Source organism: Lithobates pipiens, unplaced genomic scaffold, assembly GCF_037356315.1.
Source record: "Lithobates pipiens isolate NorthernLeopardFrog02 unplaced genomic scaffold, aLitPip1_a1.2 Scaffold_23, whole genome shotgun sequence".
NCBI classification, from domain to species: Eukaryota; Metazoa; Chordata; class Amphibia; order Anura; family Ranidae; genus Lithobates; species Lithobates pipiens.
In genome coordinates, this window is record NW_027507785.1 from 175038737 (window position 1) to 175110825 (window position 72089).

Sequence of the window (72089 nt, forward strand, 5' to 3'; positions counted from 1 at the left end):
CAGGGTCACGTTCTTTTCCCGAAAACTTACCTAACCAGAAAGGAATTATGATGTGGGAGATCGGGAGCTTCTGGCGATTAAAGCAGGATTAAAGGAATGGAGGTATTTGCTAGAAGGAGCCACCCATCCCATATAAATTTTCACAGACCATAAAAATATTGAATATTTACAAACTGCAAAACATCTCAGACCATGTGAAGCCTGCTGGGCGTTCTTCTTCTCAAGGTTTGCTTTCCATATTACCTACAGACCTGGATCAAAGAACACCAAACCTGATGCATTATCACGCATGTATGAGGTTTCAAAAGACATACCTTCATCAGATACCATCTGCCACATACCTGGTGGAGATCGAGCTGTAGAGGGGGCTTCTCTTGCACCTCCTGTCCAACACCCCTGGTATTGATGTCAGGGAGTGGAGGACACAGAGTGGCACGAGGGCCAATGTAGGAGATGGCTCAGGCTGGGTCTTGGCAGGCACCAGGAGGCTGGAGAGCACTGGGCCGAAACTGAGAACAGGAGCTCTGTATCACTGGATCAGCAGCTGGAAGCGTAGCTGGGATGTAAGCCAGGGAGTCATCAACAGCCGGACAGAGCAGGTACTGAAATGTGAGGCAGAGGCAGAGGTGGGGCACAGGCCAGGTTCGGTACACAGTTGGGCAATGAAGCACAGGAACATCAGGCAGAAGCGGAGTCAAGCGCAAGCCAGGGTCACAAGTAGGCAGGCAGAGGTCAAACGGAAGGTTCAGGCAAGCCGGGTTGGGATACAGGAAACTGGTACAGATCAGATAAACAGACACTAGCTGAAAACACTACTCAGGAAAGTGTGCATCTCACTGGCAGGTTTAAATAGGTGGACTGGCGCCAATGCACGCACCTGTGTGCGTGATGGATCTCGCCAATGCACGTTCATGCATGTGCCAGTACATGTCCTTTCTTGTGCATCTCCTGGAATGTTCACACCTGCGCACCAGGCTATATAGACTATATAGCTAGAGCCAGATGACTGGAATGTAACAAGTTGCATATCAAAGCTTTGTAGAACAAAAGCTTGGCCCCTAACCAACTGGTATGATGCTAATCCTTGATTAGCACTCTGCAAGCAAGCTTCAAAGAGAGATGATTGAGGAATGTCCTGCTACAGAAGATCAAAGGGCCACCTAAGAATAAAGATGAACCAGGTCACACAGCGATGATCCATGGATGAATACTGCCCCTAGAGGCCAATACAGCAGGAGGGACAGAAATATGATATATTAAAAGGACTGCCTCTTGACAATATCCCATTGGAAAGGAGGCTAGAGGAGAGTGGTGTATGAGGGGGCCTGAATGCAGTTTAAAAAGTGCACATAGAAAGGAAATCATCCTTTTTCCTTTTTTTGGCTCTCTCTTGCTTCTCTGAGCCTCACGGTTCTCTGTTACCATTTTGAGCCCAGCTGACGTGTCAATATCTAGAGGACAGCCTTGTGATAAGTATCTTTTGATGTTCTTTGTTATATGCTCTGTAGTATTTCCTTTAGTGTTTTCATGTTAGCATTTTCCTACTTTCTTGGGAAATAAATAAGACGTTGTTTTACTAAGCAGTTTGTTTTCATAACTTACCTTATATCATTGGGCGTATCAACAGTAACATTATCAGAGTTTTAATAGACTAGCTAACTATAGGAATAGACAAGTTAATACATATATGGAATAGTTGGGATCCGTAACCACCCTCGGATTTATTTTTTTACCATTTATTTCAATTGGCACCCCAGAAGGCATGTGGAATTTATTTCTGCACAGAATCCACAATCCCTAATGTATTTTTGTCTTGAGTCCCTATAAGCTAAGAAAACCTCTATTAGAACTGAAAGCATTCTCTACTGTGGACAAGATTCACGCTGGTTCATGAATTCTGAAGCCCTGCTTGAGTGGTCCTGAAAGTTCTATGAAATATTTTGGCAGTGAAGCGAATGCGCAAACATAGTGAGATTTTTGGCTAGTATGTGTTGACATTTATCGTATTGCTAAAGCAAATTATTTTGTAGCTGGTCAAGTGTGCCGGTGAGTGATGGGCTGATCACCCTTGGTTATCTGATGTAGCCTGCCGATTGACAGGATAAACCAGACATCTTTGAGGAGAAATTGTGGGAGAAATACAGATTATTTTACATTTTTTATTAGTTATTTTTTTCCCACGTGAGAGTGAAATATCTCTCTTTTCCAATAGAATAGAGGTCATTGAAGATTTGCTTAAGATACATGCCTGTGTTCATTTCAACACTGTGGCAGAAAATGCTTTAACGCACCAATTTAATGAGTTATTGAGACAATGTAATATTCATAATGATCAGATAAAACATAAACCATATTCGAAGAAAGGCAAGAAAGCAAAGATGGGCAGTGTTGTATGCATGTTATTGAAAATGAAAGACATTGCTATAATGAAAGAATGCTAATGGTATACTGACAGAAAACAATTTTTGGAGCAGGTACAAAGTGTAGCTAAGAATATATTAACAATGGTTGCAAAAGTAGATGCAAATGTTTGTGATCACATTGAACAATTGGTGACTGAGAAATGTGTATTGGGACAGAAAATGAATGAATTAGAGGAAACGTGTAAACATGTAAACGAAGAGGAAATAATATTGCCTCTTTGAATCAAAGAGAGGCAGATGCCAAAGAGGAGTCAGGGTACTAGCCGGGTCGGTAACAGGCAGACAGCAAACAGACCAAGGGATAAGCAGAAAAAATGTCAGGACAAGCCGGGATCGGAGTCTGGCAGCAGGCAGGGATTGCCATGCACGTGCGCTGGACGGCTCTTTTAATGAGAACTCTGCGCACAGGTAATCTACTGCCATTCTGATTGCTGGGAAGCCTTCCTTGACATATAGTAACCAAGCCCATGTCCCTTTTAAGACCCAAATGCAGAGACTACAAACTAAAATAGTCAGGAAAGGCATCACTATGTAGAACAGTTGCATAAACTCAAAAGGGAGATAACTGCATGTTTATTCAATTATAGCACTGAGGGAAACAATGTTAGCAACCCTTATTGAGCTGCATGGGTGGTAAGAATCTTCTGGTTAATGTTTCTTTGCTATGAATAGGGTTTAAATATGAGTTTCAGAGATTTGCCTTTCATGTTTGGAGTATTATAGAGGACCTTGATATGTTTTTAATATTTTCAAGGATAAGCCTCTGGATTTTTATTTTTTATTTTTTCTATTATGATTATTATTTCATTTATTTTTTCCCTTATTTTTATTTTTTATTATTTTTTTTAAAAGAAAATAAAAAAATACATTTGTTTTTTATTTTTATTTATTTATCATTTTTTTTGTTATTTGTTTATTCATTTATGTTATTTTTGTTTTGTTCGGGTGGAAAAATTCCAAATTGTTAGTTTTAGTCCACCTGAAGGGGGGTCATTGGCTATGCCCTCAATTAGCAGCTAGTTAGTTTTTTTCTTTGTTTTTATTTTCATTCAGGTGGAAAAAGTTCCAAAATGTTTAGGCTTTGTCCACCTGAAAGGGGAGTTAGTGCATAGGTCTTAAGGTACAGGTATATATTTTTTTTTTTAGCATTTAAAATTTGATTTTTTGAGAAGCAACGTTCATGTTCATTTTTTTTTATTTTTGCTCGTACCATGGGGATACATTTTAGAGTGGGTTCATCCTTAAGATATCATAGTTGATTTGATAATTTGTTTAGAGTTGCGGAAGCCAGGAATACTAAGTTCCTGGGTTTCAAGGAGGTAAACATAGCAAGCGAGTAGATATTGTGCATAAGAATTTGATTCTGCTCTTGTTTTTCACTTCCGGAAGTCCTGGTGGAGCAAGATTGAAGAGGTTTCTGTAACAGAGATGAAAGATGTTCATTTGGTTGGTAGTTTGTCTGTGCCAAACCACACCACAAATTTGTTCTGATAAACATTCAGGAGAGAATGGATAAAGGTAAAGATTCAGATTACCGTATATACTCGAGTATAAGCCGAGATTTTCAGCCCCTTTTTTTAGGCTGAAAGTGCCCCCCTCGGCTTATACTCGAGTCACCGCCGTCTGCCTACCTGATCAGCGTGTCGTGCAGACAGACGGCGGCCATTCCACTGTTCAAAAACCGCGCCTCCCTGTCTGTGATAGGCGGAACACTCAATTTCCCAGCAGTCAGTGTTCCGCCTATCACGGACATCCGCTCATCCTCATACTACGGACGAGGATGAGAGGATGTCCATGATAGGCGGAACACTGACTGCTGGGAAATTGAGTGTTCCGCCTATCACAGACAGGGAGGCGCGGCTTTTGAACAGTGGAATGGCCGCCGTCTGTCACAGACGAGGAGGAGAATTGCGGGTTTTGAATCCTGGCATGTTTTTATGACATGCTGATACATTCTGATCGGTGCTAAATGGCACACAATGGCACACAGAGCTGCAGAAGGACACAGAGCTGCAGAAGGACCAGAGGCTGCAGAAGGACACAGAGGCTGCAGAAGGACACAGAGGCTGCAGATTGGCACACGGAGGCATGCACAGGACACAGGTAGGCTGCAATGGACACATGGAGGTACACAGGGAGGTAAACAGGGAGGTATGCAGCTGCAGATGGGCATTGTTGACCCTCTTTTCCACTCTTTTAAGCTGTAACAGTAGCTGCTGCATGTCTCATCTTCGGCTTATACACGAGTCAATAAGTTTTCCAAGTTTTTTTGTGGTAAATTAGGGGCCTCGGCTTATATTCGGATGGACCTATACTCGAGTATATACGGTAATACTTGCAATATAAGGTTTCTTTTTCCTATAGGCAATTTTGTGCTAATGCTGAATCTGAAAGACTGTGTCCATGAACAAGACTTGTGAAACATTTTGCCGGAGTCTCTCCTGTCATTTATGAATACAAACGTACTGTGAATACAAATGTAAACAATCCATCAGAACAAGAAATGTAAAACAGGTTTTTTTTTGTTGGATGAATTGAAAGAAGGAAATCATGATTTTAATGTGGGACATGTATTGACATAACTGAATTAGTGGAGGGCTACCCTAAAAAAAAAAAAAAGCATTAATATTCTTAAAAAAAAATAAAAAAAAACATTTGAATTTTTATTTTATTTTTTACCTGGCCAGAAATCCCTGTTGCTAGGCAGTCTTCCTAATCTGCCTTTTTCCTGCTCCTTGGTGATCTTCATCTTCTCCCCTCCTCCGCATTGTCTTCTGGGTAATGGGGCGCGCTGTGTTCTGGCAACTGTGTGTTCCCTAACACAATGCGTCCCATTCACAGAGCTCGTCGCTATTCGCGCATGCGCAGTAGGAAATGGGCAGTGAAGCCGCAAGGCTCCACTGCCTGCTTCCCTTAGTGAGGATGGCAGCGCTGGGACCCGAGAGCCGAGGGACATGTCAGCCTCGGCGGCCGACATCGTGGTCGCCCTGGAAAGGTAAGTCTCCTTATTAAAAGTCAGCAGCTACTTTTGTTTCAGCTGCTGACTTTTCCAAAAAAATTTTTTAGGGCTGAAACACCGCTTTAATATGGTGCAGGTACCCAGGAGACTGAGACTTAGGCATAAGTAAGATGTCTGTTGGCCAGGTGACACATCAATGGGGTGAACATTTCCTTGTGAGGGTGGTGTCTCAATCTTATCTGTCCTACAGAGAGGTTCTTGGTTAATGGACATGTGGGACACCAGAGCTGGATATGAGGGAGATACACCTGGTTGGTGTCTCACCTGAGCAGGGGCGGATCCAGAGTCTATTCTCGGGAGGGGCACTGCCAGAAAATATGTTTTTTTTGGGCAATTTATCGGGGACATGGCTGGTGTTAGCTCTTCAATCACCCCGGCACCATGATTAATATGGTGTCAGGGTGTTGGAAGCACATTATTTCTATTATTACATTGTTATATAGAATGTTATATAAAATGAAATGGTTCAACTCACCATAATGCAGAATCAGTGAGAGCCTCGAGTGTGTCACCTGCCACCAGTTGCAGATTGTCACTTGCCTTGCCATGTCACATGTTGTGGACTTAGACAAAAAATGGAAAAAAGGAGCTGCACCAAATAATAAAAAACAAATCAATAAACCAAAACTATAAGAAAAAGTCCATGGAGAGTTTGTGTTATTGAGGAAAGAAAGGCGATCGCACCACAGTGATTCCACACTTCCTTATCACTACTGTGCCCAGCCACAGACAAATAAATGCGCTTACCAGACGGTAAAAGCACAAGGAGCGTTTATGATCTCAAGCCACTGACAGCTCCTCGCCTTCACCAAACACTTTGCCAATCAGGAACAAACGATCCATATATTGAGGATTCTCATGCCGCTCCGCATTTTCATTGGTACTCAAAATGCACGTTCAGAATATAGAAAGAAAGAAGCTTCCTATAGTGTAAAAAACTTTAGTACTCGTTTAATTATAATAGAAATGCACTTACATAAAACCAAGAGTATTCGCACATAAAAACAAGCCGGCCGGCAAAAACTAGAGCCCGTCCTCCTCTCGTAACACGCTGTGACGTCACCACATGTTACGAGGGGAGGACGGGCTCTCGTTTTTGCCGGCCGGCTTGTTTTTATGTGCGAATACTCTTGGTTTTATGTACAGTGCCTTGCGAAAGTATTCGGCCCCCTTGAACTTTTCAACCTTTTGCCACATTTCAGGCTTCAAACATAAAGATATAAAATTTTTATTTTTTGTGAAGAATCACCAACAAGTGGGACACAATTGCTAAGTGGAACGAAATCTATTGGATTTTTGAAACTTTTTTAACTAATAAAAAAATGAAAAGTGGGGCGTGCAAAATTATTCGGCCCCCTTGCGTTAATACTTTGTAGAGCCACCTTTTACAGCTGCAAGTCGCTTGGGGTATGTCTCTATCAGTTTTGCACATCGAGAGACTGAAATTCTTGCCCATTCTTCCTTGCAAAACAGCTCGAGCTCAGTGAGGTTGAATGGAGAGCATTTGTGAACAGCAGTTTTCAGCTCTTTCCACAGATTCTCGATTGGATTCAGGTCTGGACTTTGACTTGGCCATTCTAACACCTGGATACATTTATTTGTGAACCATTCCTTTGTAGATTTTGCTGTATGTTTGGGATCATTGTCTTGTTGGAAGATAAATCTCTGTCCCAGTTTCAGGTCTTTTGCAGACTCCAACAGGTTTTCATCCAGAATGGTCCTGTATTTGGCTGCATCCATCTTCCCCTCAATTTTAACCATCTTCCCTGTCCCTGCTGAAGAAAAGCAGGCCCAAACCATGATGCTGCCACCACCATGTTTGACAGTGGGGATGGTGTGTTGAGGGTGATGAGCTGTGTTGCTTTTACGCCAAACATATCGTTTTGCATTGTGGGCAAAAAGTTCGATTTTGGTTTCATCTGACCAGAGCACCTTCTTCCACATGTTTGGTGTGTCTCCCAGGTGGCTTGTGGCAAACTTTAGACAAGACTTTTTATGGATATCTTTGAGAAATGGCTTTCTTCTTGCCACTCTTCCATAAAGGCCAGATTTGTGCAGTGTACGACTGATTGTTGTCCTATGGACAGACTCTCCCACCTCAGCTGTAGTTCTCTGCAGTTCATCCAGAGTGATCATGGGCCTCTTGGCTGCATCTCTGATCAGTCTTCTCCTTGTCTGAGCTGAAAGTTTAGAGGGACGGCCAGGTCTTGGTAGATTTGCAGTGGTCTGATACTCCATCCATTTCAAAATAATTGCTTGCACAGTGCTCCTTGGGATGTTTAAAGCTTGGGAAATCTTTTTGTATCCAAATCCAGCTTTAAACTTCTCCACAACAGTATTACGGACCTGCCTGGTGTGTTCCTTGGTCTTCATGATGCTATCTGCGCTTTCAACAGAACCCTGAGACTATCACAGAGTAGGTGAATTTATACAGAGACTTGATTACACACAGGTGGATTCTATTTATCACCATCAGTCATTTAGGACAACATTGGATCATTCAGAGATCCTCGCTGAACTTCTGGAGTGAGTTTGCTGCACTGAAAGTAAAGGGGCCGAATAATTTTGCACGCACCACTTTTCAGTTTTTTATTTGCTAAAAAAGTTTAAAATATCCAATAGATTTCGTTCCACTTCACAATTGTGTCCCACTTGTTGGTGATTCTTCACAAAAAATAAAAATTTTATATCTTTATGTTTGAAGCCTGAAATGTGGCAAAAGATTGAAAAGTTCAAGGGGGCCGAATACTTTCGCAAGGCACTGTAAGTGCATTTTTATTATAATTAAACGAGTACTAAAGTTTTTTACACTATGGGAAGCTTCTTTCTTTCTATATTCTAAACGTGCATTTTGGGTACTAATGAAAATGCGGAGCGGCATGAGAATCCTCAATATATGGATCATTTGTTCCTGATTGGCAAAGTGTTTGGTGAAGGCGAGGAGCTGTCAGTGGCTTGAGATCATAAACGCTCCTTGTGCTTTTACCGTCTGGTAAGCGCATTTATTTGTCGGTGGCTGGGCACAGTAGTGATAAGGAAGTGTGGAATCACTGTGGTGCGATCGCCTTTCTTTCCTCAATAACACAAACTCTCCATGGACTTTTTCTTATAGTTTTGGTTTATTGATTTGTTTTTTTATTATTTGGCGCAGCTCCTTTTTTCTATTTTTTGTCTATTTCCATGTGTGTGTATCCCACAGTGGAGCAGCAGCCTTACATCTTTTGAATATTCATCTGTAAAATTTTTTTAATTATTTGTGTTTGTCTTTAAGATTAACTTTATATTTATTCATCTAAAAAAATATTTTTCTTATTTGATAAGTAAGAAAAAAACTTTTTGGGTCTCAGCGCGGTTTTATTTCTTTTGCCACATGTTGTGGACTGTCACTTGCCATGCCACCTGCCACCAGATGCAGATTGTCACTTGCCACGTCACCTGTCACATGTTGCAGACTGTCACTTGCCATGTCACCTTCCACCCGTTGCGGACTGTCACTTGCTACATCACCTGCCGCACATTGCAGATTGTCACTTGCCACGTCACCTGCCACCAGATATGGATTTCCACGTCACCTGCCACATGTAGCGGACTGTCACTTGCCACGTCACCTGCCACCAGATACGGATTGCCACTTGCCATGTCACCTGCCACCATATACAGATTGCCACTTGCCATGTCACCTGTCATTTGTTGCCGATTGTCACTTGCCACGTCCCTTTCCTGCTGTCAGGGGCGGAGGCCTGCATTCAGTGTGAGTGATTGGGATGAGTATGGACAAGATGGAGGGAGGAGGTGCTGCAGGTGGGAGGGGCCAACCCACTCTGCCTCTGCCACATAGTGTCGCTCCTCCAGGCAGCTCCTGTCACGTCGGCTCTGAGTCTGAGACTCTGAGTCCGACGTGAGTGATTCAATGACATCACTCGTTGCTAGACACCAGGTAGCCCAGGTGCTAACAAAGAGTGCAGGGTTGCCAAGCCAACGGCTCAGCTCCACCCACCTCCTAGCTCCATCTGGTCCAGCGGCACCGTGTAACACATCAGAGTCTCTCTCTCTCTGTGCCACTGATCGCTGATGAGTCAGAGAGAGACTCGGGCATAGCAGCGCTGCAGCCTGCAAGTGACTGACAATGAAATCATGTCAGTCAGTGTGATATTTTCGGGGGGGCAATTGCCCTGTTGCTCCGCCCTGGATCCGCCCCTGCACCTGAGAGGTTGGAACCTTGCACAGGTAATGCCAGTGACTACACAGAAGAGCATTCTCCGTTAGATAAAGGGGAACACACACTGGCTACCAGGATAGAGCATTACTTCACCACATGGCGCTTCAACATCTGAGCATGAACTGAGTCAATTGCGGTTATTGTACCTGTCAGGGTGCACACACCAGCAGACAAGTTCACCCCCCTAGAAGAACACCCTTTGATTGTAGGAATCGAGCATTGGTGCATAGAAGTGCGTTTGCGCGAAATTGCGCACAAACCGAAGCCGCCGTGCATCCCTGTGCGCACCGATTGCGTGCACCCGTGCTTGACGCCAAAATAAACTATATAGACTATAAACCCAGACAGTGCCTTGCTCCAGTGCTGCTTTGTCTTCCGCTCCTGTGCATCCGGTTACCTGTGAAACCTGTATCCTGATCTCTGTTATCTACCCGGCTTGTCTTGACCATCCCTTGAATTCCACCTGCATTGACCTTGGCTTGTCCTGTGACCTATCTTCTACCTTCTCCTTTGGCTCCTGTTTGCACTAATCTGGTTCCAGACCTGGCTTGTCTCCTGACTATGTTCCTGCCAGCATCTGATTATCCTTGCCGTGTATGACCCAGCCGGCCTGACCTTGCTATCCGTTGATGTCACCTGCACCAGCTACCTGTCTATGAGAAAAGGGAATAAGTGTTCTTCTTTGCCTCAGAGTTCTTCTAGGGGGGTGAACTTGTGTGCTGGCATGTGCACCCTGACCGTACCAGTGGTTTATTCTCAGAGATGTGCAGACACAGAATGAGGTTCATGCAGGACGCTTATTTCTGAGAAGTAACCGAAAGAGGTAGGATTTATTCAGCATCATATTGGGGGAGGGGCATAGGAGCTGGGGTGGGTGTTGTTAATGGAGTGGACATCTGTCTCCTGAGGAACAAACTCTCAGCCATAGCTTCAGACAGTAAGCGGGGCTTTGTTACTCAGAAAAGGATATATGACATTCTTCAAAGTCACATAAATACCCAGGTTAAAGTGGCTCAAGATTTTATCCACCATTTTGAGAGGTTGGTAGATAGCGTGGTGATACAGGGCAAAATACTGTATGTCATGGGCTCTGGCATGCACGCAGGGGCAGGTGGAATTATCAACCAGCATCAAGATGATTGAACAGTCTATGTATGAGGGGCAGTGGCCTTATGAGTTAGCATCACAGCTCAGTAAGACTTTGCCAAAACACGTTGCTTATACTAATCCAACGTGGTGGTCGAATGCTTGGATGGGCTGTGCTAATTTGGATTGTGAAAGGTGTTATACTGCCTCACTGATCCCATACACAGAAGTGCAGACTCGGCCTGTATATTCAGTGGTATCAATGGGCTTATTGACTGGGGATTCTACCTTGTTGCATCTGAGCCTAAATTACCCACATGTGATCAGAGAGGATGGAAGCTGGAGGCAGGTTGATATTTCCCTCTGTCGGAGGCATGACCATGATGCTTTTTGTATGCCAGGTCAATACATGGGAGCGAACGAGAAATGTTGGAAACATATTTCACTCTGTACTGGATGGAGAGATCATTGCTGGGAAGGAAGCACCTGGGAATTATTTGGGACATAGACGAGTTTGTTTCTTTGTCCTAAATGATACCAACGTAGCGTTAGTCATGGAACTAGGGTGTTCCTTGAACCTAACAATAGGTAGAGGTGCATGGTATACCCTGGGTATGGTCTCTGAAATCCAGGCACATGGATGGAATTTTGTAGGTTTGTCATTGTTTCAGGTTTATAGGTGTTGGACTGGATATTTATATAGAAGGGTCTCCCATCTATCTATGCAAGTTGAGGGACGAATTGACGATAAGGTCTTTTCGTACAAGTTAGAGGCAATTCAGAGCCCTGAAATACAGCTGACGTGCCAAAATTGAGGTAGGAAAGACTGTATTGAGCAAGCCTGCCTAATCCCTACCCACATCTATGGTAGATTATAGGAGGTTTGGAGCGGGATGTGCAATTTGATGGGTCCCATATATTTTATGGTAATGGATTTATTTATGTTACCACTGCTGAGACCGCTCGAGTTTTTATCAAGGAGGTTGTCAGACTTCATGGCATTCCGATGAACATTGTGTCAGACCGTGGAGTCCAATTTACTTCAATATTTTGGAAGGCATTATGTGGGTCTTTAAAGATTGAACTCTCTCTTTCCTCAGCTTACCATCCCCAGACCAATGGGCAGACAGAATGGACCTGTGATGAACCCCTGTCCTCAACAGGTCTATGTCCGCCGTAAATGCTTCCTCTGTCCAGAACCAGCACTATCCAAGACCCCTTAGCTGACCCAGTCACCAGCCGTTACACCAGTGTAGGGTGAAAAACAACATCAAAACTCCTTTATTCAAGCACATGTTATGCCGCGTACACACGAGCGGACTTTTCAACATCCAAAGTCCGAAGGACTGAGTCCGTCAGACTATCCGATCGTGTGTGGGCTGCAACGGACTTTTGACTCGCCAAAGTCCGAAGGACTTTAGAATATGGAACATGCTTCAAATTTTTCCGAAGGAACTCCGCCGGACCCGGTCCCCTTCGAAAAATCCGCTCGTGTGTATGCTACTCCGACGGACTAAAACCGACGCTAGGGCAGCTATTGGCTACTGGCTATGAACTTCCTTATTCGAGCCGAGTCGTACGTCATCACGTTCGAATCCGTCAGAGTTTAGTGTGATCCTGTGTGGCCAAGTCCGCTCAGCCGAAAAGTCTGTCAGAACTCCGTTGGAATTCCAGCAGAACTCCGACGGAACTCCTTCGGAAGTCTGTCGGACATAAGTCCTCTCGTGTGTACGGGGCTTTACAACAGATAAACAACTCAGAGACACCCCCCCCCCTGCCCTTGGATTTAGGGCAGCGTAAACTGTCCAATCACAATAGACACACAGGTCAGATGTATTCAAATTTCTCATCAGTAAACAGTCTTATCAGCAGGGAGAGCTGTTGGAGGAATTCGCCCCCACCAGTCTCACAGATAATTTACATACACATCCCATAATATCCAAGGCAGACACAATAGAACATTGGAATACAACCCCACCCCAAACGAACACAGCAAAGAGTCCACAACAGCATGAGACAACACACAATATATACATACATACAACATTCCAGTGTAGCTGTACAGTGTGTCTAAATAGCACAGATGATAGTGGGGTTCTCTGTCACCCTGTGCCCCTAACGGACGCAGGGTTATTGACACATAAGAGGGGCCAGGGGGGCTGGACATGGCTGTCCAAGGAAAGCGGAGTTCCACAAACCACTCACCCAAAGTGACTCCTGTCACAGGACCAATCAAACCCTGGAGCAATACATCTGATGCTTCACATCCTGTGCCACTAGCCACTAGCAGAGTTTTCTTATAATAACACCAGTCATTCTGTCACCAATTTCCATTTTTTGAAAGTTATGGATTTCACCCAACCTTCCTGCCTGATCTGATTCCTGAAACTACAGTCTCTGCTGTCCAGAGTACTCTGGATTTCCTCTCTGGAAGTATAGTGGGGATCAGGGTGCTGGTATGGGGTATGGCTGTGATCAGGGCGCTGGCATGGGCATTAATGGTATTGTGGTAATTGGAACGCTGGTATGGTGTGGTGTTTGATGGTGATCAGTACTCTGGTATGGCATATCAGGGTGATCAGAACACTGGTATGGCAGTGATCAGGATGCTGGTATGGCATATCAAGGTGATCAGGACACTGGTATGAAGTATGGTGGTGATCAGGATGCTGATATGGTGCATGACAGTGACCAGGATACTGGTATGGGGTACGGCACTGATCAGGATGCTGATATGGGGTATGGCAGTGATCAGGGCGCTATTGAGTATAAGAGTATTCAGGACACTAGTATGAGGTATGGTGGTGATCAGGAAACTGGTATGTGGTATGGCAGTGATCAGGGCACTGGTATGAGGTATGGCGGAGATGGGGATGCTGGTCTAAGTTATGGTGGTGATAATGACACTGGTATGGGGTATGGCAGTGATCCGTGCACTGGTATGGGGTATGGCGGTGATCAGGACACTGGTATGGCATATGGCGGTGATCAGAATACTGATATGGGGTATGGCAGTGATCAGGATGCTGGTATGGTGAGGATCAGGGAGCTGGTATTGGTAATGGTGGTAATCAGGATGATGGTAGGAGGTATGGCGGCATTACTATGAGCACTGGTGACACTGGAATAGGTGACAGGGGGCTGGCTGCGCTGTTTAATTGCATTACACTTGGGGCAGTGATCAGGGACATTGTTGGCAGGCTGGGACTTAAGTCTGAATGTATATGCAGTGTGACAGGCAGTGTACACTCACAGGCTGCAGTAACAGTTCTCTCTCCTCTCATAGTTGATCTGTGTGAAAGCAGCGAGAACCAATATTTACTTTGACATTCAATGTTTACAATGTTATCACTGTGATTAGACACAGCAATCACATGGTACAGAACCATCTGTACCTAGGGGGACACAGCGATTAGAGCCTTTGATGTGGGGGGGTGTATGGTAGATGGATTGGCCCCCCTTGGTGCAGCAGGTGCTGCCCACAGTACTATCTTTTGCATGAAATTCACATAAATTTCACATAATAGAGCCGCCCTGCCACAGTATATATGCGGTTGTCGGTCTTTAAGTGGTTAATAATAGAAAGTACTGATTTTTTGAAAAAAATATTCTCTTGTGTATCGTGACCTGTCAAGGATTTAATAATGCAGGCGTGTACTGTTTCTTTTTTCATCTTTCCATCTATTAAATCTTCTGCCCTTCTTGTTTTAATTTTGGAAACATTTTTTGCCAGTAAATACCTTATACAATCCACTTCCTGTTTCTTGTCTGGTAAAAAAAACTTGGCTTATGACATCATGCACAGTTTTTTCTCTCACTTTCCTGAGAGCTTGCCAGGAAGGGAAGGGGAATAAGTCATAAGAGGGCCAATGCAAGCTGCAGATCTGGAGATGTGCTTCTGTGTGTCTGTCTAAATCCAGGAAGTGAACAGGCAGCAGCTTCAGCTGCCCACAGTTAAAATGGTTGCAGCCAGACTCAGTGGAGGGAGCTTTCTGAAGCATATTTGGCAAGTAAAGAATCACAGTATATATAAAATATGCAAAGTGGTTGGAGGGAATCTTCAGAATGGCAAATATGTTTTTATTACAAATTATCAGTGGCGGAAATACCAGGGTCGCAATGTCGCACATGCAACGAGGCCCTTGCATTCTGTCACTCTTGGGGGGGGGGCAGTGGGGTTGCTACTTGCACGGCCCTGAGTGGAAAGCATGTCTCTCATTGAACCGCAGCACAGAGACACCGGCATTGACAGTTCTATATCCCTCTCCATCCGTCCTCTCTTGCACGGGATGACAGAGGACACAGCTGATCTGCCCCCCCCCCCCCCCTTCTCCATGTCCTCTCTCCTGTGTGTGCTCCGCGGGCAGTCAAGTGTGAAGCTAACAAGCTCACATTTCCCGCAGAGCACACAGGGGAGAAGGGGAGGAGGGAGAAATGGGAGCAGATCAGCTGTGTCCTCTGTCATCCTGTGTGAGAGAGGATGGATGGAGGGGGAGATAGAACTGTTAATGCCAGTGTCTCTGTGTTGCTGTTCCATGAGAGACACACTCTCCGCTCAGAGCCATGCTGTACTGAGAAGGCAGACGGCACTGATGGGCACTGATAGGATTCACTGATAAGCACTGATAGAATGAAGACACTGATGGGCACTGATAGTAGGCACTAATGGGCACTGATGGAAGGCATTGATGGGCACTGATAGAAGGCACTAATGGGTACTGATAAAAAGCACCAATGGGCACTGATAGGAGGCACTAATGGGCACAGATAGGCCGCATTGATTAGCACTGATAGGAGGCACTAATAGGCTGCACTGATGGGCACTAAGGAACACTGATAAGCAGAACTCAGGCAGTATTGATGGTAACGTGAAGTGTGCGAAACGTGTCTAGCCAGCATTCTGATTCCTGTAGTTTTTGGGATGTCCAAATAAATAGGATTTTGATCTACAGTGGTGTGTGGCCATTTCTTCTAAATTCAGTATTGATGGGCACCGATGGGCAGCATTGAAGAGTACTGATAGGTGGCACTGATGGATGCTGTTAGGCGGGATTAATGAGCACTGATAGGTGGTGCTGATAGGCAGAAATGATGGGCACTAATAGGTGGCATTAACCACTTTCAGACTGGACCATTTTGCTGGCCCAAGACCAGACCACTTTTTGCAATTCAACACTGTGTCGTTTTAACTGACAATTGCACAGTCGTGCGACATGGCTCCCAAATGAAATTGATGCCCCTTTTTCAACACAAATAAAGATTTCTTTTGGTGGTATTTGATCACCCTTGCGGTTTTTATTTTTTGCGCTATAAACAAAAAAAGAGTGACAATTTAAAAAAAACGCATTATTTTTTACTTTTTGCTATAATAAATATCCTCCAAAAATGTATAAAACATTTTTTTCCTCAGTTTAGGCCGATAGGTATTCTTCTACATTTTTGGTAAAAAAAATCATAATAAGTGATTATTGATTGGTTTGCGCAAAAGTTATAGCGTTTACAAAATAGGGGATAGTTTTATGCCCTTTTTATTAATAATTTTTTTACTAGTAATGGCGACGATCACCGATTTTTATTGTGACTGCGACATTATGGCGGACATGTCAGACATTTTTGGGACCATTGTCATTTATACAGCAATCAGTGCTATACAAATGCACTGATTCCTGTGTAAATGACAGTAGCAGTGAAGGGGTTAACCACTAGGTGGCAGTGTAGGGGTTACGCGTGTCCTAGGGGCGTGTTGCTAACTGTGGGGGGCGTGGCTGTGTTTTACACATCACTGATCTCTGCTCCAATCACAGGGAGCAGAGATCAATGACACTGTTGCTAAGCAGAACAGGGAGATGCTTGTTTATTTTAGCATCTTCCGGTTCTTCCTCCCTGTGACATGATTGCAGGTATCCCTGTGGTGATAAAATCCACAGGACCAGCGATTGGACTCACGGAGGTCCCGACCGGTGTGTGCTACAAGCGGCGTGCACGCAATGGAATGGCGGCAAATTTAAAGGGACGTACCTGTACGCCCATTTGCCTGTGTGTGCCATTCTGCCGACGTACATTGTCGTGTGCCAGTCTGGAAGTGCTTAATGAGCACTGATAGGTAACACTTGTAGGCGGAATTGATGGGCACTGATAGGCAGCATTGATGGGCACTAATAGAAGGCACTGTTGATTGGGACACTAATTATCAGTGTAAACAATTTGCTGACATTCTTGATAGTTAACAGCAGTCCTTTCCTAACAGACACAGCATGGGAGGAAAGAGCTGCGGATAATCGGCAAGTCTGTTTACATGTGATCAGCTGATCACATGGTACAGGACCGCTGTGATTGCTCTGGGTGCATATCCCATGGGGCATCCAGGAAGCACGGTTTTGGGAGGATGTCCATGGACACCTTCCCAAAATTGGAAGCCCGGGGCTCAGATGGAAGGGGGGCCCATCACGGTTTCTCGCACCGGGGCCCTGAAGGTTCTAGTTACGCTTCTGCAAATTATGTGAGCAGACTGCAGTTCCTCTTTAAGTCATTTATTGTGACCATATCTGTTAGCAGAAGCCCAATCACAACAAGTGACGGATGATGTGCCCAGTGGCATGCAAGTGTATAGAGACACGTTTGGCTTCTATGTTAGACCTCTTTCCTAGTGAGGTCATTTTACAATGAATCATTTCCATGACCAAGATAACAGCTTAGAAGAAAAAGACATGCCAGTAGTAGTTTATTCATATGTGGTCTAGGGAAACCCTCTAAATATGATGAGGACTGAGAGCTGAGTAAGTCTATTAATGTCTACAGAGAGTGTATAAATACAGATGAGTAAGTGCTGATGCAAAGTCTGCCAAAAATGTCAGAAATGAAGCATCAGAGGAGAAAGGGAAAGTATGAGCAGGATTTTCTGTTTTGTAAATGAATAGGGGGAACTTAAAATGAGCTTACGGGACATGTATGAGCTCAACCTAAAATGAAATTTTTTTTTTCCAGTCATTCTGAAGAGAATACTATTGCCAAGATATCATATGATATGATATGCTATAATAAATTGATTACCCCAAATCTAGCTATTTTCCTATTCCTATTTTATGTATTGTGATCTGGGGGTTGTTATCTCTTGTGGTAGATGCGTTTTTGAAGCGAGTTCCCATCAGTCCAAACTTTTTTTTAAGGGCCTGGTAGCCCACTTTTATAAACCACTTGACTTCCACAGGAATTTGCCCCCCCCCTTTATGACCAGGCCATTTTTTGCGATATGACACTGCGTTATATTAACTGAAAATTGCGTGGTCGTGCAACGCTGTTCACAAATAAAAAGTTCTTTTTTCCCCACAAGAGCTTTGTTTTGGTATTTAATCACCTCTGCATTTTCATTTTTTGCGCTGAAAACAAAAAAAGACAGTGAATTTAGGCAGCACACACTGGGAGGACACACTGGGTTGTGACTCCGCCCCCACAACCTGACAGGATTGGATTAACTATAAATTTGAAGGGGAGACCCCCCCGCTGCATTCTCTTTTTTAATCCTCACCTGACAGGTTGGACGGATGGGGTTTTTTGCCTGTGACAGATGAATAAGCCTCTACCGCGTTGGCCCCAGCAGGTTCAAGCCTCTCCTGTTTGGAAGTCCCTCTTGTACAGTCTCTTTAAAGCTTTAAAGAAGCTTTTACTTTTTGCAGTGGACTCCCCTCTTTATTTTCTTCTAAAACCCTCTTATTTTTATGCTTGTATCTTCTTTGCTATCCATACTAAGAGGGATGTGATTTCCATTCTTTTTCCCCTTTACCTTGGGATTGCTGCGTCCTGTAGTCCCACTGTAGTCCTGTAGTCCCACGGCTGGCCGTTCGTTTTTTTCCTGCACTTGTTTCTGTTCTGAGCTGTAATTACAATCTAGATGGTGCCGTTCGGCCGCTCTGCGCACATGCAGAGCCAGTTTTCTTTTCCCTGTGTTTTTCTATGTATTACCCTTTCTAAGATTGCGTCGGAGCATTCAAGACGCTTCTGCACATGCGCGGAGCGTCAATTAGCCGCCGCAATGGCGCTATTTTTAAATACAGAATGACATTCTCTGTATGCTACTGTGCACTAGGGATGAGCTTCGTGTTCGAGTCGAACGTAAGTTCGACTCGAACATTGGTCGTTCGGGCGTTCGCCGAATTCCGAACGTTTGGGCCGTTCGCGGCAAAATTCATGTGGCCCACAATGCACTGCGATGGCGCAGTGCATTGCTGGCTCATGATTGGCCAAGCATGCACTGTGACCCCGCATGCTTGGCCAATCGCAGCGCCAGCAGCGAGGAGAGCCATGGTTGACCACAGGCATCCTGCCTGTGGCCAATCATAGCTCAGGCTGTGTAGTGCACGCCCCACACTATATAAGGCCGCCTTTGAGGCGGCCTCGTGTAGTGTGTTAGTTAGCATCTGAAGCAGTGGGTGTTCTGTGTACCTTCAACACAGTTACACACCAATCGTTTTTGGCTGATTTACTATCTTGCTCTTGTGTAGTGGTTACTGTCTGTGCCCTGACCGCAGTATACACCACTATATTCACCTCATCTATATAGCTAGTGATCTAGCTTTAATAATAGAGCTTGCAGTCAGTAGTGTTAGTGCGTGCTGTCTGCGTGCTCTGTACCCAGTACATACCACTATATCCACCTACATAGCTGTTCTCTATTTGAGCCCAATTGCCATCTGCAGGAGTTATTGGAAGTTGTGTGTGCTTCCAGCACAGCACAGTACAGTATACATCTGTATATACCCCTTTAACTCTGCTGTTTTCTGGTTATTGTCTGCGTGCCCTGACTGCGGTATACACCGTGATATTCACCTCACCTATATAGCTAGTGGTCCATCTTTAATAATAGCGCTTGCAGTCAGTAGTGTCACTCAGGAGATAGTGCGTGCTGTCTGCGTGCTCTGTACCCAGTACATACCGCTATAATCCACCTACATAGCTGTTCTCTATTTGGGCCCAATTGTCATCTGCAGGAGTTATTGGAAGTTGTGTGTGCTTCCAGCACAGCACAGTATACATCTGTATATACCCCTTTAACTCTGCTGTTCTATAAAAAAGGCATCTGCAGGAGTTAGTGGGTGTTGTGTGCCTCCAGCACAATATAAACTACCCAACTACTGTTTTACCCAACTCCCTTCAGGCCATTACCATGTCTGGAAGGCCAGCAAGGAGAAGCAGACAGGCGCGAGCCGATAAAAGAGGGCAAGCAGGCTCTGTGTCTAGAGACAGCAGTGCTGGTCGTGGACGCGGTGCATTGTCATCAGCACGTGGCCATGGGACATGCTTGTCCTTCTTTTCTGCAGCTGGACATGTTGAACCGCAACATGCCAACGACTTGGTAGAGTGGATGACCAAGCCCTCTTCATCCTGCTCATCCTCTCTCACCCAGTCTCAGGGTAGTAGCAAAGCAGCTGCCAACGCATCGTCTTCCCTCCTCTCAATGTCATCATCAGTGACTCCTTCCCTAGACCCACCACGTCCTCCTGAGGAGTCTCCTGAACTCTTTGAGCACAGTGTTGGGTACATGCTCCAGGAGGATGCCCAGTGTTTGGTGGGCTCTGATGATGACACTCAGCTAGAGGAAGGCAGTAGCGTGAGCGCAGGGAGAGAGGATGCTCAAGAAGCACAGCAATCTGGCAGTCATGTTCCACAAGCTGCAGCATACTGCCAGGTTTGCTACAGCGATGAAGAGGGAGGGGATGATGAGGGCACTGACTCCACGTGGGTGCCTGGAAGGAGGGAGGAGGAGGAGGAGGAGGAGGAGGAGGCACATGTCCAACGAGGCAGGATGCCCTCCGGGGGCCAGCTTAGGGGCAGCACACCGACTGAATCACACCGCAGAGCTCCGCCTGCGCAGAGCGCTTCCTCTGCGCGTTATTCTAAAAGTTCTTTGGTGTGGGCCTTTTTTGAGACGAGTGCATCAGATCGCACCGCTGCTATTTGCAACATATGTCTCAAGCGTATCTCACATGGCCAAAACATCAGCCGCTTGGGCACCACATGCTTGACCAGACATATGTTGACCTGCCATGCAGCTCGTTGGCAAGCGTACCTCAAAGACCCACACCAAAGAACAAAGCGGACCTCTCCTTGCTCCTCATCAGCTGGCATCTCCAACCCCACTAGACCTTCAGTCCTCTCTGAAACCTGCTCTGAGAGGAATGAAGGTGTAGAATTAGGTGTGTCACAGCCAAGTGCTTCCGGGAACTCTGCTAGTGGTACATCCACGTCCGATTATAGCAGGCAAATGTCCCTGCCCCAGCTGCTGGACCGGCGGAAGAAATTTACTCCCAGCCATCCACATGCCCAGCGGTTGAATGCTAGCTTGGCTAAATTGCTAGCACTTCAACTGCTGCCTTTTCAGTTGGTAGACTCGGCCCCCTTCCGTGAGTTTGTACAATGTGCGGTTCCTCAGTGGCAGGTCCCCAAACGCCACTTTTTCTCACGGAAGGCGATTCCGGCTCTCTACCGGCATGTGGAAGGCAATGTCCTTGCCTCGCTGGACAGGGCGGTCAGCGGTAAGGTGCATATTACCGCTGACTCATGGTCCAGCAGGCATGGACAGGGACGTTACCTGTCTTTCACGGCCCATTGGGTCACTCTTCTGGCTGCTGGGAAGGATGCAGGACAAGGTGCAGTAGTGTTGGAGGTTGTTCCGCCACCACGCCTCCAAAATGCTACTATTGGTTGTGACACACCTCTCTCCTCCACCCCCTCCTCTTCTTCTTCCTCCATGGCCTCTTCCAGTGCTCTGTCCTCAGAACCAGCGGTGCTCCGTAGGCGTTCCAGGGGCTACGCAAGTACGCAGGCAAAACGATGCCATGCCGTGCTTGCGCTGGTTTGTTTGGGGGACAGGAGCCACACTAGGGTGGATGTTTTGTCAGCTCTGCAGGGGCAGGCCGAGAGGTGGTTGACGCCACGCCAGCTTAAGCCAGGAATGGTGGTTTGCGACAATGGCACCAACCTCCTCTCCGCCCTCCGACAGGGACAACTGACCCATGTGCCTTGTGTAGCTCACGTCCTTAACCTGGTGGTGCAGCGGTTCTTGGGCAGGTACCCCGGCTTACATGATGTCCTGAAGCAGGCCAGGAAAGTCTGTGTGCATTTCCGCCGATCATTTAATGCCTGTGCTCGGCTGGCTGAGCTCCAAAAGGAGTTGAACCTGCCCAAGAACCACCTTATATGTGACATGCCCACCAGATGGAACTCAACATTGGCCATGCTGCAGCGGCTGCACACGCAGCAGAGGGCCATCAATGAGTACCTGTGCGACTACGGCACCAGGACAGGGTCAGGGGAGCTTGGTTTTTTCTCACCACGCCAGTGGGGCATGATCAGGGATGCATGCACTGTCCTGTCACCGTTTGAGGAGGCCACAAGGATGGTGAGCAGTGACAGTGCATGCATCAGTGACACTGTACCTCTTGTCCACCTCTTGGAGCATACGCTGCGTGGAATAATGGACAGGGCACTTGAGGCAGAACAGAGGCAGGAAGAGGAGGACTTCCTTGCCTCTCAAGGCCCCCTTTATCCAGACAGTGTTCCTGCTGTGCCACCCATCACACAGGAAGAGGGTGAGGAGGAGGAAGAGGAGGAGGAGGATGATTGTGTCAGCATGGAGGTGGAGGCTGGCACTCAGCATCAGCATCAGCAGCAGCAGTCTTAAAGGGATGATTTACAGTCCCAAGAAACACGTGGACTTGTACGTGGCTGGGAGGAGGTAGCTGCGGATCATGTTGTCCTTAGTGACCCAGAGGACTCCGGACCGAATGCCTCAGCTAACCTACGCTGCATGGCCTCCCTGATCCTGCAAAGCCTGCGGAAGGATCCTCGTATTCTTCGGATCAAGGAGAGGGACCATTACTGGCTGGCCACTCTCCTTGATCCACGGTACAAGGGTAAGGTTGCCGACCTTATCTTGCCATCGCAGAGGGAGCAGAGGATGAGACATCTCCGGGAGGCCTTGCAGAAAGCTCTGTGCAACGCGTTCCCAGAGACTGGGAGGTCACAAACTCCTGGTCCTGGACAACGTGTTGCTGAGGCATCAGTCAGAAGGAGCGGTGGAGAAGGTGGCCGTCTGACTGATGCTTTCAGACAATTTTTTAGTCCGCAGCCCCAAGGTATGATTGGTTCCAGCACCCATCGCCAGCGTCTAATTTACATGGTGCAGGAATACCTAGGGGCAAGGTCAGACTTGGACACCTTTCCCACTGAAAATCCTCTGGCTTACTGGGTCTTGAGGATGGATCACTGGCCAGAGCTTGCACAGTATGCAATTGAGCTACTGTCCTGCATCCAGCGTTCTTTCGGAACGCACCTTCAGTGCTGCTGGTGGCTTTGTTACCGATCACAGGGTGCGCCTGTCCACCGAATCAGTTGATCGACTGACCTTCATCAAGATGAATCAGTCTTGGATCACCCACAGCTACCAAGCACCTGAAGCTGATGTAACCGAATAATTTTTTTTGAAATACCACATCCCTTCAAGACTGCCTATGCTGATGCTGAGTGACTGTCCTGTTATGTTGATTGTCTATCCTCTTCCTCCTCCGCTGATATGTTGGAAGAACATTTTTGGTTCTGGGTGATGCCAGCAGCCCAATTTTTCTGCCCCTGTTTAACAGGGGCGTTTAATTACAATTTTTGATGCAATGCTTTGCAGCAGGGCTAATTCCTGCAATAAAACTAGAGTATATGGCAGAGGTTGGAGTGTGGTGGCACCAGCACCAGTGCGTAAGGCCCAATTTTTCTGCCCCTGTTTAACAGGGGCGTTTAAGTACAATTTTTGATGCAATGCTTTGCAGCAGGGCTAATTCCTGCAATAAAACTAGAGTATATGGCAGAGGTTGCAGTGTGATGGCACCAGTGCCTAAGGCCCAATTTTTCTGCCCCTGTTTAACAGGGACATGTAATTACAATTCTTGATATAATATTTCACAGGAGGGCCCCTTCCTGTGCCCACCCAGAGTAACGGTGAGGACTTATAGTGTTTTGGCACCAGCACCACAACCACCAAAGGTCAATTTTTCTACCACTGTTCAACAATGGCATGTAATTACAATTCTTGATATAATCGTTCACAGCAGGGAGCTCCAGCGCCCACCAAGAGTCACTTTGAGGGCTTACAATGTTGTGGCAAAACCAACACCTTGTTCCGCCATTTCTGCAGAGCATATAGGGCAGGCCCCTACTTTCAAACATCCAACTTACAAACATCAGACAGCAGCAAGTGAGATGAAAAAAGATGGACGACAAAACAAATTATACAGGGGTGATAACCCTTCCCTATGTTTTCCAAAAAGCTTAAAAATAGTTTTTTTGACTGGAGCTACACTTTAAAAATGTACCAGTTGAAAATTACAAACAGATTCAACTTAACACAACAAACCTACACAGTCCCTGTCTTGTTTGCACCGCCTGTATACTGCTGTTCTGAGTATATAGGGCCTGGGGGCCACACGCATTTCCTTTTTTTAATATGGGTACGGGGTTCCCCTTAATATGCGTACAAGACCCAAATAGGCTGGTAATGGGCAGGGAGGGCTACCCATGCCATTTTTCTGAATGATTTTCAACCATATTGCAGGAACCAGATATAACATTAAAACCGCAAGCAGTTTTAAATGGTGTTATTTCCGTTTAATGTCATTTTGTGCAGGGACTGTTCTAAACACGGGAAACACGTGGCACTTCACAGGCATACTACAGACACCCCCCAGGCACCATATTTAAAGGAATATTTCACTTTTTTTTTTCACTTTAATCACCATTAAAAACAGTGCTCCCGCCAAAACGGCCATTTTTAAAACTTTTTTTTGCATTGACCCATGTCCCCTGAGGCAGGAGTCAGGTCCCCAAACCCTTTTTAGGACAATATCTTGCATATTAGCCGTTAAAATTAGCACTTTCCATTTCGAACGTTCGAGTCCCATAGACTTCAATGGGGTTCTAACGTTCGTTACGAACGCGGGGTCCGTTCGAGAGTTCTGGTGCGAACCGAACCGGGGGGTGTTCGGCTCATCCCTACTGTGCACTCTGCAAACTCTAAGAGGATTACTGCCCCTGCAAAGTAATCACCTTTCAGGCCTAAGGCAAGTCCCTACGGGATTCCCTTATTGTTATAATAATGTTTTTTTTACGTTTTGATAAATAAATAGTAAATAATATTTAAATAAATAAATAAATATAAATATATATATATATATATATATATATATATATATATATATATATATATATATATATATATGTATATATATATATATATATATATATATATATATATATATATATGTATATATATATATATATATATATATATATATATATATATATATATATATATATATATATATATATATATATATATATATATATGTATGTATATATATATATATATATATATATATATATATATATATGTATATATATATATATATATATATATATGTATATATGTATATATATATATATATATATATATATATATATATATATATATATATATATATATATATAATGTATATATATTCCTGGACTCGCTTTTTTCTTTTTTTCCCCTCTATTCTTAGACTGTCCTTTCCCCTTTTTTTCTATGGAGTCCACTGCCCATGCAGACCACCATCAGCAAGTTAGGTAAGAGGCTTTACCATACAAGGTAAGTATTGAAGGGGAGGAAAAAAGAGTGCCAGACGTTTTATTCAGCAGCCCGTCTAGATCAAGAGCCGCAAGCTCCTGGCATGGAAAAAGATCTAGCCATACGTCAAGCAGGAGGTCCCGCAGGAGTCGATCAAGATCTCCTTCACGGCACAGAAGGCACAGTCACTCACGTCATGGCTACTCACACCATAGCCGATCAATTCACAGGACATCTCCTTCTTTGCACCGTCAAAGCCTCCACACCCGACCCGCAGCAAACACTTGCTGGGTATGCTGCGCTCCGGCACTGCCAGATAAACTTGTCTGTCACTCTTGCTTCAATTAAGCTACTAAAGAGAAAGGGGCAGACGCAAGAATTGCTACAGACCTCATAAGAGAGTCAGTGCGGGAGTCCATACTGGAAACGCCAACACCTAGAGCTGCTCTCAGTACGTCTTCCGCAGAACTCCCATCTCACTCAGGCATCAGAATGTTCCTCTGAGGATGAGGGTCAGGAAATGTTAGTAGCCTTTGATTTTTCCCTGGTAGAACCCTTTGCAAAGTCTGTTAAGGAAGCAATCGGTTGGCAAGACGATACGGCAGAACCTCAGAAAAAACAGAAATATTTTTCCAAATCTTAAAAGGGATCCCGTATCCTTCCCATTTATAGAAGAGCTGGAGGATCTCAAAGACAAATTGGAGAGGTCTGACAAAAGATCTAGTCTTACAAACAGATTAGCCAAAATGTACCCTTTAACCACTTTCAGACCGGACCATTTTGCTGGTAAATGACCAGAGGTCTTTTTACACTTTGGCACTGCGCTGCTTTAACTGGTAATTGCGCGGTCATGCAATGTTGTACCCAAACAAAATTTGCGTCCTTTTCTTCCCACAAATAGAGCTTTCTTTTGATGGTATTTGATTGCCTCTGCGATTTTTATTTTTTGCGATATAAACGTAAAAAGACCGCAAATTTTGAAAAAAAATGATATTTTCTACTTTTTGTTATTAGAAAAATCCAATAAACTCAATTTTAGTCATACATTTAGGCCAAAATGTATTCAGCCACATGTCTTTGGTAAAAAAAAAGTCAATAATTGTATATTTATTGGTTTGCGCAAAAGTTGTCACATCTACAAACTAAGGTACGTTTTCTGGAATTTACGCAGCTTTTAGTTTACGACTGTCTATCTCATTTCTTGAGGTGCTAAAATGACAGGGCAGTACAAAACCCCCCCAAATGACCCCATTTTGGAAAGTAGACCCCCTAAGGAAATTGATAAGAGGCATGTTGAGCCCATTGAATATTTTATTTTTTTGCCTCAAGCGATTGAATAATGACAAAAAAAAAATTTTTTTTTTTTTTTTACACAAAGTTGTCACTAAATGATATATTGCTCACACATGCTATGGGCGTATGTGAAATGACACCCCAAAATAAATTCTGCTGCTTCTCCTGAGTACGGGGATACCACATATGTGGGACTTTTTGGGAGCCTAGCCGCGTACAGGGCCCCGAAAACCAAGCACCGCCTTCAGGCTTTCTAAGGGCGTAAATTTTTGATTTCACGCCTCACTACCTATTACAGTTTTGAAGGCCATAAAATGCCAAGATGGCACAAAACCCCCACAAATGACCCCATTTTAGAAAGTAGACACCCCAAGCTATTTGCTGAGAGGCATGTTGAGTCCATGGAATATTTTATATTTTGCCACAAGTTGCGGGAAAATTACAAACTTTTTTTTTTTTTTTTTTTTTTTCACAAAGTTGTCACTAAATGATATATTGCTCATGCATGCCATGGGCATATGTGAAATGACACCCCAAAATAAATTCTGCTGCTTCTCCTGAGTACGGGGATACCACATATGTGGGACTTTTTGGGAGCCTAGCCGCGTACGGGGCCCCGAAAACCAAGCACCGCCTTCAGGCTTTCTAAGGGCGTAATTTTTTGAGTTCACTTCTCACTACCTATTACAGTTTTGAAGGCCATAAAATGCCAAGATGGCACAAAACCCCCACAAATGACCCCATTTTAGAAAGTAGACACCCCAAGCTATTTGCTGAGAGGCATGTTGAGTCCATGGAATATTTTATATTTTGCCACAAGTTGCGGGAAAATTACAAACTTTTTTTTTTTTTCACAAAGTTGTCACTAAATGATATATTGCTCACGCATGCCATGGGCATATGTGAAATGACACCCCAAAATAAATTCTGCTGCTTCTCCTGAGTACGGGGATACCACATATGTGGGACTTTTTGGGAGCCTAGCCGCGTACGGGGCCCCAAAACCAAGCACCGCCTTCAGGCTTTCTAAGGGCGTTACAGTTTTGAAGGCCATAAAATGCCAAGATGGCACAAACCCCCCCCCCCAAATGACCCCATTTTAGAAAGTAGACACCCCTAAATTTAGGGGTACACTAGTGAGACTAGGTAATAAATGGCGGGTGCCCTGAAACTATAAAAAAATAACTAACCAACCAGCGTCACCTGTAACAGTTATATGGTGATCACTGGTGAAAGGGTTAACTAGGGGGCAATCAGGGGGCTTTATGCGGTAGTATATGGGGGTCCCTGGCGCTATAAAAAGCTGCGGCGAACCTAAATACCTACCTGCCTAACTAGCGTCACCTGTGACACTAATACAGCGATCAGAAAAACGATCGCTTATTAGGCTGGGTTCACACTGGAGCGATGCGGGAACGCCACGAATGCGCGGCGGGTTCCCGCATCGCATGCCTCCCGGCGGCAGTTCACACTGCCCTATGCGAACTGCTGGGAGTGTCAGTGAAATGTTAATGACACCCCCAGATCAGTTCGCATATCGCAGTGCGATCTGCAAACTTGGATCGCATGGTGTGAACACCCATGCGATCCGATTCTGCTGCGGACCAAAAAAAGGGTCCCGTGCGAGTTTGCGGCGGGTGCGGCGGGTGCGACACGAATTCAGCCATACTATCTGTATAGCTGAACTCGAATCGCACAGAGATCGGATGTGATTTGCACTGCAGTGCGGTGCGAATCACATCCGTTCTCATAAACCGCTGCAATGTGAACCCAGCCTTAGTGACACTGGCGACGGGGGGTGATCACGGGGTTAAACCTTTATTGGGGGGGTTAGGGGGGTACCTTAGAACTAAAGGGGGCTAACCCTAACTGCCCTAACAGTTATTAGTCACAAATGACACCTGCCGGGTGATCAGGGGGTTAAACCTTTATTAGGTAATAAATGGCGGGTGCCCTGAAACTATAAAAAAATAACTAACCAACCAGCGTCACCTGTAACAGTTATATGGTGATCACTGGTGAAAGGGTTAACTAGGGGGCAATCAGGGGGCTTTATGCGGTAGTATATGGGGGTCCCTAGCGCTATAAAAAGCTGCGGCGAACCTAAATACCTACCTGCCTAACTAGCGTCACCTGTGACACTAATACGGCGATCAGAAAAATGATCGCTTATTAGGCTGGGTTCACACTGGAGCGATGCGGAAACGCCGCGAATCCGCGGCGGGTTCCCGCATCGCATGCCTCCCGGCGGCAGTTCACACTGCCCTATGCGAACTGCTGGGAGTGTCAGTGAAATGTTACTGACACCCCCAGATCAGTTCGCATATCGCAGTGCGATCTGCAAACTCGGATCGCATGGTGTGAACACCCATGCGATCCGATTCTGCTGCGGGCCAAAAAAAGGGTCCCGTGCGAATTTGCGGCGGGTGCGGCGGGTGTGGCGGGTGCGGCGGGTGCGGCGAATGGCTGAACTCGAATCGCACAGAGATCGGATGTGATTTGCACTGCAGTGCGGTGCGAATCACATTCGTTCTCATAAACCGCTGCAATGTGAACCCAGCCTTAGTGACACTGGCGACGGGGGGTGATCACGGGGTTAAACCTTTATTGGGGGGGTTAGGGGGGTACATTAGAACTAAAGGGGGCTAACCCTAACTGCCCTAACAGTTATTACAGTCACAAATGACACCAATGCAAAAAAAAAAAAAAAAAAAAAAAAATGACATTGGTGTCACTGTGACTGGGGGGCAGGGGTAATTGGGGGGGTGATCGGGGGGTAAAGGGGGGGTGTGAGTGTGCCTGGCATGTTCTACTGTGTGTGGGATGTGTTGGTGCAACTCACTGATCCGCTCTCCTCCGTGTCGGAACGAAAAATACCGACACGGAGGAGAGAATACATCACTTCCTCTCCTGTGTTTACATTACAGGAGAGGAAGTGATGTCACCGGGGATTTCCATTCGTCGGGAGCGATCGCGAGGGGGTGGCCATGAATGAATGGCCGTCCCCTCGTCCGGGATCGCTCCCGAACGAAAACCGACCGCCGCAGGCACCGGGCGGGGGCCCGATCGGGCCCCCGACCCGCGGGAGGCAAAGCACGTACATGTACGTGCTTATGCCTGCCCGTGCCATTCTGATGACGTACATCGGCGTGAGGCGGTCGGCAAGTGGTTAAAGGAGTCAAAAGTGAAGCCTCTGATTAATGCTCCCATCGTTGATCCTTCACTTATGCGTCTCACCCGCCACGTCACACTTCCAATTGAGGATGGGGTTTCCTTTCGGGATGTGCTCGACCGGAATATGGACCTAGAACTGAAGAAAGCGTATTCCACGGCTGGGGGAGCTTGTAGACCAGCGGTTACCACAGCAGCAGTAGCCAGAGCCATCGCAGGATGGGCTTCTAAAGTAGAAAAGGATCTACAGGATGGCATTGAAATGGAAAAGATTATTTCCTCTCTGCAAGAAATCAAGCTAGCAGGAGACTTTGTAGCAGAGGCATCAGTGGACATTATAAGATCTTCGGCCAGAGCTATGCTGGCTTCTGTAACAGCAAGAAGAGCACTTTGGCTCAAACAATGGATGGCGGATACAGCATCTAAATTGGTACAGAATTCCATATGTTGGCGCAAACCTGTTCGGCGCCAAGTTAGACTCTGTCATCTCAAAGGTAACGGGAGGGAAGTCAGGCCTGATCCCCTCCGATAGAAGACTCAAAACACAAAAAGGACCGACTTACAGACGTAATCTTCCTGACAAATATAGAGAGTCCAGATCCTACCGTCCTGGTAGGGAATTCAGAAGGGACTGGAAGAATACGAAACTTTCTTTTTTGAGGCTACAGAAATCTAAGGCCACCCCGGCAGGGGAACCACAGAAGTCATTTTGAAGTTTTGCGCACCCACCAAGCTCAGGTGGATGCAAGGCTAAGAAACTTTACCAAAATCTGGTCAGACCATATAAAAGATTTATGGACATTGTCCACGATCCAATTTGGACACAGGTGGAAATTCAAAAACGGACTCCTGCCAAATTATTTCCAGGCAACCAGAGTTCCATCCTCAGTACCCCAGAAGAGCCTGCTAGTAAAGTACGTAGCAGAATTGAGACAAAAGGGAGCGATCTTGGAGGTCCCAGCATGCCAGAAGGGAAGAGGGTTCTACTCGCCCTTGTTTCTGGTAAAAAAAGAAGACAGGGGATTTGCGACCTGTATTAGACCTCAAAAAACTCAACAGAAATTTCAAAGTGGAGGCTTTCAAAACGGAAAGCCTTCAATCCATACTTCTGGCAATAAATCTGGGCGATCGGATGCTTTCAATAGATTTATCGGACGCTTATCTGCATATACCAATTCATCCAGCCTTTCAAAAGTTTCTCCGGTTTGCCATAAACCAACATCATTTCCAATTTCGGTGCCTCCCGTTCGGCATCTCTTCGGCACCCAGGACATTCACGAAAGTATTATTACCGTTGGTGGCATTCCTCCGAGAAAATGGTTTACACGTCCACCATTACCTGGACGACATCCTACTTTTAGCAAGGGACCAAGAGACGTTGATTCACCATCGGAAGATCCTCCTTACAACCCTCCAGAAGTTTGGATGGATAATCAATTGGGAAAAGAGCTGTCTGCAACCTACACAAAATATGATATTTTTAGGGGCAGATCTGAACACCAAAACGAACAAGATACAGCTCCCACAAGAGAAAATCCGGCCACTGATTCTGAAAATTCAGAAGCTGCTGTCGAAAAATTACTTGCCAGCCAGAGCATGTCTGAGTGTACTAGGGTCCATGTCCTCAACCATACCCATGGTGCAATGGGCACAGTGGCACATGAGAACCTTACAGAACTCATTCCTAAGGCAGTGGGATGGAGTCTCAAAGCGTCAGACCATCTTCATCTCCGGTTCGGTGAAACAATCGATATGGTGGTGGACGCGCCCGAGCAATCTCGGGAAATACACACCGATAGTTCCTCCAGTTCCGGAAGTAGTCACTTCAGATGCCTGCCAGAGCGGTTGGGGGGCCCACTATCAAGACCAGGCAGCCCAGGGCCAGTGGCATTTTAAGGCTCAAGGTTTGGTCTCGAACATTTTAGAGCTCAGAGCAGCCTTTCATGCCTTAAGGGCATTCGCACCGTTTCTGACGGACAGGAATGTGCTCATTCGAATGGACAATCAAGTAGCAGTGTCTTATATTCAGAAGCAAGGGGGTACCAGAAGTGTCACTTTGATGGAGGAAGTTCGGCCCATCTTGGAGTGGGCTCAGATACATCTAGTAAGTCTGAAAGCGGTGTATGTCCTAGTGGCACAAAACATATTAGCTGACTACCTGAGTCGAGAAATGCTATCCAACGAGTGGTCGTTAAACCCTCGGACTTTCTCCCTCCTTACGGAGATCTGGGGAACACCGGAAGTAGATTTAGCAGCCACTCCGCTGAATACCAAGTGCCACAGATTCCCGTCAAGGGGTTCATTCCCATCGACGGAGGGAGTGGACTGTCTAGTTCACCCATGGAACTTCAAGTTGGGGTATATATTCTCTCCAACTCCGTTAATTCCGAGGTTCCTATCCAGGCTTCGGAGATCCTTGGTGACAGTAATTGCGATTATTCCACTGTGGCCGAGGAGGCCGTGTTTCACTACACTCTTACAACTCAGCCTTCAACCTCCAGTTCTTCTCCTGGTGACTCCCGATCTTCTGTCTCAAGGTCAATACTTAAACCCTGCACCAGAGAAATTGCACCTGATGGCCTGGAAATTGAAAGGGCTAGGCTGAGATCGCATGGATGTTCTCATGAAATCATATCAACCCTATTGCAAGCCAGGAAGGTCACTACCAATAACATCTATTCAAAGGTTTGGGAAAGATTCTGCTTCATGGCACAACAGAAAGGATGGAATGCCCTTTCTCCGGAGCCCTTTCAAGTCCTGGAATTTCTCCAGTCAGGGGTCAACAAGGGGCTAAGCTTAAATACCCTAAAGGTCCAAGTGTCAGCTCTGTCAGCAAAAACGGATACTAAATGGGCATTCCACCCACTAGTAATCCAATTTTTAAGAGCCTATCTAAAGATTAAGCCCCCCAGGAGACCGATCTTTCCATCATGGGACCTTTCGGTAGTCCTCCATGCTCTCTCTTCTCCTCCGTTTATTCCTTTTGAAACAATCTCTCTATGGGACTTGACTTTAAAACTGTGTTTTTCTCATTGCAATTACATCAGCCAGGAGAGTGTCAGAGATCCAAGCATTAATGGTTTCGGAACCCCACTTAGTTCTCTTTCCCGACAGAGTAATCCTAAGATCTTCAGAACACTTCATACCCAAAGTGGCAACTTCTTTTCATTACAATCAGGATATCATACTTCCATCCTTCACGGATGATCAGGGTAATCCTCATCCACTAGATGTCAAAATAACCATCATAAACTACTTATCTGCTACCACTTCCTTTAGGAAGATGGACTCTCTTTTGATCATTACCCATGGAACCAGGCACGGTCAGGCAGTCTCCTCACGCACTATTGCATCCTGGTTAGTCAGAACCATTAGGAAAGCTTACTCCACCCAGCATATGGCAATTCCCGAAGACATCAGGGCTCATTCAACTAGGGGAGTGGCTACCTCCTGGGCAGCGTATTGCAGAGTCTCACCAGAGACAATATGCAGGGCAGCAACATGGTCCTCCAGGAACACCTTTATTTCACACTACAAAGTGGATTCTGCTCATTTATCCATGGCAGACTTCGGCAGATCAGTCATTAGAGACAATTCTTCAGCATTATAAGGAATAAATATTATTTTACTTGCACCCTCCTGACTGGCGAGTTATTTCCCAGTGTGTGCTGCCATGAAGGCATCAGGAAAACGGAAAATTGTATACTCACCTTTCCGTAATTTTCCTTTCCTGACGCATCTTCATGGCAGCACACAGTCGCCCTCCCTGTTTCTTTTGTGATGATATTTACGGAGAATGCAGCGGGGGGGGGGGGTCTCCCCTTCAAATTTATAGTTAATCCAATCCTGTCAGGTTGTGGGGGCGGAGTCCCAACCCAGTGTGTGCTGCCAGTGTGTGCTGCCATGAAGATGTGTCAGGAAAGGAAAATTACGGAAAGGTGAGTATACAATTTTCCGTTTTTTTTACTTTTCACTTATAAAACACATCAAATAAAAAAAAAATGTAAAAAAATCAAATTTCTTCATAAGTTTAGACCAATATGTATTCCGCTACATATTTTTGTTAAAAAATATCCCAATAAGCCTATATTGATTGGTTTGGGCAAAAGTTATAGCGTCTACAAACCTATGAGATTTATTTTTTAACTAGTAATGGAGGCAATCAGCGACTTATAGCAAGACTACAATGCTGTGATGAGCATCCTGACACTAACTGACATTTTTGACACTTATTGGGGACTAGTGACACTAATGCAGTGATCAGTGCTAAAAATATCAACTGTCACTGCTGTACTAATTACATACATAGTTGAATAGTTTAGTTGAAAAAATACACTAGTCCATCTAGTTCAACCAATACACTAATGATACTGGCTGGAGGGGGTTAACATCATTGGTGATCAAAAGGTTTACTGTGTGCCTAGCCTGTGTATTACTATACTGTGTGATGTGCTTTTACTAGGGGAAGAGATTGAATTTATTCTCTGCTTTGCAGGGAGACAAATTCTATCCCTTCTATCCTATAAGAACAGTGGTCTTCCTTGTTTACATAGGCAGATCATAATTCTGGCTCTGTGCCTAACGATCAGACATCAGGTACTATGTACCCACCGATCGGCTTCTGCTGTGTGTAGTCACAGTGGAAGCGAGCAGCCAATGGCGCGCATGTGTGCCCCTTACCTGAAAATGTTGGATCACGTATGTATATGTGATCCAGCACACAGGAGCTGCCCTGTAGCACTAAAACGCCTATAGGGCAGACCTTAAGTTGGTAAACAGAAAAAACAAAGTGAAAGTTCAACACAGATGGGTTGCCCACGCAGGGGTTCTTCTCCTGCAAACACAATGACAAAAACCAAGCCACCTGGCTCTTAAGGCTTACTCAGCCTTTGTTGCAGTACCTTGCTGCACAGCCCACTCCTGGCCTCCAAACAGGATTTTCTAGCCCCCCCAGGTTTGCTTGCTCTTCCAAAGACTTTCAGACTTCCTTCGGCCCCCTTGGACCTGCTGTAATAGAAAGCAAAAAAGGGAAGAATCAACCAAGGCTTTTGATACAGAATAAAAAATGTACTTTATTGAAACGTAGGGGGAGGGGCCACATACAACTAGTGTATGCAAAAAGGGAATATAGTCAATCCTATTTAACACTATATATCTCACTAAATATAACAATCCATAAAAATATGCTGCAGCATTATAAGATTAAAAATGCAGGGAAAAAACATACACCGTGTATCCATTATACCCCAGATGAAAGTGACGGCATAATTCAGTCCATAATTAACTCATTTGTAATGGGGGTTTACATATATCCACACAGAAATAGTTACACATGTACCCAAGTACTTATTTTAGGATTAGAATGTACTTTCAGAGATGGCCTCTATAGACAAGATAGCAATATTATTATCAAAGAAGCATAGTCTCAGAGTTCTGTATAAAGCATCCAATCATTTAAGTAGATTTGGAAACAGTTGCATTTCTATTTATTAAGAATGTATCCAAATGTATGGAGCAGCTTTTCACAGTGTCTAATTCCTTTCAGACACACATCTCACACCGAATGTATCCAGCTGCATAGAGTGGCTTTTTATAGTGTCAAAGTTCTTTCAGACACACATCTCATACCATTAGTGCAGGTTAAACCAGACAGCACTTAATAGATTCACTGCTTATGTCAGTCAGACAGTAAAAGGGGAAACAGCAGGATTCAAACATACTGAGTTATTGATAAGCAAAAGGGCGGCCCAGCTGGGCTCTCACCACTCCAATCGCTGAAAGTCCTCAGGTTTGTTATCTCACTGCTATTTCTGCTTATCAGTGCTGTTCACAAGTGATTCAGACATAGCTCACATAGCTGCTGTCCTGGTGTGCTGCTGTACTCAGTGGAGAGCTTCTCCAGTCCTTCCACGTGATCAGCAGTCACATGGCCGGTCAGGTCTGTTGAACGAAAAGCCAAAGAGATTGGATCACTTTGCTTTCGGTGGAGTGGATTGTAAAAATGTAGTATCAAATGCCAGTCCTAAAGGGATTCATTCCTTTCATTGCTGGGTTGAAAGGTGCGCTAATTGTCTGCAGAGTGACCTCGCATTTCATGCGTTAACGTTTTATACACCTCCGTGCACTTCTTCAGAACTAATTGGCATGGAAAACAATCTTTCCTTAAGTAACAGACAATTTCCAATCACATTAGTCCATGCCAAAGGTTTGTATTCTACCATCTAGTGGTCAGGTTAAATAATGCAAGGTATTTTAAAAGAAGGGGAAAAAAGGTGCAAGTTATATATCAATGAAGTCCCTTCGCTGGTATTAAAGAATGGGGATGGGCTAAAACCAAGAAGCCCTAATACCCACAACCATAACCCCAACATGAGGATAATGTACACATAACCATTAACATCTCTTCATAGCATGGAATGGTCCTATTAAAGTATATCTAGAAATTCCTTCCCATATCAAAAGGGGAGAGAAAGAAGAACCACATAGCATGGGATGATCATATTAAAATCCATCTAGAAATTTCATCCCTCATCAAGGGGGAGGGGGAAAGTGGGAAACAGGAGAAATTAAAAGATAAAGAGAAAAAAAAGGGGGGATTATTCAAGAAGGAAAACAAGGAAAGAAAGAAAAAGAAAAATTAGAACAGTGAAAAGAAAAAGGGGAAAGGGGAGAAGGGTGAAAGGGAGAATGGGAAGAGGGAATTGAAGAGGGAAGGGAATGGAAGGGGACAGGAGCAAAGGGAAAGGGGAGAGGGGGAAGGGAAAACAACTTATCAAGAACAAATCAGAGATAAGAATATGCAGACAATTGTAAAAGCCTGAGCTAAGAGGTTACATAGTTAGTTAGGTTGAAAAAAGACACAAGTCCATCCAGTTCAACCAAAGATTGGATTGGTTAAATCCAATCTTATAGTAAATACCATGAGGGCATCAAATCAACCATAATATTTCTAAGGTTCAAGAAAGACACTCAGGCTCAGTTCATGGTTGAGGCCTTTTGGCTGAAGGGTGCCAAGCTTAACCACTTGCCGCCCGCCCTATAGCAAATGGACGGCGGCAAAGTGGTTTCATAATCCTGACCGGACGTCATATGACGTGATCAGGATTATGAGCCGCTGCGCGCCCCCGGGGGCGCGCATCGCGGCGATCGTTGTTGCGGGGTGTCAGTCTGACACCCGGCAACTACGATCTCGGTAAAGAGTCTCCGACGGAGACTCTTTACCACGTGATCAGCCGTGTCCAATCACGGCTGATCACAGTGTAAATAGGAAAAGCCGGTGATCGGCTTTTCCTCACTCGCGTCTGTCAGACGCGAGTAGAGGAGAGCCGATCGGCTGCTCCTCTGACGGGGGGGGGTCTGTGCTGATCGATTATCAGCACAGCCCCCCCGAGGATGCCCACACTGGACCACCAGGGACGCCACCAGACCACCAGGGATGCCAAGGACAAGGTATGCCACCCTAGACCACCAGGGATTCTAGTCAGTGCCACAATGGATGCCAATCAGTGCCCATAATGGATGCCAATCAGTGCCCACAATGGGCATCACTGATTGGCATGTATTATTGATTGGCACTGATTGGCATCCATTAGTGCAATATATTAAAATACAATGCCGCCTATCAGTTCCCATCTGTGCCGCCTATCAGTGCCTACCCATGCCCACCTGTGCCGCCTACCCATGCCCACCTGTGCCACTTATCCATGCCCATCCATGCCAATCCATGCCAATTTGTGCCACCTATCAGTGCCCATCCGTGTCGCCCATCAGTGCCACCCATCAGTGCCGCCTATCAGTGCCACACATCGGTGTCCATCAATGCCACCTCATCAGTGCCACATGTGCCACAGTGGCCACATGGAAACATTCCGTTGACCCTGGGCTGGTCAGTGAGCCAATTTCTAGGTTGTGATTGCACAAACTCACACTGCACCAATATGTTATTGAGATTTTGTGCTTGTTTGGCCACCATGGATGGTTTTTCTTCTACAACCTGCCCAGAGTCAATGGCTCACATCAGGACAGGCCAGTGCTTACTGAGAATTGAATGTACCTGGTGCCACTGGGCTCCATATGGGGTAATAAATCTTACTGGCTCCATAGTATCCCATTATATCTTTTTCTGGGAGAGGAGTAAGTCTGATCGCTTCTTTTGACTTGCAATGCTCTTGGCTCGCTTTAGAGTGCGATGGGGATACCCCTCTCCCTAAATCACTGATACAGTTGTTTAGATTCGGATTGATAGTCTTCATCTTTTGAACAATTTAGCCGGATTCTCATAAACTGTCCAACCGGTATACCCCGTATCTATGACTTGGGGTGATGACTATCAGCTTGCAGTAGTGTGTTGGCTGCTGTCTCCTTCCTAAAGGTGCTAGTAGTCAATTTCCTATCCTCAAGTTGGACGGAGAGATCCAGGAAGAACAGCTGATGAGAATCAACGACGTACGTTAAATGTATGTTCCGAGTATTGTTCTCAAGTTCAACTATGAACATATCCAGTTCAGCACGAGTCCCTTCCCCCACACCAGCAGGGCATCGTCGATGTACCTCAGCCAGGAAAGTGCATGGCCGAGATACATCAGCGAAACATACACTACATCCTCCTTCCAGTAGCCCAGATGCAAACACGCATAGGCTGGTTCCAACGGGGCCCCCATAGATGTTCCCCAGAGTTGCTGTTAATATGTCCCAGAGAACTGGAAAAAATTGTGATTGAGTGCAAGTTCCAAAAGCTCTATCACAAATCCATTCTGGGCTCCCATCTCTGGAAAATGTTTGTAAAAAAATAGTAAACTGCCAAGATGCCCCACTCATGGGGAATCGATGTATAAAGTGACTCAACATCTATCCCCACGAGGAGGGCAATGGCAGGCAATTCAAGGGCATCTATTTTAGCCAAAACATCGCCCCGTGTCTCGTACATAGGAGGTTAAGAACAAGACCATCTCCTTGATCAGAGTATCAATATACTTGCCGCCATGTTCTAGGGGTCCCCATATGGCCGACACTATGGGTCTTCCCAGAGGTGTTTGTTTATTCTTATGTATTTTGGGAATTATGTAAAATGTCAGCTTATTAAAGTCAACAACTTTCAAAAATTCATGTTTTTTCTTGGAAATCAAATGTGCCTCAAATGCCCACTGTAATTTTTCATTGATAAGTACAACTAGGGACTGGAAGGGGTCATAATATAGTTTTTTGTAGGTAGATTCATCACTTAGGAGGCGTCGTACCTCCCCTTCGTACAAATCAACAGAGAGGAGGACGATATTGCCAACTTTATCACTCTTTTTAACGATCACCTGATCTGCTTCACCCAGTTCTTTTAATGCCCTTCTTTCCTCAAGGGTAAGGTTATCATCAGTAGAGGATTTCTCATTTTAGGATCCCTCCTCCATCCCGGTACACCTGAGGTTTCATCCTCATCTGAGGATATATTCCCTTCCTCTAATAGTGACACCAGAGATGCCAAGGCCTCATTTTCTCTAGAACTCACAGATGGATCACTTATAGCAGTTTTTTTTCAGAATAGGTCACCTTGAAGTAAACCTTCCTTAAAAAAAGGCAAAGATCTTTATATACTCCAAAGTGGTCCATATTCGTGGTTGGTGAGAGTATAGGCCTCTACTGAGTAGGTCAAGATGGCGGTTCTCAAGTTGGAAATCAGAGAGATGAATAATTTTAAGGTCTTCAGTGGCACTTTTTAACATAGATTCATCTAGCGGGGGTGTCTCTGACTCCTGGTGTTCCTCCGCTCTGACCTGACTGAATCTCCCTGTTGATTCAGGGACTTGCTGGACCTGCTAGCCACCTCAGCTTTCTTGACCTCCCTGACCCTCTATTGGTCTCCAAGGGATGCGTAGCTATCCCAAATTTCCCAGTCTGGTTGGCAAGTTCCCCCGTCCAAGGGATGTAGTCACTGGTAGGAACAACCAGCTTTCTTGACAGGCCCCTTTAGAGCAACTGCTCTAAAAAATGCTCAAGACTGGCTTAACGATCTTGATCTAGCGAAATAGAAAGAGAAAGGTGCACCGACCTAGTGCATTACCACAATAAAATTTATTGAAGGATTAAAAGAGCAGTATGTACTCACAAATGTGATTGATATAAACACATGTCAAAGCAAGTGTCCTCCACTGCATGAAGCTATATTAATGTCCATCGGTCCTGCCAGATGACCAGGAGATGTTCAAATGACTAATGCATTTCAAGGGCGAACCCTCTTCAGAGCCATAAAGTAGTGGATGATCCACTGGCATCTCAGTTGCTAATACATATATACCCAACTAACAAAGATGATCCTGACCACCAATGCACTTACACAAGATGCTGGCAACCAGCAGAGCCTGGACACAGGATTGAAGGTTCTTTCTCACCAAAGGCCCTTTGGAACTTTCAAACTCCAGGCCCAATCTGAAACAACCAAACGTGGAAGAAACAGAGCACAGCTTTTTCCGCTCCATACACAATAGATATTCCAGAGCTTCTCAAACGGCACCTTTTAGAATTCTGTAAATGCTAAACGCTTACTATGGCAAGGCCTTGCACTGTCACAGCATTTAATCGCTTGCCATCCACCCCATAGCAGTTTTACTGCTACAGGGCGGCAACTGTGCAATGAATCGCATATATATATACAGTATGCACGTGATTTTGGACTTCCACCTGCAGGGGGCGTGCACTCTATGTTCACCGGCAGTACACAGAGAACTGAGATATCAACATGTAAACAAGGCATATCTCAGTTCTGACAGGGGCGAGGAATGGATTTTGTGTTCCTGCAAAGCAGGGACTATAATCCATTACTTCCCACTAGCACAAGCAGCACACAGTTAACAGACAAACACTGGCTAAGTACACAGTTAACCCCTTGATCACCCTAGATGTTAACCCCTTCCCAGCCAGTGTCATTAGTACAGTGACAGTGTATATTTTTAGTATCGATCACTGTATTAGTGTCACTGGTTCCAGGCAAAGTGTCAAAAGTTTCAGTGTCAGAATATCCCCTGCAATATCGCAGCCCCACTATAATTCGCTAATCGCTGCCACTACATAAAAATTCCATAATAATTTTGCATAGTTGTAGGCGCTATAATGTTCACATAAACCAATCAATATACGCTTATTGAGATATTTATTTACCAAAAACATGTAGCAGAATACATATTGGCCTAAATGTATGAATAAATTCATTTTTATTGAATTTATAGCAAAAAGTAAAAAATATATATATTTTTTTCAAAATTTTCATTTTTTTGTTGTTGTTAACCACCTCAATACAGTGCACTTACACCCCCTTCCTGACCAGACCAATTTTCAGCTTTCAGTGCTCTCACAGTTTGAATGACAATTACTCAGTCATGCAACACTGTACCCATATGAAACTTGTGTCCTTTTTTCCACACAAATGGAGCTTTCTTTTAGTGGTATTTAATCACTAGTGGGTTTTTTATTTTTTGTGCTATAAATAAAAATAAAAAAACACGTAAATTTTGTGAAAAAAATGCCTTTTTCTTTGTTTCTGTCATAAAATGTTGCTAATTAGTAATTTTTCTTCATAAATTTTGGCCAAAATTTATACTGCTACATATGTTTGGTAAAAATAACCTACATTAGTATATATTATTTGGTCTTTGTGAACAAACTATGGTGCCAATCACTGAAAATTGATCACATCTGATCAGGCCTTCAATACATCAGGTGTATCTCATTTCTTGAAAATCAGAAAGTCAGAAAAGTACAAATACCCCCCAAATGACCCCTTTTTAGAAAGTAGACATTCCAAGGTATTAAGTAAGTAGCATGGTGAGTTTTTTTTAAGTTGTCATTTTTTCCCACAATTCTTTACAAAATGAAGATTTTATTTTTTATTATTTTTTTTTTTTTTTACAAAATTTTCATATTATCACGTTACTCTTCCCAAATATGGCAATACCACATGTGTGAGACATGGCCACATACACATGGCCACATACAGAGCACCAACATTGAAGTGGCACTTTCAGACGTTCTACGAGCAAAAATGAAACATCTCATTTCACAGCCACCTATTACACTTTTGAAGGCCCTGGAGTACCAGGACAATGGAATTGCCCATAAAATGACCCCATTTTGGAACGCTAACACCCCAACGTATAATCTGTGAGGCATAATGAGTCTTTTTAATGGTTAATTTTTTTCCAGAAGTTTTTGGAAAATGTGGAAAAAAATGAAAACGCATTTTTTTTTACACAAAGTTGTCAATTTATCAGATTTTTCTAACACATAGCATGTATATAGCAAAAATTACACCCCAAAACACATTCTGCTATTCCTCCCGAGTATGACGATACCACATATGTAGGACTTTTACACAGCCTGGCCACATACAGAGGCCGAACATTGAAGTAGTACCTTCAGGCGTTCTAGGAGCATAAACGACACATCTCATTTCATTCCTACCTATCACACTTTTGAAGGTCCTGGAGCACTAGGACAATGGAATTACCCCCAACATGACCCCATTTTGGAAAGCAAACACCCCAACATATATTCTATGAGGCATGGGCTGCAAATAGGTACTCGGGTACTCTGATGGGCTGCAGATAGGTACTCTGATGGGCTGGTGACAGGTACTTGAGTACTCTGATGTCCTGATGACAGGTACTCGGGTACTCTGATGGCCTGGTGACAGGTACTCAGATGGCCTGGTGACAGGTACTTGGGTACTCTGATGGCCTGGTGACAGGTTCTCTGTTGGGCTGGTGACAGGTACTTCAGTACTCTTATGGCCTGGTGACAAGTACTTGAGTACTCTGATGGCCTAATGACAGGTACTCGGCTACTCTGATGGCCTGGTGACAGGTACTCGGGTACTCAGGATGGCCTGGTGACAGGTTCTCTGATGGCCTGGTGACTGGTATTTGGGTACTCTGAAGGGTGGTGATAGGTACTCAGGTACTCATATGGACTGTGACAGGTACACGGGTACTCAGATGAACTGTGACAGGTATTCAGGTACTCAGATGAACTGGAGCACTAGGACAATGGAATTACCCCCAAAATGACCCCATTTTGGAAAGCAGGCACCCCAACATATATTCTATGAGGCATGGGCTGCAAATAGGTACTCGGGTACTCTGATGGGCTGCAGATAGGTACTCTGGTACTCTGATGGGCTGGTGACAGGTACTTGAGTACTCTGATGGCCTGATGACAGGTACTCGGGTACTCAGATGGCCTGGTGACAGGTACTTGGGTACTCTAATGGCCTGGTGACAGGTTCTCTGTTGGGCTGGTGACAGGTACTTGAGTACTCTTATGGCCTGGTGACAGGTACTTGGGTACTCTGATGGCCTGGTGACTGGTATTTGGGTACTCTGAAGGGTGGTGATAGGTACTCAGGTACTCATATGGACTGTGACAGGTACTCGGGTACTCAGATGAACTGTGACAGGTATTCAGGTACTCAGATGAACTGGGACAGGTACTCGGGTACTCAGATGAACTGGGACAGGTACTCGGGTACTCTGATGGGCCTGCGACAGGTACTCGGGTACTCTGATGGACTGTGACAGGTACTCGGGTACTCTGATGGATTGTGAGTGACTGACAGGTCAATCCAGGTTGGGGGAGGGGGGGGCAATCCAGGTTATACCAATTTGGCCCCAGCCTTCTATCCTGGGTTCATTTAGTGGGTAAAGATTTGGGGAACATTGGACTTATTGTTCATGATCAAACGTGACCTTCATAGTTTCAGTTTTACTTCCCCAGGTACAGCGATTGTCTTTTCTGGAGTGGTCCCTCGCCTCTCTTGGCTGTCCTCTGCCCAGAGGAGGGTCATGGAGAAGATGAGTGAGAGGGTTAATAAGTTCATGCCCAGGATTGGTGGGTTATCATATCGACACGTGGATCTGGAATGTGATATACAGGGGTTGTACAGGCCAGGTGGAGTTCACCTTTCGCATGTGGGTCTCAATATCTTTATTCTGGGCCTGCACTGTGGGAACAGTTATTTCTATGTGGTACTGCTGCTCGAGTTCTGAAAACTGAGCAGGAAAATCAGCTTTTTTTCTTTGAATTTATGCTGTTATGTATTGATAATAAAAGAGTTATAAAGGATGTTATTATTTAAACCAATAAAAGTTCTGCAGCCAATCTTTTGCCAAAAGTACAGGTTGGTGTTTAATTAAATTTGCTTGTATCTGGGGAAGGTATTTTTTGGTGGAGTGGAGTGACTGTGGCCTGCAATCTTATGTAAAAAGGGGGCACAATATGGGCCCACTTTCCTGAGATTGTGGCCACCCCATCCCAGGTTTTTGCAAATACAGCAGTAATAGTATTAATGTAAATAGGTATTTAAGGGTCACTGTGACTGTTTAAGGACAGGGATAAGGGATCCAGCAGGAACCAATTAGAAGCTTGAGAATATTCTGAAAAAAAAAAACAGGAGAGGCTATACAAGGGCAGCTGGAAAGGGGCTTGCCCTCTTTTCCGGTGGACAGAGAAGGAAGGAGAAAACTCCCTCCCTCCTGCCCCAGTCGCGAGCACTGTTATATGGTAGGGTCACCCTGGATTTTTATGGAAATATGTGGTACTGCTGCTGAACACCGAACAGGAAAATCAGTTGTTTCTTTGAATTTATGCTGTAATGTGTTGATAATAAAAGCGTTATAAAGGATGTTATTATTTAAACCAATACAAGTCCAAGGTCAATCTTTTGTCAAAACTACAGGTTGGTGTTTTATTTAATTTGCTTGCATCTGGGGAAGTTTTTTTTGCTGGGCTGGGTGTGGCCTGCAATCTCATATCAATATTCAACTCAAATGGGTGCAGAGTACCCATCTTATACAACCAGTGGATTGCTCTCTTGGACACTTCTTTCACCTTGTCCACCCCTCCCCAGTGTCACATAACTCTCTCCATCCCATAAAAGGTGAGCATCCCAGGGTCCTTATTGCATTTTATTTTAAAATGTCGAGAAACACTATGCTTAGAAAAGCATTTGTTAATATTATTGATGTGTTTGCCAATCCAAATTTTTAACTTCCTAGAAGTCTTCCCCGCGTATTGGTGCCAACACGTGCATTCCAGCACATACACAATGTGGTGATCAAAGATTTGATATCGTATCTTCTTTTTGTGGTGACCAAATCAAAATCACTCCTCCTCCTGTTTTGTTTTTTTGTTTAATTGCATCCTTAGCAATGATTACATTTAACCACTTGCCGACAGCCGCACAAACACAAACATTTGACAGAATGGCACGGACAAATGGGCGTACAGTTACATACATAGTTAGTCAGGTTGAAAAAAGACACAAGTCCATCCAGTTCAACCAAAAAAAAAAAAAAAAAAAAAAAAGGTTAAGTCCCTTTAAATTTGCTCCCATGTGGTCGCGCATGACCCTGCCTGCGAGCTCCATGAGTGTGATCGTGGGTCCCGTGGATTCGATATCCACGGGGATACCCACCTCACGGAGAGGAAGAACAAGGAAATGCTGATGTAAACAAGCATTTCTCCATTCTTCCTAGTGACAGGACACTGATCACAGCTCCCTGTGATCAGGAGCAGTGATCAGTGTCATGACACACATAGCCCACCCCCCTACAGTTTGAACACATCCCTAGGACACACTTAACAACTGCAGTGCCCCCTCCTGGTTAACCCCTTCACTACCAGTCACATTTACACAGTAATCAATGCATTTTTAATCGCATTGATCGCTGTATAAATGTGAATGGTCCAAAAATAGTGCCAAAAGTGTCCGATTTGTCCGCCATAATGTTGCAGTCACGAAATAATTTTTTTTTTTTTTAATTACTGATCGCCGCCATTACTAGTAAAAAAAAAATATTATTAATAAAAATGCCATAAAACTATCCCTTATTTTGTAGACGCTAACGACGCTAAGAACTAACCTATTGTGATTTTTTAAAATAAAATATGTAGAAGAATATGTATCGGCCTAAATTGAGGATTTTTTTTTATTATATATATTTTTTAGGGATATTTATTATAACAAAAAGTAAAAAATAATGCCTTTTTTTTCAAAATTGTCGCACTATTTTGTTTATAGCGCAAAAAATAAAGACCGCAGAGGTGATCAAATACCACCAAAAGAAAGCTCTATTTGTGGGGGAAAAAAAGGACGACAATTTTGTTTGAGAGTCATGTCGCGCAAAGTGGTTAAAGAACCCTTTTATATCTGGAAACATTTTAACATTTTATGTTTGAGAATCCTGCTCTGTACCAATTTATTTTTCCTATAAATAAATCTTGGATGGGAAGGAAGTATTTTATTTAAAGCTTCATCCTTCAACAAAATTGGACAGTATTTTAAAATAATGCTTTCCATTTTTTAAATTGCACATTAAAATCCATAACAAAAACGACACCCTATATCTATTTGTTTTTCTTTTTTATTATTATTCTTCTTAACCACTTGCCGACCAGCCGCCACAGTTTTTACTGCGGCAGAATGGCACGGCTGGGTGAAAGAAAGTTATGTTACATTGCTTCACCCTGTGGCCACTAGGGGCATGTGTGCGCCCCTGCTGCTCGCCCGGGGCACACGACATTGCTCATGACACAGCAAGAACTGGGGTCTCTATGTGTAAACACACAGATCCGAGTTCTCTGAGGGGAGAAGAGACTGATTGTGTGTTCATACAAAGTATGAACATCGATCTCTCTCTTCCCCTAGTAAGTCCCATCTCCCCTACAGTTAGAACACAGAGAGGGAACACAGTTAACCCCTTGATCCCTCCCTAGTGTTAACCCCTTCCCTGCCAGTGAAATTTTTACAGTAATCAGTGCATTGTTTAGCAGTTTTAGCTGTATAATTGTCAATGATTCCAAAAATGTTTCAAAAGTGTCCAATTTGTCCGCCGCAATATCGCAGTCCCACCATTACTAGTAAAATAAATAAATAATAAAAATGCCATAAATCTATCCCCTATTTTGTAGACACTATAACTTTTGCGCAAACCAATCAATATACGCTTATTGCGATTTTTTTTTACCAAAAATATGTAGAAGAATACATATCGGCCTAAACTGAGAAAAACATTTAGTTTTTTTTTTTTTTTTTTATTTGGGATATTTATTATAGCAAAAAATAAAAAACACAGAGGTGATCAAATACCACCAAAAGAAAGCTCTATTTGTGGGAAAAAAAGGACACAAATTTAGTTTGGGTACATCGTAGTACGACCACGCAATTGTCAGTTAAAGTGACGCAGTGCCAAATTGTAAAAAGTGCCAGGAAAGGGGTAAAATCTTCTGGGGCTGAAGCGTGCTTTGTCGGGAACGTGCTCAGAGCTCTCGTTGTTGCAGCCAGAGCCATAAGGCATATACAATAACCATGCGTTTGTTCCCTAGTGTAGGGATGACATTTGAATAATGTGAATGTTTTTATTAAATAATTATTTTTAAACGTTATCACACTATGCAGGGCCGTTTGAAGGAATTTGGAGCAAGCAAATGGACATGGAGGTCCCCCCCCCATCAAATGAGAAGAATCAAACAATATGTGCAAAGTCCAAAGAATGCTATGTGTCACATGAACTAAAAAAAAATGCACGGGCAACAATAAAGCAGCAAATCCTGGTGCAAAGTGCAATGTAATCCGTGTGAACACAGTGGCAGATGCTGTACATAACTAGTGCCAGCATATATTAATACAGTCCATGAAATAAGTTCAAAAAGTGCAATATGCAAAGGAAATCCTTCCCTATCATGTACCGTGTGGCAGGAGATTCAGTTTGCTGTTCCTGCAAACTGAAATAAATAAAAGGAAGTGAGCACTAAGTGTGTGCACTTCCTGTCAGTCTGACCGGCAACAGGAAACTGAATCCCGACCCAGCCAGAAGGAACAGGAGCTCGGCCACGCTACAGGCCACAGCATTTATAGGAAGCGGCGTCGCGGAAACAGCCCGCCCTGCTGGGACCCCAGGCCAGCTCAGGGCCCCAAGCAATTGTTTGGTTTGCCTGTCCTTTTGCGAGGGGCCTGAAGCTATGGAGATTTTTCTTCCTTTTCCCCTAAAAATCCTGTGCACCACTGTCTAACTCAGTGGAGGAATTGACAAGAGGGCAATTCAGGAACAGCAGAGTGCAGAGTGGATCTGCCTGATGTTATAATTTGACCAGCCATAGTTTCTGGTGAGTTACTTTTGGACAAATGGTGAAGCAGCACACTGGGTATATGATTATATGATTAAGACATTTTGGGTCACATTTTTCCTGGGATTGAAAATATGGACTTTAATTATTATGAACACATATGAATTTTGGATATATGCACTTTACTAATGAACAATATTTTTTTGAACTAAGTATTGTGCTCACTGTGTTGATATACAGTTTTCCTCTTGCACTTTTTTTTATTCTATTTTGCATTTGCACTTTCATTTTATAAATATAGAAAGTATAATTTGATAGATGAATATTGTATGTAATAGCAGTGTTTATACGTTTGAATTGGCTTTATTTTCTCTTGTTAATAGCGGGCAATTTATTACCACTAGATTGCAGGATTTTTAGATTTGCACTGCTTGCTTCTTTTTTACTTGCCAAAAGCACAACATTGCATGAATGAAACTAGGATTTTACCTTACACAGCAACGGTCGAGACTTAGGATAATCATCATTAGAGCTAACTTATGTGTACACAGCTTTAATGGTTCTGCTATGAACTTTGAGAATGAATTGTAGCACCGTGCATGCAGCTACAAAGGTCAATAAGTGTTTATTTCAAAGCTTGTGTAGCACTGGCCGTACTTTTTGGCAACTACTATAATTTAATTATAATTAGATGTAACTTCTTTGTACACAGCATAAGTTCGATTTTTTTTTTCCCCTGGAGTTCTGCTTCGAAGTCATCCAATTAGGATATCACAACACTCTGGACTTCTCTTACAGAGCATTGGCCTTGTATTACCACCATTAGAGGTCTGGAAAACTGCCAAATCACTGCTAGGAAAATGTAGCAAAGTGAGCCGGAGTGGCTTAGACAAGAACTTTAGGCCCAGGAGATATTATTTTTACAAGAAATCATCTTACTAGCACACCTAGAATAGCAGTATTGCTGGAAAGAATCTACATCTGGCATAGAAAAAAATTATTCGGTTTAAAATTCATACTTCTTCAGTTGTGCAAAATAAAGAATCTCCTGATTTTTATTTTTTATTTTTTTTACTCTAGCTTTTGTGACAAATTCAGCAACGTAGTTGTTATCTATATGTTTCTCTTGGAATAAATCCATTCATTAGCTTTGACCACTGTATTGCACAATTAAACCAACATTCTTTTGCAATCATGCAATGTGAACTTTCTCTGACATACAGCTTCCTCTCTGGTTTGACAAACGCATTGCCTACACTAGTACTTTCAAAGCACATAACATACATACAATTCAATGGGATCAGTGGTGTTTAACATATGTGTAAAAACCTCAAGGCATGCAAAGTGGTTGAGAAATGTTTCTAAAAATAAATCAAGAAAAAGTCCCCATGTTTTCCTAAACAGGTTTTTTAACTAATACTACGTTTAAATAAAAGAAATGTTTTGTGTTTGCTAGAGATAAACAGGTAAAACAAATACATTTTCATTGTTTGTAATTACCAAGTAAAACATTGGAAATAGCCAGAATGCATACATACAGTCTAAAGTGAACCTGTAGTCAGGCTATCAATATTTAAAGTAGTTGTAAACCTAAAACATGACAAGTAAACAAAGTAAATAAAGCACATCCTTCTATAGTGTCTACTAGCCTTAATCCAAATCAGTGTTGCCCTCTGATGTCTCCTTTTACAGCTATCTGCATGAGTCACTGAAAATACTCTAAGTCGAAACAACAGCCTCCTGGAAGAGCTAACCCCAGCACACAGCAGGTGACTGACAGCCTCAGATCTGTATATTTTCCAATGTCAGTGTTTAGAGGGGAGTATGTCTATTCCCTCATTGAGTCTTCATTGTAGCGCTGTGCTCTAGCTCTGCAGTGTGTGTAATGTTTGAATGCCCTGCTTTCTACTGCTGACAAGCTTCATGTCCCAATTGGTGGATTCCCCGACTAGGAGTAATGCATTGCTAGATCTTGTAATTCCAAACTATACAGATCTGATTGCAGATGTGGAAATATGGGACAACTTGAAAACTAGCGACCACAGAATGACCACAAAATTATTACATGCCTCAAAAATCATAGGAAATGGAGGCAGGAGGGGAGTACAAGAACACTAATTTGCGATGCGTGGCACAGAGAGAGAGACTTTGATATAGGACTCCAGACATTTTACTTGCTCGTAACCCAAAAGCCTCCCAGAGGTGCTGGAGACGTGGTGCCGATATTGGCACCCATTGTCATATCTTTTGAGATTGTCCCTGCATTAAACCTTTTTGGGCCTATGTCCAAGCCCTACTGCAAAACCTATTAAACATTACTATTCTCTTCAATCCTATACATTATCCATTAGGCCTCCCCGTCCCAGACATCTCCAAATGTTCTAGGAGGCTGATGGCTTTATTTTGTTAGCAGAAAAACATGTTATACCACGTTGTTGGTTGTCTACCTCTCCGCCTACATCCTCCCAACTCCTATCTACCATAGGCAATATATGCAGAATGGAACACCTGTCTGTACTAATTGAGAACAAGTTTAATAAAATTTGGGAGGCTTGGGATGACATCTACCTTCTGCTCCGAAGCTGCTCATTCAGAACCGTAGGTAGATACATTATGTTTTTGTTGAATCCAATCTATTATTCATTTGTCCATTTGCATCCCGACCTCCATGGTGTCCCCCCCACCCCCACTTTAATTTCACGTTTTCTTTTATTCAATACTACGATTTGTAACATTATACTTTATACGCTTGAGAACTCAAATGTTGACATATTCATAGTTTCCTGTGTTGTTTTGCTGGCAGTTCACATGCTATGTTGACTCTTACATTTAATGCTTGTTTCTTGTACAATTTCTACTTCTTGTATGAACAAAAATGTAATAATAAAAAAAAAAAACACTAAATTTCGAAAAAGCCAACTTTTCCAAACTGCGCTCAATGATGCAAGATATTAAGTGAGACCAAATCCTTGAAGCATTTAACACAGAGGGAAAAATGGGAATGCTTTAGGAATATATTAAAGTGGATGTAAACTTGATTTATGATAACTTCTGACAAGTTCTCTGACAACTGTGATAAAACCAGCCTGAATTTTGTGTCAGGGTAGGTGCTATAATAGATTACCAGAGAGCTGGTTTAGTCACCGCACAGCTCTGCAAGTCTATGTGAAGAGGGGGTGTGTGCTTTTCCTCCAATCAGCTGTCTCACAGTGTATGGCAAGAATTCACATCCACAGGTGAATCAGGAAGAAAAAAATCTAACAGGATGTGCACTTTCTAAACAGTATATAAAGCTGAAGACAGCAGGTATACATGTAAAACTTATGTAGGAGGATTAGTTTAATCTCTGTGTATCATCTGAGGCTTTTCACTTCACTGGGTATATTTGAGGGTATACATCTACTTTAAATAAATGCATCACCGAGTGGATTCTAAGGGGTTATAAATATAGAAGAACAAAAGTTAAACTTGGGTGGTTGAACCAAAACATAAAATGTCATATGAAGAACAAAAAATGGCCTTTAAAAAGTACAAAGGGGAGGGGTCAGTGTCAGCTTTCCAACAATACAAGGTATGCAATGCGAGATGTAAGAACGCAATAAGGACGGCAAAAAAGACTATGAGAAACATAAGAGTAAAAATAATCCCAAGACGTTTTTAAAATATATTAACAGTAAAAAGGAGAGGAATGAACACAAAGGATGAGGAAGGGAAGGTGGTTACAGATGACAAGGAGAAGGCAATTGTGCTAAATGCGTTCTTCTCCTCAGTCTTCACACAGGAAAAGGAGGTGTATACCGACCACGCCAGTATTGTTAGCAACCCGCCACAGGATCTACCCTTGTGGCTAACAGAGGCCAGAGTCCAGAAAGGATTAGAGAAGCGTAACATAAATAAATCACTAAGATCAGATGGATTACACCCAAGAGTCCTTAAAGAACTCAGTCAGGTTATAGCCAGACTGATATTTCTAATCTTCATGGATAGTATACTGACAGGATTGGTACCAGCAGGTCAAAAACCCACATGGTACCAATATTAAAAAAAGGCAGAGATCTATTCCAGAGAACTGTAGGCCTGCCGTCTAATGTCGGTATTTTGTAAACTATTTGAGGAGATAAGGGACCATATCCAAGAATGTGCTGAAGAAAACAGTATCATTAGCAGTAATCAGCACGAGTTTACCAAAGGTCGCTCTTGCCAAACCAACATATTAACCTTCTACTTGGATGTGAGCTGCCATCTGGACAAAGGTAGGCCAGCGGATGTGGTGTATTTGGATTTTGCAAAAGCATTTGATACAGTCCTCCACAAACACTTAATCTACAAGGTGAGGTCTGTAGGCATGGACTTTAGGGTATGTTCAAGGATAGAAAACTGGCTACAGGGGCGTATCCAAAGGGTTGCGATAAATAACATATACTCAAAATATTCTGGAGTGGTTAGTGGGCTACCCCTAGGCTCTGTCCTGGGACCAATTCTGTTTAATTAATTTATAAATGATTATAGAGGGTGGGATAAATAACTTGATCTCAGTGTTTGCTGACGACACAAAAATATGCAGGGCGATAACAACACAGTAGGATATAGAAATTTTACAAGAGGACCGGAATAAATTATTGGTATGGGCTACTGCATGCCAAATGAGGTTTAACATTGGTAAATGTAGGGTAATGCAATTGGAGGTAAAAATATAAAACGCAAGTTACTCTTTAGTCAGGGAGCGCCTAGTGGCTTCCAGGACGGAGAAGGATCTAGGGTTCTAGTAGAAGACAGACTGAGAAATAGCATGCAGTGTCAAGCAGTGGCTACCAAAGCCAGCAGAATATTAACATGCATTAAAAAAGAAATTTACTCCAGAGATAAAATAATTATTCTGCCACTATATAAAACTCGGCCACATCTGGAGTATTTTGGTCACCAATCCTCAGAAAGGATGTGCTGGAGCTGGAGAGAGTGCAGAGAAGGCCTAACTAAATGAATATGGGGACTGGAGAACCTCAATTATGATGAACAACTACAAGTGCTAAATTTGTTCCCGCTGGAGAAGAGACGCTTGAGAGGAGATTTGATAGCGATATACAAATATCTCAACGGTGATCCCAGTGTAAGTATGAAACTTTTCAGTCCCAGGGAGTCTAAGAGGACACAGGGCCACACGATGATACTGGTAGAGAAGCGGTTTAAACTTAAGCTGCATAGGGGTTTTCATTGTCAGGGTGGTAAGGCTGTGGAACTCTCTTCCGCAATCGTTGGTGTTGGCAGGAAGTATGGATAGTTTTAAAAGACTCTTGGACATGTATCTTAGCGAAAACACTATAAGGGGATATGGGAAATATTTTTTTCTACATACACCCACACCCCTACACAGGTTGAACTGTTGTCTTTATTCAACCTTACCAACTATGTACCACGTGAAAAAAAGAGAAGAACGACCAAATGTTTTGGCTATATATCTCTTTTGGGTCACAGTAGTACACTTACTTACAGTTAGCTGATAGTGGACTTCCGACTACTATCAGCTGACAGAGCAACGCAGCGCTACGTTCAGGAAGGATGTCAGGATTCACTCAGCTCCCTGATTGACATTAAGATTTCATCCAACCGCTAAATTACATCTGTTTGCACTAATTTTGCCAGTCAGGGTAAACAATGCTGTGTAGATGACTGGGAAATGCCTGCTATGGCCAGCTCAAGCATAGACCCGGACAATTATACAATTGCAGTGTCCCAGCTATCAAAAGAGCATCAGACAGCCTCCTCAAAATACCAACTTGCCCTTGTCACACTGCTACTAATGCTTTTCAGGACCACATCAAAGATACTTCATTTCCTATTCCCTTGCTCCATCTTCCTGTTTGCGAAAACTAAGATGGCAAGCCACCGACACTAGCTTCTTCTGAGTGGAAAGGTTCCTGAATGGGATAAAGTAAATTCTTTTTAAATTCTGCTTAGTTTAAGAAAATAGTTAATATGAATTTTTAGCTATTTCAATTATTAACAATACTATATTCAAGGCTAAATTCACAAAGCTTGAATACAAGAATACAGAGATCTTTACTTTCAGCCATGTGGCTGTATTTTCCGAACCTCAAAAGACTCAGCTGAATATTGTTCGCCAAATCTTCTTCCAGAATTTTGGCATTTTTAACCATCTACTAGTCAGCAAGAGATGACATAACTCCTGCTCTTGCACACAGGAGTTAATTAATCTCAGAATCTGGTTCTAATAGGTATCAACCATAATGTCCAATTTTCTTTCAATTAATACAGTATTTGTCATATAAAAATCAAATGAGCAAGTCTACAAAACAGGAAACAAAGAACGACCATAGACTAGACGTAGACCATAGTTACGTACATGGGAAGTGGTGCGCTGTTCATGAATTTTCATACCATTTTAGACATTCTTATTTTCAACATGGAAAGAGGACATGGAAAAATGTGAATAATTGATTTTTTAATAGTGTGTACTAGGCTTAAAGTGGAAGTAAATTTTCATCACTAACTTTTACTTATAGGTAAACCTACGATAAGGCTTAACTATAGGTAGTGTAAATATCTCATAAACAGGCACCGTTTAGGAAATATTTACTGTATATGCAGCCAGTGACATCACTGATGCATACGTGCTGAAAGAACGGCCACCCGTGATGCTCCTTCAGAGCCCTGTACTATCACCAGCGGCTCCATGTGTGATGTCATTGCAGCTCTGGCCAATCACAGAGCCGGAGGCCACAAACCCAGAAGCAAGACAGGTGCAGATGGGATTGCCTGCAGCTCTGATATCTGAGTGTTGGAAGAGTTTTGTTTTAAGGCAAGTTTAACCTTGCAAGGTAAGAAGAAAAAATAAAATGTTCAGTGGTTTTACATCGGTTTTAAAGAAGATGGCAAACAAAAAGGGGAAAAACTCTTCTTATTGTGAAAGAGGCAAAAAGGGGTTGCTTTACTAAAGGCAAAACGTCTTTTTTTTCCTTAGCATATTGAATGAGGTGAAAATTTACTTGGCAAAGGATTTCCAATCAAGTGCAAGGAAAATTAACCCCTTGGAGCCGGTGCCTCCCAGCCCTTTAAGGGGTTTCAGATGCCAGGAGACAGGGCAGGGTTTATGATCATGTGACCACCACGATTGGCTGTCACAATGGTCACACGATCGGAAATCTCCCCATCGCAAGAAGTGTTTGGGAGCTTTCTGTTAGCCGCTGGTAACTATGTCAGGTCAGTGCAGAATGAGCACTCTTAGCACAGCTGTGTCTGCCATTGGTACTTAAATAGGCGGCCTCTTGGCACCAAGGCCAACCCGCTGAGAGGCTGCATATTTGCATAGCATTTTTGCTTGCACATGATTCAATGATGGATGTTGGCAGAGATTCACTAAGCTAAAGGGATTTTTTTTTGCAAAGTTGACAGCTAATTTGCCTTTAATACATCAACCCCAATGTGAGTGTGATTTGGTAAAGGATTTGAAAGTATACACAATAAATTGTGGGAATATACACTTTAATTATCCAATCATGTGCAGATTAAATAAGTAAATGGGTATTTTTTTTCACAATTGGATATTTGAAGACAATCCTCACATAATTTATTGCATTAACATTCTCAAATCCTTTAGTAAATCAACTTTTATTTGTGAATATTCACTTTACTTAGCCAATCATGTGCAGATGAAATGAGGAAATCAGCCTCAGTGGTTTCCTTTTTCGATAAAAGTCCTTCCTGCTTGCAGTTTTTTTTTTTTTTTTTACAAAGTTCAGCTTTCATTTCATAAATCTTACTCTATATTACAAACATAGATACAGTACATAAATTATTAACAAAAAAATTATTATTTTTGGAAAATTAAAGGCGGTATAATGGTGACACCTGCAATAACCTTATCAATACCAATTACTAATAACCTGCTACTAACCTAACAAAATAATAATTGTGCATCTTTCTGCATTGTATATCAGCAACCTGTTCATGATCTGAAAAAGAGCTCTTTGCAGTAATAACCTTTAACAGACAGTACACAGAGCACAGGCAGACTGCCAAGGGAATAAAAAAGACTATTTAATATTTTAGCCATTAGTCATTTTAAACTGCAGAGATTGTACTCTCTCCAAGGGAAGCCATTAAATTAGATATAGGAATTCAGTAAAGCTGAATATTGGACTGGATGGAACTTCAAATGATACAGTGCACGTAAGTGTCCAAAAATAGAGTAAAACACTTAAGTAACGTCATCAGTTTGGATGATAGCATTTGTTGAGCATTATAATTTCACAAACACCGTTGTATTATTTCAACATTTAGGACGTGCCAGGATTGCAACAATGACCAAGTGAGTAAATCTGCTGTAATAGTATGTGAAAAGGAAAGTCATGCTTTGTGAACTTGTTTTGCAAAATGAATACATGGGATTAAAAACATTGAGGGGGTATTTATTTGCATTGAGTTTTCGTGTCTAGTGGTCATTTAACAGAAAGGAAACCAGTTTGAGTTACCACTGCCTCATGCACAGTGTTGATTGTTTACATAGTTACATAAAGTAGTAAGATGACTGAGGTACATCAAGTCCAACCTCTCATAATCCCTGCAGATTCAGTCTACAGGAAGGTAAAACTAACCCGCCCTGTGTAGCAGAATGAACAAAATGACTTCCTTAAAAGGTAGTCGATCCAATTCCCTGGACCAAAATATACTGCACTGCTTTTTTAATGCATTACTATTTAAAGCTCAATGCTATTAGCTGTAAGAAAATCATCCAGTGATAAAATTAGCGCCTGGGGTGCAACTGTACCTGTTCAAGCAACAGTCATTTTAATATCAACTTTGCGGATCCTGTCCTTTTCAAACTTCCATCACACCTATGTTTAAATTGATGCAACCTTTGCTGTGTAATTTATGATGCAGTTTTGGAACTGTCTACTACAGTAAAGTATATCAATGTGCTGAAAAAAATAAAAATACTGTCAAAGTACAGACACTGCAACATCCTGACAATAACCAGATTTTTAGGCATCCGGGGATACATTACAGATGGGCACTATGTGGATTTTTTTCCAACGGATGTTTGCTCAAACCTGTCTTGCATACACACGGTCACACAAATGTTGTTGTAAATTCTGATCGGCAAAGAACGCGCTGACGTACAACATGTACGGCAGGACTATAAAAAGGAAGTTCAATACCAAGTGCGCCACCCTTTGGGCTCCTTCTGCTAATCTTGTGTTAGTATAACTTTGGCGAGAGTGACGATTTGCGCTTTTCAGTTCCTTTTACTGCTCTTCAGTTTGTGCTTGTGGGTTCGTATATGTTTTTCAGTGCATGTTGTCAGCTCCAGCATGACCAATTCTCTCACGTGCCTTTGTTGCAGGAGATCTGTAAGAATAATCGTAATGATTTCAGGAATTATCTCTGGATGACGGACTCCAATTTTCACTGTCTGTTGGCTTTGCTGTCCCCTTATATTATGAAGCAGGACACCTGCATGCGGCAAGCCATCACTCCCGAGCAGAGGCTTGTCGCCACCTTGCGGTACTTGGCAATGGGGAGAAGTCTGCAGGACATCAAGTTTTCGACAGGCATCTCCCCTCAGGCTCTGGGGATCATTATTTCAGAGACCTGTTCTGCCATCATTCAGGTCCTGCAGAAGGACTATATTAAGGTAAGTTTTCTTCTTTAACCTCACATTCTACGTATTTAATGTTTGCTAATGTATTGTTTTTATTTCATTATTCCATAATTACTGTAATATGCTATGAATCTCCTCTTTGTCCTCATGCATGCTTGAAGCTTTTAATGCTCCTTTTTTGTCTTTGCATATTTGCCTTCACTAACCTCTCCAGCATGCCATCCTGGGCCCATACACACCTTGCCTAGTCAGTTAACAATGTATTTTGTCTGCTCCATTGTAGTGCTTACCCTAAACACCCCCTAAAATGTGTCCAAATTTTATTTTTGTCCTTAACCACTTAAGGACCAGGCCTCTTTTTCAGATTTGGTGTTTTCATGTTTAAAACAGTTTTTTTTGCTAGAAAATTACTTAGAACTCCCAAACATTTTATATTGTTTTTTTTCTAACACCCTAGAGAATAAAATGGCGGTCATTGAAATACTTTTTTTTACACCGTATTTGCGCAGCGGTCTTACAAGCGCACTTTTTTTTTTAAAAATGCACTTTTTTGAATAAAAAAATAAGACAACAGTAAAATTAAGTAAATTGATACCCAACATGTCACGCTTCAAAATTGCGCCCGCTCGTGGAATGGCGTCAAACTTTTAGCCTCAAAAATCTCCATAAGCGACATTTAAAAAATTCTACAGGTTGCATTTTTTGCGTTACAGAGGAGGTCTAGGGCTAGAATTATTGCTCTCGCTCTACCGATCGCGGCGATACCTCACATGTGTGGTTTGACCACCGTTTTCATATGCAGGCACTACTCACGTATGCGCCCGCTTCTGTGCGCAAGCTCGTCGTGACGGGGTGTTTTTAAAAAAAAATTTTTTTTTTCTTCTTATTTATTTTAATTGATTTTATTTATTTTTACACTGTTTTAAAAAAAAAAAATAAAATGGATCACTTTTATTCCTATTACAAGGAATGTAAACAAAAAAAAAAAAAAAAAAAAAAGAAAATCTGACATTTAAAAAAAAATATACCTTTAAGAGGTATGGGCGGAAGTGACGTTTTGACGTCGCTTCCGCCCTGCTATGGTATAGAGACGAGTGGGGGCCATCTTAGCCTCACTTGTCTCTATGCCCAGCAGATGGAAGGACCCGATCGCCTCCGCCGCTACCGACGGCTCCGGTAAGCGGCGGAAGGTGCGGGAGGGAGGCGGGAGGGGGGGAGCACCTCTCCCGCCGCCGATAGCGGTGATCTCGCGGCGAATCCGCCGCGGAGACCACCGTTATCGTACAGAGGACCGCCGCCTGAAGAGATGGACATCTCGGTTGTGGCAGCAGCTGCTGCCGTTACCGAGATATCCCTCTTCAAAAAAATCACGTACATCCCCGTTGGGCGGTCCCCAAGTCGTTAAATTCAGGCAGAGTACAAGGGGGGGGTCAAAACTCATTTGGAACCCTCCCACCCCCCAACCATTAAGTCAAACGATACCAATACTCTCTGACTTTGCCAAACCCATACACACTATACCTACCTCTTTTATGGTCATATTTATGGATGAATTCACCAAACACGTAGTGCCAGGGCTTGCCTGAATACTTTTAAATGCTACTGTTTAAAGTTTTGTTCTCCTATTATCTTGATAGGTAATCGCAGAATGTAAAAATGTGCTTCAATTTGTAGAGTGTGTATTCAAATTTTTGAATTATGACACTTCTTACCTGTCCAGTGGGCTGCCAATAGTGTAAGTAAGGAGGGGCTGGTAAAGGAAAACACATTATTTATGCATTCAGCTCTCAATGAAGTGGAGACAGTTACTTGTCCAAAACATCTCCCCCCGCCCACACCATAAAATGTTTACAATGGACCATCAGAGGGGGTGAGAAATCTGACAAGTGGATCTTATACTTTTGTCTTTAAAGACTAATTTCAATAAATGTTATACTTATGTTGTTTGTTTCACTCCACAGTTTCATTTAAACCCACAGGAATGGCAAACTGTGGAATCCCAGTTTGCTCAGCAGTGGGACTTCCCAAACTGCGAAGGGGCAATAGATGAACACATTAACAAATCCACATCGTACCACCCCCCAACTCAGGGTGATACTATTATAATTATCAGGGGTTTAATAGTATTGTGTTGTTGGCGGTGGTGTCGGCGACATACAAGCTTTTGTATGTGGACGAGGGAAAGAATTGGGCTTGCCATCTGTGGAAGACAACATGGATGGTTTTCAGTTTGTGTTCGTCGCTGTTGAAGCATTTGGGCTAGGTGACCATCTCATGAGGCCATTTCCGATGAGGACCCTCACCCCGGACGAGAGGGTTTTTAACTACCAGCTGGCCAGAGCAAGAAGAGTGGTGGAGAATGCTTTCTGAATAATGACCAGCCGGTTACGCCTATTTCTGACACCAATCCAAATGGGGGAATATAAACTGAACCATATTGTGCTTGCCTGCTGCATTCTACACAATTATCTCCGCAAGAATGCTACAAACTATGTGGCCTCAGTTGGGGCTGAGGCCGGATTACCAAATAGTAATTTGACGGCACTTCAAGCTGCCCATCCTGGCATGCCCCCCCAAATATCCCGTGAAGTGAGACAAAATTATCTTGAGTACTTTGTGGGTAGGAGGGCCATTAATCTGCCAGCGAATGTGTGAAACATTTTTTAAATACATTTTTATTATAAACTAAACTAATATTTCATTTTATTTACTACTTGTGTTTCTTTTAGATCCTAGGTTCTCCAATGGGCTTTTGTTTTTGACCATCTACGTCAATAGTACAAACGTAATTTATTTGATACATGAGGTGACAATCTTTTCTTCAGCTAACTATTATGTTGTGGGTCTGCGAGTTAATGTATGTAACGCATTAATGATAAAAATAATCATCCTTTTCAGCACCATGAATTCATTGTTTTGAGGCCTGATTGGGGCAAATTTTAGAGCACTGTGGGGGTTATTTACTAAAGGCAAATCCACTTTGCACTACAAGTGCACTTGTAGTGCAAAGTGGATTTGCCTTTAGTAAATAACCCCCATTGTCACTGTAAAAACAAACTTACTCCAAAAACGTGTATGGAGCATTGAAAGAAGAAGCCACACATTGTTGAGTATAAAACATTTTACTCCATGTACATTCACATGTGCGTTAAAAAAGGGTTTTTGAACACACCAACATCTTTGGTGTATGTTCATTTTTTGTTGAACATCATTGATTGATTGTTTTCCTTTATCTTCTCTAAATCCCGATTGCACACCATTATCTCCCCGATGAGGATGTATGCACTTGCACTGGTGAAATGAGTTTCTTCTTCCACAACATCCACATCACCTAAAATAAAATAAAACACCATATATTCCGTGGACTATACTTTTACACAACACCTTGGAAACAGTTGGCTCTTACAAACGTTCCTTCATCCCAGCCATTTGGGGTCAATCTTCTGCTCCTTCATTGAAAAACTGGATAAAAACTGTGGAAAATACCTGTCTTATGGAAAAACTCACCCTTATAGCCAGAGACAACCTTGCCAGAGACAACCCCACACCACAACTCAGGCCCAGTGGAAAGAATTTAAAAGTTCTACTGTGTACAAGACCATGATGTATGTGTCTCCTGATTCATTGCAGCAATCTCCCCATCTCACAACCAAGTAGTGCACAGGGTTGCAAATATAGATTTAGCCTAATATAAAAGTTATATTTTGCAACATGAGATGTGTTAGTTTGTACAGTCCATCGCTTGCCAGCACTGTACCATCTTAACTCTCTTCTTCTCTCTTCTCTTCTTATTCCCCCTTCTATTCGTATTTCATTCACTTCCTCTTCTACATTAATCTTTTACTCCCCCCTCTTCCCCCTTCTTTCTCCCTTAGTTCCCCCGGAATTCATCTTACATTTGTTCACTCACCTTGCCATTTCATATGCATTTGCCTATTTTCCACCATCCCAAATTCAGGCCGATGCACAGATTTGTATGCCTCTTGTAATACGCCTACTTGCCCCGTGCGTCTCTGGACATTGTTTTTGTTATACTTGCATACATATGGTCTTGTTGTATGTTCTTCTCCTTTTTATGATCAATAAGCAAAAAAAACATTTTTTTTTTTTTACAAATGCTTGCTATGTGTTTTAGTTCAAAAAGTACAGTTTCTGAGCAGGTATATTTCAAAAATACAATGTCAAATTAACAAGGGACACCAACACCAACCAACCTATTTGAGGTTAAAAAATACAGGATAATAATGGTGTTGTGGTAGCTTGACACACAAAACGACAACAACTATAAAGGAGATCACTATAAAAAAAAATATAAACATTATTATGGAGGTCTGGCGATAAAAATAAAAAAAAAAGATTATTCAGGAGATCACGAGACATAATAAAGAAATCAGTTTGCCAGAACTCTGTGTGAATATCAGCAGCAAAATAACTTCATTATTTTAGCATTATATTCAGTCAATGCAGGCTATGTAGTTTATATAACAGTGTATTGAAATGGTTAAGGGGGACCCTGTGCCAAAAAAAAAACAAAAAAACAAAAACAAAACAAACAAACACAACATCCGATTCCCCCCAAAATCCATACCAGACCCTTATCCGAGTATGCAACCTGGCAGGCCACAGGAAAAGGGGAGGGATGATGGCAAGAGAGCCCCCCTCCTGAACCGTACCAGGCCACATGCCCTCCCAAAGCACCTTGTACTCACAGGCCTCATCCCCACAAGCCTTACCCGGTAGAGGTCTGATCGGAATCCGGAAGCCCCCTTTAACAAGGGGCCCCCAGATCCAGCCCCCCCATGTGAATGGGTAGGGGTACATGGTACCTCTACCCATTCACCAAAAAAGTGTAAAACAAGGACAGCAGTCAGTTTTTGCCAATTTCTTTATTAAAAACAAAAAGCGTCCCACGATGTCCATCCATCTTCAAACACAGCGCCGACAGTCCCAAGATAGAAAAAAAAAAAAAAAAAAACAGAAAGACTCCGCCTCCATGGGAGGCGTCCCACTGACTGCAGCCTTTTTGAGGTGACAACTGTAATATAGCCAAGGGCGGGGCCACCCAGTGACGTCTCCGGGTGACCCCGTCCCTTTGCACGTTATATCAGCAATGGTAGACCCATAGGATGTAGCGCGTACGGGAGGAGGAGCCACGTTCATTAGCATCACCCGTGGCTATCCAAACAGACCGTGTGTCTCTTCAGCCTTGTTTTTACTTGCTGTTAACAAGACAAAGAATCTTGTAAGTTTTTTTTCATTAAAAGTGTGAGAAATTTACAACACAGTGAGCAATTGGATTCAGTTTTTTCTCATGTTTTATAAGGCCATTGGATTTCGGTGAGCCACTTACCAGCGGAGACCAGTTGTCATCTGCTAACATCCAATTCCCCAGGTTAGTGGGAAAAAGGCGGAATTAGACGTTCTGTAGTAAAGGGGCCAACTCTTTGAGGTGAGCGAAGTAACCCGTATGTTGGTAGTGGGATTGTTCACATAACGAACTTTTGATTCCTGCATCATTGGAAATCTGTCATCAGGATTTATATCTATGGATCTGTCTGACTGTGGACTTTTAAATGCTCATCATTTATTGTGCTGCACTGTTTGTTTTATTAATATTGTCTATTGTTCTACTGATCCATCTATTGGCCCCCAAAATAAATTTACAAAAAAAAAAAAAAATGAAAGTTGTAAAAAAAAATAAAGAACTACTGACACACTCACCATCCTCCACATTCTACCCACCTCCGTACACGCCACACGCCTCACCTGCACATTCTACCCACCACCATACACTATTCTGCACTCCTCTCCTACACATACTACCCACCTCCATACACTCCGCACGCCTCTACTACACATACTACCCACCGCCTTAGACTCTGCATTGTACATTCCCTATTTAACATTACCACATTCTGCATTATGTTAGCAATCTCAGACTCTATTAACCCTTTCATGACTAAGCCTATTTTTGGCATTTGGTGTTTACAAGTTAAAATCCATATTTTTTGCTAGAAAATTACTTGGAACCCCCAAACATTATATATATTTTTTTTAGCAGAGACTCTAGAGAATAAAACGGAGATTGTTGCAATATTTTATGTCACATGGTATTTGCGCAGCAGTGTTTTAAACGCAACTTTTTGGGAAAAGGGACACTTTCATGAATTAAAAAAAAAAACTGTAAAATTAGCCCAATTTTTTTGCATAATGTGAAAGATAATGTTACGCCGAGTAAATAGATACCAAACATGTCACACTTTATAAATGCACGCACTCGTGGATTGACGACAAAGTACGGTATCTAAAAATCAAAATAGGCGACGCTTTAATTTTTTTTTTTACGGTTACCAGGTTAGCGTTAGAGAGGAGGTCTAGTGCTAGAATTATTGCTCTCGCTCTGACGATTGTGGCGATACCTCACATGTGTGATTTGAACATCGTTTACATATGTGGGCGCGACTTCCGTATGCGTTTTCTTTGCTTCGCGAGCTCGCGGGGGGACGGCGGGTGCTTTAAAAATTTTTTTTTTATTTATTTTATTTTAAAATGACTAAATTGTTTTAAAAAATAAATAAAAATTTGATCACTTTTATTGCTGTCACAAGGAATGTAAACATCCCTTGTGATAGTAATAGGTGGTGACAGGTACTCTTTATTGAGGGATCGGGGGTCTAAAAGAACCCCCACCCCTCCTTTACACTTCAATGTATTCAGATCGCCGAAAACGGCGATTCTGAATACCGTATATATTTTTAAAACCGGCGCCATTGGCAGCCGAGTAAACGGGAAGTGACGTCATGATGTTGCTTCCATGTTTACTATGAGGAGACTGGAATGAAGCAGATTACGGCTTCGTTCCAGTTCCTCCCCAGCAGCCGGAGGCAGCGGATGTAGAATTGGTGCTCCCGATCGAGCGGGAGCACTGGTAACAGCGGCAGGAGGGGGGGACGCCCCCTCCCGCTCCTCCGGCATAACAGCCGAGCGGCTTTTAGCCGCATCGGTTGTTATGGCTGGATAGCCAATCGCCTGCTGAAAAAAACGGTACCAGGATGATGCCTGCAGGTGCGGGCATCATCCCGGTATACCCACCGGAAGCCGAGTACGCACATCTGCGTACGCTTGGCGGGAAGGGGTTAAACCATTTAAGCCACACCCACGTTTTGCCACAGCACCCTGCGCACTTTATTTATGCCTGGGGCCCACTATTTATCTTGCACAGGGGCCCACTCATTTCACGATACGCCCCTGAGGTGCACACATCCCTTATAAGGCACATCTGAGCATAGCTCAGAGAGGTGGATTTGGAGCAGTTGCAGCAGCCAGGAGGAAGGTGTGCTCCTGTTTAGGAACCCAGGCAATAGCATTGAGACGGTACTCCATGTAGGAGAGGTTCCATGTCAGTGGATAGAGTTGGGCCAGCTGAGAAAGTCTGTGGGACCATAGCTGAGACAACTGGAAGAGAGAGTCCTAGGGACTGTAAGTCTAGGAGGAGTGTGAAAGTCTGGAGTGTCCCTCTCTATCAATCCCTTTCTAACCCTTCAGATGTTTTTGAGCTGCAACAACTGTTTTGCGATCATATAAAAGCTTTTTTGATCTGGACATGTTGCACTTATGATGTGAAAAAAGAAGATTAATCTTTTTAAGATTTCATATGCCATAGAAATTCACAATTTTTTTTCTCCATCAATGTTGTTGTTTACATCAGTTTTAAAAAAAAATTCAAGTTTTCTGTATGTCCAATCAAGTAGTTAGATACTATGACTCCATAGAAATTAATTTACTAAAGACAAATAGACTGGTTGCTCTTATACAAGGAAAAAAAAATATTAATTTTGCTTGCACACAATTGGATGATGGAAATCAGCAAAGCTTAACCTAATTTACTAAGCTAAGGGAAAATCCTGTTACAGAGTGAACAGTCTATTTTCCTTTAGTAATTCAACCCCCAAGTGTGCCTATGAAGTTACATGCAAAACTTTTGTTTGTTTGTTTGAGATGCATTGTTTTTTTTAACAAAGATATAGAAATGTACACAGATACTCTCCTCTCTTATTGAGACACTGGGGTTTATTTACTATAGCGCAAATTTGTAAATACATGGTCGAAAAATGGCTAAAATAAATTCACTATAGCGCTTGGGAAAAAATAGTCACTAAATCGAATTCACAGACCGTCTAAATCAGTATAGTTGTGATCGAAACATGGGAATTGCACATGCAAATAATGTTTAGAGCATGATACGATAGCCTAAATGGTTCTTAAATATGTGGTATATGGTTTAAAGATAATCTGCTTTTAAACTGCTGATAAGCAAGCACAACCCCCCACCTCTAAACTGTACCAGGCCACATGCAGGCCTCAACCTGGGGGGTGGATGCATAGGGGCAGGTGGGGGCTCCGTTTCCCTCACCCCAAAACACCTTGTCCGCATGTTGCAATCGTTTTTTTAAATATATTTTTGGGGAATATTTATTATAGCAAAATGTAAAAAATAATGCTTTTTAAAAATTGTCGCTCTGTTTTTGTATATATAGTGCAAAAAATAAAAACAGCGGGGGTGAGTAAATACCACAAAAAGAAAGCTCTGTTTGTGAGAAAAAAGGGACATCAATTTTGTTTGGGAGCCACATCGCATGACCGCGCAATTGAATTGTTAAATCGATGCAGTGCCGAATCGCAAAAAAGGCTCTGGTCAGGAAGGGGGTCAATTCTTCCATGGCTGAAGTGGTTAAAGCTTACATTTTAATCAGCAGCATATGCTGAAAATAGGCAAATGCCACATCAGCATGAGCATGGTTGTTACCATCTTATTAATGCCTCAAATGCAAAAACATTATTGTATAGAATTAAAAGAAACAAACATTAGTAAATGTATTTTCTATGTACAGTTGTGCTCATAAGTTTACATACCCTGGCAGAATTGATAAATTTCTTGGTCATTTTTCTGAGAATATCAATGCTAACACAAAAACTTTTCTTTCACTCATGGTTAGTGTTGAATGGCTGAAGCCATGTATTATCAATCAACTGTGTTTACTCTTTAAATCATAATGGCAACAGAAACTACCCAAATGACCCTGTTCAAAAGTTTACATACCCCAGTTCTTAATTCCGTGCATTGCCCCCTTTAACATTAATGACAGCTTGAAGTTTTTTGTGGTATTTTGGGATGGGGCTCTTTATCTTCTCAGATGGTAAAGCTGATCATTCCTCTTGCCAAAAAGCCTCCGGTTCCTCTAAATTCTTGGGTTCTCTTTCATGAACTGCACATGTGACATCTCCCCAGAGTGGCACAATGATATTGAGGTAAGGAGACTGAGATGGCCACTCCAGAACCTTCACTTTATTCTGCTGTAGCCAATGACAGGTCGACTTGGCCTTGTGTTTTGGATCATTGTCATGTTGGAATGTCCAACTACGTCCCATGTGCAGCTTCCTCGCTGATTAGTGCAAATGTTCCTCCAGTATTTTTTGATAACGTACATCAGCGATCCACCTCCGTACCTTTCATCATAGGCCTTGTTGACTCCTCTCCAAATGTAGCATTTATGGTTGTGGTCAAAAAGCTTAATTTTGGTCTCATCACTCCAAATGACTTTGTGCCAGAAGGTTTGAGGTTTGTCTCTGTGCTGTTTGGCGTATTGTAAGCGGGATACTTTGTGGCATTTGCGTAGTAATGGTTTTCTTCTGGTGACTCAACCATGCAATCCATATTTTTTCAAGCAGCTCCTTATTGTGCATCTTTAAACAGTACAAAAAAAGTGGTGTTGCGCTCCTAACAATAATTAATCTCGTGATAATAAAGTGTTATATGTGAAATAAACAAATATGTATCCATCACCGTATCTCCTATATGGAGATCAAATATGTAGGCTTGTGCAATTCGTTTCGTAACGAATCGAAATTTGCCCGAATTTTGCATCTTTCAGACATTCGGATGCATCCGAATGTCTGAATAAAAAAATAACAAATTACAACGAATATGAAAGAAATATAACGAATGAATTCGACATGATTCGAAATGATTTCAACATGATTCGACATTATTTCAACTGCATTCGAAATGATTTCAACATGATTCGACATTATTTCAACCGCATTCGAAAATATTTTGTGACCCAAATTTAGGGCCATGTATCTCGGGGTCACTTAGTGCTAGACACTTCAATTTGGATATGTTGTAGTGCTAGTATTATTGTGTTTGCATACCAAATTTGGGGTTTCTAGCTATAAGTGACCCCGAGATATGTGGCCCCAAAATCGGGTCGCAAAATGTTATTAGAGCAGAGAATGACATTTTGTGACCCGATTTTGGGGCCACATATCTCGGGGTCACTTATAGCTAGAAACCCCAAATGTGGTATACCAACACAATAGTACTAGCACTACAACATATCCAAATTGATGGCCCTAAAGTCGGGTCACAAAATATTTTCGAATGTGGTTGAAATAATGTCGAATCATGTTGAAATCATTTCGAATGCGGTTGAAATAATGTTGAATCATGTTGAAATCATTTTGAATCCGGTAGAAATATTTTCGAATTTGGTTGAAATATTTTCGAATGTGTCTGATTTTTCGATTTCGGTAGAAAACTAAACGAAATCCGAAAACTAATTTAAGGAAGTTAACAAATATAACTAAACAAAATTAATGAATTAACGAATTAAAACGAAACTAAATTAATTTTTTCCTTTTGCACATGTCTACAAATATGTATACTAAGTGCAAATTCATACACAAAGAGTGCATACCATGCTGAGGTGCTAGGACAAAATCTCATGCAACTGAATAGCACATAAACAAAAAAAGGTGACTATAGTGGATAATAAAAATCTTAATCCATAAAATACAATTTTTTTCTGGAACAACAATAATCACAAGCAAACATATAGTAGCAATATAGCGATCAAAAATAAATAAATAAGTGTATGGACATAAATCAAGGTCCAAAGTGCAAAGTGCAAATGAAGTGAAAGCTCTTATGGGAACAACAAGTGAAAGCTTCCTAGATAAACCACATCTGGTGATAATGTGAAGAGTGGTCCTTCGGTGTCAGTAACACCCGTGGAGTATACTGGGTAATTACCTTACTGCTGTAAGGTAAACAGCATTTGAGAAATGAACAGAGATGAATCCAGCGTGCTCTGCATGTATAGCAGTATTGGAGATCAACAGTGGTCACTCTATTCCTTTCCGGGGGGTGGGTCCCCAGGTCCCGTATGGGCAGTTAAAGAGAGAGAGCCGTACTAGGTGTAGTATTTAAAACCGGTTTGCTATTTATTTAGCCAAAAAATTACTCATATTTAGTTAAAATCAACAGCACGGTGTATAAACGAGCATCGCGCTCGTGTCAGGCGTCACTTCCGGTGTCCATATGCCTCTCTCCTATGCGTTACGTCACTGTCACGTGACTTCAACAGGGATAGGCTATGGACGGTGGAAGTGGGCTTAAGTAGACAGGTATCTATGCTCAATTACCAATCCGCCATTTTACTGTAGACCATGGCGGAAGTAGTACGAGCGGCCATATCCCCATCATTTAGATTATAGAACGAACGGGACCAAAAGGGAAAAAAACATTAAACATAAAAAACATAGCATACTCTTATTTAAGTGTAATTTTGCAGGCAATGGGAGCCGCCCACAACATTCTTGCTGTGGATAGACAATAACTAAATAGATAATAGGAAATATATATATATATGTGTGCCGCTACCGCTATCCGGTGTCAGCAGAGGATGTAAGTCTGCAAAAGTAAAAATGTCAGACGGGACAGTGATCTTGATCATCTTGAAACAGCCACAGCACACGTTTTCAGAGAGTCCTGTATTTCCCCTAAAGTTATTTGTGGGTTTTTTCTTTGCATCCCAAACAATTTTCCTGGCAATTGTGGCTGAAATTTTAGTTGGTCTACCTGACCGTGGTTTGGTTTTAACAGAACCCCTCATTTTCCACTTCTTGATTAGAGTTTGAACACCACCGATTGGCATTCTCAATTCCTTGGATATCTTTTTATATTCCTTTCCTGTTTTATACAGTTCAACTACCTTTTCCCACAGATCCTTTGACAATTATTTTGCTTTCCCCATGACTCAGAATCTAGAAACCTCAGTGCAGCACTGGATGAAAGATACAAGGGTCTGTCAGGAGTCCAGAAATGCATTGACCTTTTATATACACACACACACACACACACACACACACACACACTCTAATTACATGCAAACAGATCACAGGTGAGGATGGTTACCTTTAATAGCCATTCAAACCCCTTTGTGTCAACTAGTGTGCATGTTATCAGGCCAAAATCACCAGGGTATGTAAACTTTTGATCAGGGTCATTTGGGTAGTTTGTTACCATTGCGATTTAAAAAGAGTAAACACAGTTGTTTGATAATAAATGGCTTCAGCCAGACATTAACCATGAGTGAAAGAAATGTTTTGTTTTATCATTCATAGCCTCTGAAAAATGGCCAAGAATTCATAAATTCTGCCAGGGTATGTAAACTTATGAGCACAACTGTATTATCATGCTCAGCTCAGTAGCCTAGTGGTCTATGCTCCTGCCTTGAAAGACTCAGGTCATGGGTTCAAATCCCACACATGGCATCAACTACTGAAAACTTACATTGTAATACATTTTACTCTTACTCATATGCTTACATTGTTCAGTATGTGCTGAAAATAGGACAATGCCCAATAGCCACATCAGTTTGGCTGATTCCATAATATTAACTCTTCAAATGCATGCAATGGTTCGGAAGTATTCAATAAAATTATGGTGAGGAATTCCAAAAAAATCACACACTAGTTAATGTGCAGGGTGTTAGTTTACACTTTAAGTGGGTGGTAGGTTGGCTGGGATTTTAACTCATAACCTGAGTGCTTTGTAGACATCAGTGCACACCACCAAACCATTGTGCCAAGTATGATGAGACCTGCATAATAGTGTAGTATGATTAACCACTTCAGCCCCGGAAGAATTTATCCCCTTCCTGACCAGAGCGCTTCTTGCGATTTGGCACTGTGTGGATTTAACTGAAAATTACACGGTCGTGCGATGTGGCTCCCAAACAAAATTGATGTCCCTTTTTTCCCACAAATAGAGCTTTCTTTTGGTGATATTTGATCACCCCTGCAGTTTTTATTTTTTGCGCTATAAACCAAAAAAAAAAAAGAGAATTTTGAAAAAATGCATTATTTTTTACTTTTTGCTATAATAAATATCCCCCAAAAATATATAAAAAAAATGTTTTCCTCAGTTTAGGCCGATACGTATTCTTCTACATATTTTTGGTAAACAGAATCGCAATAAGTGATTATTGATTGGTTTGCGCAAAAGTTATAGCGTTTTATCATGACTGCGACATTATGGCGGACACATCGGACATTTTTGACACCATTGTCATTTATACAGCAATCAGTGCTATAAAAATGCACTGATTCCTGTGTAAATGACACTGAAGAGGTTAACCACTAGGTGGCAGTGTAGGGTTTAAGTGTGTCCTGGGGCGCGTTTCTAACTGTGGGGGGCGTGGCTGTGTGTGACATGTCACTGATCTCTGGTCCAATCACTGTTCTGTCACTAGGCAGAACGGGGAAATGCTTGTTTACATTAGCATCTCCCCGCTCTTTGTCCCCGTGAGGCGATTGCAAGTATACCCGCGGTAATCATTCATGGGACCCACGACCTGACTCATGGAGCTTGCCGTGAGCGCCCGCTGGCCGCCTCTTAAAGGGCCATGTACAGGTACGTGATTCTGCCTGTACAAGCCCTTCTGCCGACGTATATCAGCGTGAGACGGTCGGCAAGTGGTTAAAGAATGAACATAACCAATTACTGCTTTATAGTCTCAAAAAATTGAATTAACAAAGCGTGCCTCTGTCATTCGCAGCCTGCTATCCTGTGTCTGTCTCCTCTGCCCCCTCGCCTCTCTGCCTGCCATCTATTTACAGTGCCACCCCACCCCCTACATGCTGCAGGAATAAAATATATAGTGGTATACTATCTGTTCTGTATCTTAATACAGTGCCCCAATCTTTGCATTTTATTAAAAAAAAAATACCTCCTTCACCGTATGTCACGGCGGCTCCCAGCAATCACGTGACTTACCATGTCGCCTCTCTCCTCGTGTCCCGCTGACATCAGCAGGGAAATTTCAGTCTGCATGGCTGTACCAAAAGGAAGCCTCTAAAGATGATGCACAAGAAAGCCCACAGTTTGCTGAAGACAAGCAGACTAAGGACATGGATTACTGGTGTCAGCCAGGTGAGGAGTACAAAGACAAGCGTGTCTTGCTCACAGTCAAGTATGGTGGTGGGAGTGTCCTGGTCTGAGGCTGCATGAGTGCTGCTGGCACTGGAGAGCTACAGTTCATTGAGGGAACCATAAATCCGAACATGTACTGTGACAAAGAAGCAGAGTATGATCCCCTCCCTTCGGAGACTAGGATGCAGGGGAGTATTCCAACATAAGAACGACCCCAAACACACCTCCAAGA

General features: G+C 43.0%; 1 long non-coding RNA gene across 1 annotated transcript; it reads right to left on the reverse strand.

Moving 5' to 3' along the window:
* Positions 1-2386: 2386 nt before the first annotated feature.
* On the reverse strand, positions 2387-35705 carry LOC143927005 (uncharacterized). The gene is made up of 3 exons (XR_013262197.1): positions 35579-35705; positions 34760-34865; positions 2387-3840 (listed from the first exon to the last, which is right to left on the reverse strand). It is a non-coding gene; the product is annotated as an uncharacterized LOC143927005 (long non-coding RNA).
* Positions 35706-72089: the final 36384 nt, after the last annotated feature.